We start from the raw sequence: 72,089 nt of genomic DNA, 5'->3' as shown, positions 1-72,089 counted from the left end.
ATAAACTCGGTTGATGATGTGGCATGTAGTGTCAATGGCTTCAGGCCAGAACTTTCTTGGAGTCTTGTACTCATCTAGCATCGTCTGAGCCATCTCGATGAGAGTTCTGTTTTTGCACTCCATGATGCCATTCTGTTGAGGTGTGTAGGGAGCAGAAAACTCATGAGTGATGCCAAGTGTATCAAGGTAAGTGTCGAGGCTGGTGTTCTTAAATTCTGTGCCGTTATCACTTCTGATGTGCTTGATCTTGACACCGTAGTTCGTCATGGAACGATTGGCGAAGCGTCTGAAGACATCCTGCACTTCATTCTTATAGAGTATTATATCCACCTAGGTATATCTTGAGTAATCATCAACAATAACGAAACCATAGAGACAAGCAGTGGTAGTAAGAGTAGAGTAATGAGTAGGGCCGAATAAGTCCATATGAAGTAGCTCGAAGGGTTGAGATGTTGTCATGATTGTCTTCGAGAGATGCTTGGCCCTAGTCATCATCACAGCTTCATTGGCACCACACAGATGGTCTTTCTTGAACTTGACGCTTTTGATGCCCACGACGTGCTTCTTCTTCTTCGAGAGTGTACAAGTTCCTCATGCCTGCATGTCCTAGCCTCCGATGCCAAAGCTAGCACTCTGATGCTTTTGCTAGAAGACATGTGGAAAGCTATGGTCCTGCTGAGAAATCTACCATATACAAATCATCTTTTCGATACCCTTCAAAGACTAGATATTTGTCAGATTCCATAAGGACAAGGTAACGATATTTTCCAAATATCACAATCATATTAAAATCACATAGCATTGATACACACATTAAGTTGAAACCAAGGGATTCAACAAGCATCACTTTATCCATGTGCTGATCATTTGAGATTGCAACTCTACCAAGACCCAATACATTACTTTTACCAGTGTCAGCAAATGTGATATGACTCTTATCTTATAGCGAAGAGTTTTGAATCCATCAGAAGACTTCGATCACCAGTATGTGGTTGGTGCAGCCACTATCCATAATCCATTCCGAAGCTTGAGGTGTCATAGCCTACAGTACAGTTTGGGGGATAGGCTTCACCAAGAGAGTTGTGAAGCAGAAACATTTGACGAATAAGCAGAACATAGAAGTTCAGATCTGGGTTAGGATAGATAGGATGAGTGTTAAGGAATCCCGGGACGAAATAGATAGTCAGGCCATTTTGGCATTTTATCTTGCGCCGCACAAGATGTTTAAGGTCCCCAGCATAAGCATCAGACGCCTTTGATTTCCGGCTGGAGACTTTTCCCTGCAAAAGAGAGTTAAGTTTTCTTAACCACCCACATTTTCAGGGGTGGCTTAGAAGCAATGAGTCTAAGTGCAGCATCTGAGAACTTCGGCTTTGAAGCCCTAGCAAATAGCCTAGCAGGAGGAGAATAATACTCATAAGAATATCCAGAAAAGTTCTTAGATTTGTGAACATAGCGGTTTGATGAAACACGCTCATATTCAAAGGTCTGAGTATGATTTCCCTGCAACACATTGGCGTTAGGGTGACTCAGGTGAGTCCTCTATTTGTATGAAGCCTTTGGACCATATGAAGCTTTTGGTCTGGGGTTTGTCTTCTTCCCAGGTGGTGTCATAACGACATTCACGGGAAGACTCTCAAGAAACCTTTTGGGCACCCAGATCTTCTTGAGAGGTGGTACATTCCTGCAGTTAGTACCAATATACCTGGCAAACACCTCACCATTTTGATTCCTGAACAGTTTATAGTTTGCATCAATTGATTCATCAATGATAATTGGGTTAGCACTAGTGAAACCAGACAAGGTAGATGGATCCACTGAAGGTCCCTTAGCAGCAACCCATGTGGTCTTGGGGTACTGCTCAGGCATCCAGTAAGAACCATCAACATTCATTTTCCTCTCGAACCCAACACCCTCTTTCCTAGGGTTTCGGTTCAGAATCTGCTTTTTAAGGACATCACATAGTGTCTGATGCCCTTTGAGACTTTTGTACATTCCTGTCTCAAGTAATGACTTCAACCTGGCATTCTCATCAGCAATAGTAGTGGTATCCTCAGATGAGGGGTTAGTTACCACATCAGCAGTTGAAGATATTGCAACAGTAGTAGCAGTTGAACATTCAGCAACAGAGATAGCATTATCACGCTCAATACATTTTAGACATGGTGGTTCAAATCCTTCCTGAGCGGAACTGATCTGTTGAGCGCGGAGTGACTCTTTTTCCTCAAGTTCCTGCTTCCTTTGAAGATAATCATAGGAAAGCTTTTCATGAGAGGTTGAGAGCAATTCATGACGACTTTCAAGTTCCTCATACTTAACATGAAGATTTTTTATGTCTTCAATTAAGGACTGAGATCGGGTCATTTCTGCGTCCAACAGGTCATCGCTTTTGTCTAACAGTTTTTGAATATGTTCCATGGCATTTTGTTGTTCAGTTGCAATTTTAGCAAGTGTTTTGTAGCTAGGTTTAGAATCAACAGAGGTTACCTTGACACTATATGCCATGAGGTAGTAGTTTTGATCCGATGGCACTGGTTCAAAAGTCATCGTTTTAAGAGATTCTTTGAACTCGCAGAACCATGGGTCATGACGAGTTAGATGACCTTCATAGACATCAGAAATTCGGTCCCAGATAAGCTTCGCATTACAAAGATGCTTGACGCGCCTGAACTCGTCAATGGATAGACATGATCATATACTATCCTAAGCCGTGATATCTAGATGAGTGTACTTTAGAATGTTGTCAGCATTCGCCATTTTGCATAAATCTGTGAGACCAATTTCTGTGACGTCCACAGTTCACTGTTCATGGCGAGAAGGCACTTCTTCATCATTACTTTCCATTTGGGATAATCTCGACCATTGAAGATAGGCCACGCAATGGAGACTTTGATTATCCCTGCAGTCGACATAGCTAAACTCCAGGTGGTTAAACCGAATCACACAGAACAAGGGAGCATCTTGCTTTGATGCCAATTGAAAGTGCTAGTATTCGACTAGAGGGGGGGGGTGAATAGGCGATTTTTTTGGAAGTCTTCAAAACAGGGATGTTTCAAAGACAAACGATAGAAATGAACCTATTGATATGCAGCGGAAGGTAGACTACACTAGGCAAGCCATAGTCAAGTAAGCAATGTAATGAAAGCACGAAGTCTATGAGTAGCTAGGTAATATGGATCAAGATGGAAGATAGTATGAAGCCAAACAGACAATTGTCTTTACTCAGTGAAGTCAAACAGATAAGGCAAGTAGGCAAAGACTTCACGAAGACAAACTGTAAGTAAAGCAAGAGAGGTAGGATAGAACCAGTTGCTCGGAGAGGACAAGGGATTTGTTCGACCAGTTCCAGTTGCTGTGACAATTGTACGTCCGGTTAGGGAGGCTGAGATTTAACTCAGAAGACCGCGTCTTCACCTTATTCCCCTTGAGCTAAGAACACTTAGTCCTCGCCCAATCACTCTGTTAAGTCTTCAAGGGAGACTTCCAAACCTTCACAGACTTTGTTCACCGGCAATCCACAATGACTCTTGGATGCTCAGAACGCGACGCCTAACTGGCTGGAGGATTCACAGTCCTCAAGTGTAATAAGTCTTTAGATCATGTGGACAGAAACACTTCAGTGATGCCTAACACTCTTTGTCTCTGGGTGTTTTGGGCTTTGTCCTTGCAAGGATTCACTCTCTCAAAGCTTCGGAGGTGGGTTGCTCTCAAACGACAAAAGACGTGCACTAACTCTGAGTAGCCACCAATTTATGGTGTAGGGGGTGAGCTATTTATAGCCAGAAGGCAACCCAACCTGATTTGTCCAAAATGACCCTGGGTCACTAAGGAACTGACACGTGTCCAACGGTCAGATTTCAAACACACGCGTCAGCTTAACTTGGGCTACAAGTAAAGCTGACTCATCCAGCTATGGATAAGATTTTCTCTCATTGTCTTTGCTCGAAGACATAGGATTTGGTTGAGCATCACATCAGTCACTCTGACTTTGTTCACTTGGACCCCACTTAATAATATGGTTGTTCCTATGACTCAACAAAGAACAAAAGGAAACTACAAAACAACTATGTCTTCGCACTCCATACTCTTCACGTGATGTCTTCTCATGTCATAGTCTTCAATGTGAATGTCTTCACAGACAACCATTGTCTTTAATGACCTAACACATTTTTAGGGGTCATCTCTAGTAGGTAAACCGAATCAATATGGGACTACTACCTATGTTATCTTGCAATTCTCACAAACACATTAGTCCCTCAACCAAGTTTGTAGTCAAAACTCCAAAACCAACTAGTGGTGGCACTAGATGCACTTACAGGCACCCTGTAGCCACGATCAGCATGACCTAGATTTGTCATCGGACGGTGCTTGGGAGATAGCACCTGTAACCGCTCCGGCCCTAGATCAAGAGCAGAGCACGCCATCCGAGGACGGGAAGCTCAACCTCGCCATGGAAGCCGCAGACTCAACAGCGTTAGAGCCGAAAACAGATCTAACCTCCAACGAGGTATGTGTCATCGGACCCTCGGACTCATCTCCGGCCATAGGTCACGAACCGCGGGTATCCGAGCCCATCGAATCTGACTGGGCGTCGATCTTGGAGTTCAGCTCCGCGGACATCTTCCAACACTCGTGTCGGCGTTCTGGGAATGGGGGTCCCCAGACTTGCCTGCCTGCGGCCTGCGGCGTGGCTCAAGGGGCGGCCCAGGATGGCCCATCTTCATCAGCGCAAGCTCAGGACCCACGTGAGGGGCCAAGCCTCGCGGGGCGGACGATGGGAAGCCTCCTCAGGCACGGCCTCGTCAGGCTGGCTCGCGAGGAGGCGGAGACATCAAGGCGGGATACCTCACGAGGTGCCCATGACACAAGCCATGACGACCAAGGGCGCCAGGCGGGCGCCAGCCCGCGCAGTGTCCTTCTTTCCTCTTTGGTTCAAAGGGAGCAAGCGCAGGCGAGAGCATCTAGCAAAGGCATCCATTTAGGTGCAACAAGACCAAGACAGTCGCAACGGCAGGAAGGAAGTCATCGTGGAGCCCACGAAGGCGTCATCGTCAGAGCCTTTGACAGGCAAGGACCAACTTTAGTTAGGATAAGTGTACTAGATGTTCCCCTTCAAATTGGCCAATTGTTGGCGCCCTTCCCGCTCAATATTTGGGAAGAGGCCCAGGGCCTTTGCCTATAAATAGGACTAGCCACCCACAAGGTAGAGGTAGATCGGATCCTCACCTGGAAACCAGTAGAGAGAGCGACTGAACTCCCCCTAGTAGTTCATCGCACCAGCCAAGAATAGACCCTCGCGAGGTTGTTCTTCCTTGTATTGTTCATCATCAGCGCAAGAGGCAATCCACCACACCACACACTGGAGTAGGGTATTACACCACAATGGTGGCCTGAACCAGAATAAACTCTGTGTCTCTTGTGTTGTTCCTTTGATTGCTTAGATCATAGTGAGGCGGTGAGGTGCAGGTAGGCAGAGGGCGAAATCTCCGCGCGCACCCCAGTGTTCGAATCTAGAAGGTCTGCCGGAACCCGAAATCCGACATTTGGCGCGCCAGGTAGGGGTGCGCCGGAATTCGTCTTCCGCCGCCCTGTTCTTCACCGACCCTCGCGTCCATGTCAGACGCTCATTGGGCCCGCGCCGAGCGCCGAGACGCTCTCGCTTCCCGCGTCTCCCAGATGGCCCCCATCGGCAGCCACTCCCGCCGTTCCCCGTCGCCTGCCGTCAACGCCACCACCGGCCCGGCAGGGAACGAGCAGCAAGCATCGTCCCAGCATCCATCCATGAGGCGAGACGGCTGCAATGCCACTCCCTCGCTCGCCCCAGCTGGTTCTTTGTCCCGCGCGCCCCGCGCGACCATGGAGGCTCAAGCTGCGCTCATCGCGGAAAACGAGCTCCTGCGCTACCGCCCAGTCGACGACATCTATGAAGAGTGGCTCGACCGCGTCGCCGAGCTCGTCCGCGCTGCAGGGGGCTCCCCCGCGCCGTCCTTCTCGCTGCACCGTGCCCCGCCCTGCGCGGGCAATGAAGCTCCGGGGGCGCCTCAGCCGCCTCCCCCTCAAGAAGGCGCCCTGGCTCCAAGGCGCGTGGCCCCTGGACAGAACCCACCCCATCCGGGGCCAGCGCAGCAAGAGCGGAGCTGTCAAGAGGTTCCTCGCCCCCAAGAAGTTGCCCGTGTGCTCCCTGCTCCGGTCCGTCGCAACCACGCTCCTCTTCCAGCACGCCAAGACCCCGCGCTACTCCCAGCTGCAGCGCATGGGGGCCCGCAAGCACAAGCTCCTCGCCACCAGAGGCCTCCCGTGGCCACAGCAGGCTGCCGCGCCTTCACCACCGAGCTGCGCAGCATCGCATGGCCCTGCAAGTTCAAGCCAGACCTGCCTCCTCGCTACGACGGCACGACCGACCCTGCGGAGTTCCTCCAGCTCTATGAGCTGGGCATCACAGACGCCAACGGGGACGAGAAGGTCATGGCGAACTGGTTTCCCATGGCGCTCAAGGACGGGGCCCGCACCTGGCTCCTGAACCTGGCTCCAGGCACGATCTCCTCCTGGGATGAGATGCGCACCCGTTTCATCGCCAACTTCCAAGGTACTCGCGACCGGCCACCTGCCGTGAGCAACATGCGCCGCATCAAGCAGCAACCAGGAGAGACCCTGCAGAAGTACATCTAGCGCTTCAACAACGCACATCTCAAGATTCCCAAGGTGACCGAGGAGGGCATCATCTCAGCCTTCTCCGACGGCGTGCGTGACGTCAAGATGAAGGAGGAGCTGGCGATGCATGAAGATCTGTGCACTTCCTTGGAGCTGTTCAACATGGCAACTAAGTGCGCGAGGGCTGAGGAAGGGTTCCTTTCCCTCCTCGAGCTGCCAGCCGCAGACCAAGAAGAGAAGAAATACAAGGCCAAGGACGTGAAGCGCAAGGGGGCTGCCGTGCTCGCGGCAGAACCAGACACCAAGCGGGGTAGAGATCAGCCCGAGTCTTTCAAGGGCAGCCGGTACTGTGTGTACCACGACCTCCACACCCACAACAGCACAGAATGCCAAGAGCTCCGAGCCGTGCGAGAAGGAAGGGTCGGACGACGCCCCGACCGCAATGATCGTGGCTATGGCCGAGGAGGAGGAAGGAACGCAGGACACTAGGAAGACCGCGTCCCTCACCAAGGGTGGCGCGACCGACCTCGCGAGGATCGCTGGCAGGATCAGCCTCGTGAGGGAGACTGGAGGGAACAGCCTCGCGAGGATCACCCGCAAGGAAATGCAGGCCTCCCTCCACTGCCGCCGCATCCGAGGAGAAACGAGGACCATCATCAGGATGAGGGGGCTGGGGGCTTCCAGGAGCCGCGCGCGATCGCCTGCATCCTGGGCAGAGCTCAAGCCCCAGCCTCTCAACGCATCTTCAAGCAGTTCACCCGCGAAATGAATGCAGTCCTCCCCAAGCTTGAAGCCACGCGCCCCCTCAGGTGGTCAGCGTGCGCCATCACGTTCAGCTCAGCGGATCAGCTCAAGTGCATGGCCATAGCCGGAGTCGTCCCAATGCTTTGTTCCCCAGTCATCAGCAATGTGCAAGTCACCAGGACCCTCATCAATGGCGGGGCAGGGCTCAACGTCCTGTCCGTAGAGACGTTCAACAATCTCCAAGTGCCTTACGATCAGCTTAAGCCAACCAAGCCTTTCTCCGGAGTCACCGACGGCTCCACAGTTCCAATTGGGCAGGTCCGCCTACCTGTCACCTTCGGGGTACGCAACAACTACCGCACCGAGCTCATCGACTTCGACATCGCCCACATTCGCCTGCCGTACAACGCCATCCTCGGGTACCCAGCTCTCGCCAAGTTCATGGCTGTAACTCATCACGGCTATAACGTCCTCAAGATGCCAGGAAGTGGCAGAGTCATCACGGTGCCCTGTGAAGAAAGAGACGCGGTGTGCTCCCTGGAACGAGATTTTCAGGCTGCATCGCTTGAAGACCCATATCGCGGGAGCGGCAGGCTCCCTGAGACCGCCCCCAAGAAGAAGAAGACATCGCTAGGCCCGACCCCTCAGGAGGCAGGCCCCTCAGGGTCTGCGCCTGCTTAGGGGGCACCTCCTTCTATCGCATAGGGAGGCGTGCCCGGCGCCCTCCTCAAGCAGGGCTCGGGGGCTCCCTCCTGGAGGGCCACCGACCTTGCTAAGGTCACGAGGGAGGAGCTTGGGCACCACTTGGAGGCTTGTTTCCGAACAAGTTTCCCTCAGGAAGGAGCAAAGCAAGGAGGGCCAAACCCTCAGGAGTTTTTCAGTCAGATCACACAGGAGTTGTAGGAGTCAAGAGTCATGAGTGGCAGCCGCCGCTTACCCACCGCAGCTCCCCATCCAGGCGAGGATGGTGAGCTGCACGTTTGCATCGACATCCCAGGGCTCAATCGAGTCGCCTCTCAGGAGCGCTTCTGGCCCACACACGTGGGGCGCTGCGAAGGCCCGCCCCACAGCTACGTTCGCATGCCCTACGGCTTGCCGAACGCGGCTGCGGTGCGGCAGCGCCTCATGAGGAGCATCCTGGAGGCTCAGGAGGCCAGGCGTTCCGCAGTCTTGGCGGAGATGGAGATGGTTCGCGAGGAGCCACCAGCGCCTCCGGAGCCTCCCGAGGCTCCTGGGCCTGGGGGCTCGTGAAGATCGGCTCCCGCAGCCCGCTACGTCTGCTACTTCAACATCCCTTCGTCGTCAACACTATCAGGTGACATCTTTCAAGTTTCGTTTCAAGCTGGGAGCGCCCCCAGGGCTGCGTCATTCCTAGGCCGCGTGGGTCCGTCCTTGCGGCGTGTATCCCTTTTGCTCATGTTTTAAGCTTACCTTGTCGGGGGCTCCTCTCGGGCTGCATCATCCCCAAGTCGCTCGGGTCAGACCCAGCGGCGTGTACCCCTCTTGCATTTATTTTCGGGCCATGCATTCGACCCATCATGCTTGTTATTTGGTGCCTGTCCATGGCACCTCTTCTTCCTTCATGTCGGCCGCTTGCGCGTTAAAGGGGGGGGTACCTGAGCATCGCGACTCGGGGCTCCTACTGGCTCTCCAGCCCTCACCCTCTGGCTTTGTCCACGGCATCGCGCCCTGGCAAACCAGCAATAGCTGAGACTATCTCGAGGGCCGAGACCCGAGGAAGTAGAGCATCGACATCTAACCAAGCTTGCACGTTAAAGGGGGGGTACATGAGCATCGCGACTTAGGGATCCTACTGGCTCTCCAGCCCTCACCCTCTGGCTTTGTCCACGCCATCGCGCCCTGGCAAACCAGCGACGGCTGAGACTAGCCCGAGGGCCGGGACCCAAGGACGTAGAGCGTCGACATCTAACCAAGCTTGCGCGTTAAAGGGGGGGGGTACTTGAGCATCGCGACTCAGGGCTCCTACTGGCTCTCCAGCCCTCACCTTCTGGCTTTGTCCATGGCATCGCACCTTGGCAAACCAGCGACGACTGAGACTCGCTCGAGGGCCGGGACCTGAGGACTTAGAGCATCGGCATCTAGCCAAATTTGTAGGAACACATCACAAGTTAATGCCCAGTGCCAGGCGCAACCCATCTTGAGGTAGGGCCCCGTGAGTCCCACGCTGGCTCACGGGTGCCCAGATACACCTCCTCATGCCCTATCGTGCCGGCCATGTGTCAGGGCGGGGCTGTACACGCCCCGGGGGATCCTCCTGGAGGGGAGCCCCCACCCACGCACCAGTGGAAGCACCATGCTCCGCGCTGGCTGACGACACTGCCGATGAGCGGCTATGCCCGTACACATACGGAAGCGCTATGCTCCGCACTGGTGATAAACAACTAAGGGTGGCCCCTGGCCGCATCAACCTGAGGGAGCCCAGATCTCAGTGTCTGGTCTCATCGCAACGCCTCCCCTCGGGAGTACCGCGCGAGGGGGCTGGGCACGGGGGCTGCGCCTGGGTCACGCCCAGACGTACGCCACCCAGCCAGGCCCCTCGGGCCAGGTTCGTCGCGCGTCTCTCCCCGAGCGGAGCCAAGGTACGAAGGCCATTTGAGCGTCAAGGGGGACTCCTGAGCATCGCGACTTAGGAGCCTAACTGGTCACGTAGCCCCTCACTCCTTAGTTCCGAAAGGCTAACGGCGGTTGAGGTATGCACGGGGCCGGGATCTGCAGACGTAGAATGGTAGATTCACCCACACATCTCACCTCCCTACTTGCTGTTCGTGCGCCAAGGGGGACTCCTGAGCATCGTGACTCAGGAGCCTAACTTGTCACGTAGCCCCTCACTCCTTGGTCCCGTCCTGGTTTCCGGTCGGGGCTAACAGCGGCTGAGGTATGTGCGGGGCCGGGCTCTACCGGCGTAGAACATAAGCAAGTAGGAAGAGCGCAACTTTCAAGGAATTCAAAAGCAAATATTATGGTCCATAACTGTTATCACGACACCAAACACAAGTTTAAACACCTCCCCGAGGCATGATGCATGTTGCAGAAGCTGAAGGTAGGACAGGAGCCACGACGGAGTCATTTGTTGGCGGCGGAGCTGCGCGGAGCAGGTTCGCCTCGTGGAGCCATAGGACCGGCAGCGCCTCGCTTCGGCTTGGTGCTGAAGGCCCGGAACTTCGACAACAGAGCCTCCGCACGACCCTTCACGGCCTCAGTAGCGGCAGCGGCAAGCTTGCCGCTTGCTGGCTCCAGCAGGCTGTCAAGGTCGACGTTGGGATCGCGAAGGTAGACATGGGTAAGGACCCGCGTCAGCGCCGCAGAAGACAGGACGCGCGCCTCGGCCTTAGCCGTAGGGCCAAGGCTAAGGGCGACATCTTCAAGAGCACGGACCATGAAGGGGAGCAGCTTGGCGGGGCCGTCCTTGGCGCCGGCCAGTGGGCTTTCCAGGCCGCTATCGTGGAGCGACTTTAGCAAGCCATGAACCTTCACCTCCATCTCCGTGAAGGCCCCGCGGTCCTCGGCAAGGACCCGCGCCTTGTTGTCCAGCTCGGCCTTCCACGCCTCCAACTCCTGCTCCAGTGCGCCTAGGCAGTCGCGGCACTTGTTAAGCTTGGCGTCTCGGTCCTTGATGGCCGCCTCGCGAGCCTTCAGGTCTTCTTCCTTCTCTTGGCGGATGCGGACATCCTCGTCAAGCTGGTCCCGTAGGCCCTGCAGTTCGCTCTCCAGCGCCTTGCAGCGACCTCGGGCATCAGCCGCCTCTCCCAAGGCGGCGACTCGAGCGGCCTTCGCCCCGAGGACGGCCTGCTTCTCCTCGTCGCGGGCCATTAAGGCCTGAACCCGCGCCGCTCGAATCAAAGCGTCAGAGCGAATCCAGCCAGAAGCCAGCTCCAAGCGCCCGGCCACCAAGCGAGGGTCGGCGCCCAGAAGATCTTATCGCAGCCGGTCCAGTTCGGCAGCAGCGCGATCCAGGACGGTGGAAGGAGTCAGAGAGACAACAGTTGCTGGAGTAGGAGGAGAGGACGGCAACGTAACCACAGCATCTTGAGGCAGGACCTGCTGCGCCCCAACAGCTGTGGCTATGGCATCAGGCAAGGATACCTCAGGAGTCGCTTGGGCCATGGGGGCTAAGCTTGCCCCAGCCAGCTCCACCAGGCCTCGCGAGGACGACTGGGCAGGAGAGGCTTGTGCCTTGCAGCCACCTTCTTTCGTGGGTAGAGGCGCTGCCCCGGACGGAACCTCAGGAGCCCCCTTCAGTTTCTTCGCCGCAGGCACCAGCCTAGCCAAGAGATACATACATCAAGCCTTAACGACAAAGCAAGGAACGAGACAAGAATCGAGCACTTATTGGTCGCCGCTCGCGAGCTCAAGCAACCTTCGGCCATACTTGAAGCCCGAGAGCCGGCTGCTGGGATCAGCCTCGACAGGCTCGGAAGCAGGAGGCACGTCTGAGGATCGCCTCGGAGCCGGGGCAGACCCGAGGGGGACCAGCCCAGACCTGGCCTTCTTCGAGTCCCCGTCGTCATCATCCTCGTCATCATCCGCCGCCCCGCTCATCATCATCCTCGTCATCGCTCGGCGAGAGGCGGAGAGCACCGGACCTGCACCGAGGGAGAGGCGCTCTCGAGTCCCCGTCGGTAGCCTCGGAGTCAGGCCCCCTTCCCGCTCCTCTTCTTCCTCCTCTTCGCTGGAGTCCCGGAGGACACGTTGATCGTCGCCTGGGCCGCCGGGTCCTCAGGAGCCTCCGTGGGCACGGGCCCGTCCCCATTGAAGACGGGCATGGAGTCCACCACCTTCTCCCAATCATCTCAAAGAAACAGGGGCACAGGGCGCCCTCCAGCCTCGCCACGTCTCCTCTGATCAAAGATTGGAGGACCGCGGCCAGGTCTTCGTCGGCCAAGACTGCGGGGCTCAGGCGGGGCCTCCACAGCGGAAGCGAGTACTTACGAAGCGGGGCCACCTGGTGCTCCAGGAACTCCCTCAGGAGCGACGCACCAGTCAGCTTCGCCGCCGCCATGTTGCCCAGCCTCGGATCTGCGTCCATCTTCTCCAACACCGGCTTCGCGCGGGGGTCTACGAGTTCCACGCGAGACCAATCATCGGAGCTCGTGGGCTGCCCCGTGGGCAGAATCAGCCGAGGGTGGTGTCACACCCTGATTTTCATGGCACAACACTTAAGCTGATAAATAATGATAAAATGTGGTTTGACAAAAACTTTTGAGTGTTTTGGAATTTGCACTGATTGGATTTTGTCTGTTGTTTGCAAGTGCTCTAAAAATCAAATAAATCCTCCAACTCCTATACTTCATCTCCTTGCTCCAAACTCTTGAACCAATGATCATGCCATGTGTATAGTATAGTATAGAATTTTCTTACAAAAATAATTTGGCCAAAAAGTATTTTCTAAATTTAGTTTTCCAAAAAACGCCTGGATTGAGGTTGCACTGCAAGTACCTGATTTGGGGTATTAAAAATCTTTCAAGAATACTTTTGACTCCTATTAGGTATAGGGCTCCCATAAACCACAAAAATATAATTTTAAAAGTTATTTTGCTATTTTATTTAAAGGACTTTTCCTTAGGCCAGAAATGGTCTTTAATAGGTTAAAAATATTTTTATGCTTCAAAAATATTTGAGAAAAATCAGGGAAACTCAGTGGACATGTATTGTCCATATATATGAGTGTTAACACATGGTCATGTTCAAAATATTGGTCAAATACCTCAAAAACCCTTTCTGGATATTTCAAGATTTTGAAATATTTACAAAGGAAATATTCTCCAAAAATTCCAAGAAAGTTCTGTCATGTCCCATATGACATGTTTGATGATCTTGACAAGTATCATGTCATGGAGAATAGTATAACCCCATGAAATCCCCTCAAAACCATGTTTGCCCATTTTGAAGTTTGAGCAACTCTACATTGCCAAACATGTCAAAATGTTCTCAAACCTTGTGAACATGCTCAAATGGTCTAATCATTCATCTAGACCAAATGGCACAAGTTGGAGAAAATGTTATATTGATCAAAGTGCCCCAAAACCCTTCCTGTCCAGAACCAAATTTGAACAACTCTACATTGGCAACTTTCTCCTTTTGATCTCAATTTTTGTGAACATGTTCAGAACCCCAAATGATGACACTACACCAAGTGGTGCATCAAGGAGAATTGATTTGCATGACGAAATCTTGGTAAAGCCATTTCTGCTAATTTCTAGGGTTTACCAAAGTTGCATTGTCAACTTCCTCCAAATGAGCTCCAACTTGGTGATCAACCCCATTTCTATATGAAACTTGATCCTGTTAATCTTCATATCATTTGGAACCCATTTGCTTGCCCAAACCACCATCAAACACCTTCTGGCAGAAATTTAAAATGCATGTTTTGCCCATTTCCACTAATCTCCATGAGCTAATCTTTTTACCATAGCCCCTCCTAGTCCCCCTCTACCTCTGGTGTGCTTCCCTGCCCGAGAGGCAATGATGAAGGGGGCAGGGATCCATTTTTCTTCTCTGGACAGCCACTTTTTCCTCCCTTTCTAACCTCTCTCTCACTCCTGGCAAGCCCCAGGGCATCCAATGCCTTTTCCCACATTGTTTACTCCCCTGTGCAGCCACTAGACACTAGTGGACACGCGAGTGCGCGCGGAAAAGCCGTGGATGCCGGCCATTTGCGCACTCTGGAGCACGTCAGCGTGCTCCCAACCGTTGACGCCGCGTCCCCCGACCACCTCGAGCCTCCCCCTTGCGCCAGTCGAGGTGCCTCGACGTCCGCAACACGCCACCGTGCAGGCCCCCTCGTCTCTTCCTCTCTCTCACCTCCTGTGGTGCGTGCCCAGAGCCGCCCAGCTCGGTCAATGCCCGGCCTCACACGCGCAAGCACCAGAGCCTCTCCCCGCTCCTTCTCTCCCTTCCCCGGGCCATAGACCATCTCTACAAACGCCCCGGACACGCACACACGAGCCCCCGTGACCCATAGCAACGGCAACGGCCTCGCCGGCGCACTCGTCCACGGTGCACCATCGCCCCGCCATAAAAGGCCATCCCGAGCCCCTCTCGACTCCTTTGGCTATCTCTCTCTCTCTCCCGTACGCTCCCCTGGTCAACCCATTCCTCCCCTAGTGCCCCCATTCACCTTCATGGCCGAAGATCTTGCCACCGGCCACCGCTCAAGTTCGAGCTCTCCGGTGCTCCCCTCCCGCTCCTACCTGCACCAGAGCATCACCCACTTCCCCACGGCCCTCTCCCGGACTCCACTTCTTCTTCTCCGCGGTCGCATCACCGTGCCCCAACCTCCCCGTCAGCCTCGTCCATCGCGGCCAGTGCCCTACTCGACCCGGTGCCCCTGGGCGACCGTGCCACCCACGATTGGACTCCGCCGGGTCCCCTGAGTACGCTGGTGGCCAGCTCACCGGAAACGGTGGCCTATAGCGCCGGCAAGCCACTATCGACACCGCCCCCTACCTCTGCTCTGTTCGAGCGGGAGGTTGGGAATGAACCCGATAGGTGGGCCCCGCTTGTTAGTGGCCCAGCCTCCAGGCCACGCTGGCAAGTGGAGACGGGTCGGAAGAAATCCTCCTCCGACGTGGCCCTTGCGCGCGTGCGGCCGAGCCGCTGGGCCGGCCCAGTGTGCTGCCCCGCTATGTCTCGCCCAGTGCATGCTGTCGCCGCCAAGATCCAGCCCGTTTGGGTAAAGACCTTTTCCTTTTTCTTTTCTGAATAGTTTGTAAAATCCATAAACAATCCAAATTAACTCCAAATTGGGTGGTTCAAATTTCTAGTAGTTTCTAAAATCATTCCCAACCACATGGTGTTGTTTGCACATTTTTCCAGAGACCTTTTCTTCACAAATATTTATCAAATCCTATCTTTCCTATTTCTGTGATGAACTTTAGAAAATCACAAAGAGCTCAAGATTGATCCAAATGCCATGATTCAAATTCCTAGATGTTTCTAAATTCATAACTTAGTTTATGAACATTTTAGTTAATACTCTCTGTGTAACACAATATAATGAGCCATTTCTTCATATTTGTCAACTTTGCAAATTCATAAGAAATTCATTTGAACTCCAAATCCAGTGAAACCAAATCCTAGATGCTTCTAAAATCATAATTTGTTAAATGGGTGCCTCTGCTCATTTTTTAAAATAATGTTTCTGTACACTGCTTGCAAACCCATTAATCCCTTGATTCCATCATATTGAAATGTTAAGAGATGTCCATTGATCAAATCCTAACGAAACCACTTTGGTCATCCCTCATATGACCAGAGGTATCCTAGAAAAGTCCAACTCATGTTTTTAGAGCAATTTTTTTCCTGCCTTGTTGTGTTGCTTATTATGGTTGCTTTCGACGATAGTTGACGAAGTAGACAAAATGCTCGGAGTTGGACCAGAGATATTTGAAGACCTCGAAGACTTTGTTAAAACAGGCAAGCAGCCTTTGACCATGTCTATGAAACCCTTTTTATGCATGTCATATAGCACTTTTATTGCTTGCATCGGAGACATGATACTGTGGTGACCACATGGGGTGGCTTGCCACCGTTACTTTCTCGTTGATACTTGCATTGTGCATGACCCTACCTTCTTATGAGGGTTATGCCGGTGAGAGTAGATAGGACGCTAAAGTAGATGCTACGCAAAAAGGGACAGGTATATGCATGGAGAAGGAGACAAAGTACTTTCAAAAGACATTTTGAAAACCCCGTCGGGTGCCACTTATGCCCAAGGGAGATAATGAGATGGGTAACCACTTGATGACGAAGTGGTGTACCGAGGCAAGTGTGTGTGTGTTGTTTTTAAAACGGATTGGTTTAAGTTGCGACCGTTATTCCAACCTTACATGCGCAACCACTCTACCCTTATATGGGAAAGGGCAATATTGATTACCTAGGCCGATACTAGCTTGGAGCCTGCATTACTAGTGACGGGGGAGAGTTGGTGCTCTCTCTCGGGATGGGGTCGTGCTAGGTAGGGCGGCCATGACTGTCTTTACAGGGCACCGGATACACCGTTGTGTCCCCTCTCGGATGTTACGATCTTGAGTGAGTCTCGTATGATGTACATCGTGAGGATACGGAACAACAAGTGGACTCCTTGTTAGTGTCATCTAGGGAAAGATAGTGATCAGGTGCTTACCCCGGGTACATGAGGTATCGTGGGTCGTGGATGACACGGAAGTTCCCTGGATCTTGTGGGTAAAGTGTGCAACCTCTGCATAGTGTAAAACTATTCGAATAGCCGTGTCCACGGTCAAGGACAGTTGGGTAACCGCTCTTGGGCTACGTCCATATGTTCCTGAAAAACAACACAGTTTGGTGATATTGATGATGCGGCTCGTGAGGAAGTCACGATGAGCTTGAGCATGAGTTATTTATAACTCTTTCTCGATGTTGGTGTCTGTAACCTCCTGATACTTGTTGCAGACTCATTCATGTCCTTGATAAATGTTGATCATACTTGCATGAGAAAAACTAGCTTTCCGCAAAAATGCCAATTCAGCAGCAGAGCCTTGCATAATTATTTTGTTATCACTCTTGGGTTGCTTGCGAGTACATTCAAACGTACTCACTGGCTTGTCCCTGGCTATTTACTTGGCCAGGCTTGAAAGAGCAGGTATATGAAGAAGAGATTTTGGTGACGATCGTGTGAGCTAGGATGCTTCCCAGTCAGAATGCCTGTAGGGTTAAGGCAGGTGGCATGGGTCCAAGTTGTTATTGAAGATTTCCGCTGCGATGATACACTCAAGACTTGACCATAATGGTCCCACTTGTGTAAAACAGTATGTATGGATATAAGACTCTTGTTATTCAGCTTTTGTGTGTTCAGTGAGCATTGATCTCTGGGATCACTATACACGTGCATTCGGTGATCTCGACTTATGAGTCGGGGTCCCCACAGAGTTGGTATCAGAGCCATCCTGACTGTAGGAAGCCTTAGTTAGCATGGTCGTTAGTTAGGCTAAAACTATTTCCAAAACTATTACAAGTTTTCAAAACTATCTATACTTCTCTTCCCTTCTTAGTTATTCAAAAACTAAGGTATACTTTCCCCATAGATCTCTTCCCTTCAAAACTATTGCAAACGATCGCTAGCACCCTCAAGCCCTCACCACTGGATTCCTTGTAATCCTCGTGGATAATCTAGAAGGAGGACGCCTTGCCAGACACTCACCCACCTCTTCTGAACACAAGATTGGCGACACCACAGCAAGACGATGCCAACAGAAGATATGCCCTCGAGGAAAGAGGACATGAAGACCCAGAGGATGGTGACACCTTTGAAATTGACCCAGGATTAAGCAACCTTGGCCTATGATGACCAGGGCATAGGATACACAAGATCATGATATACATCGCTAGTAGAGCAACCTTGTCCTTATCATTGTTGTGTCGGCAACCACCGATGGATGAGAACCCCGCCGTTTGGTCCGCCTCACTATAGTGAGCAGGAAAATGGTTCTCTTCATCCCCCGCTCTCGGTGACTATATTGTCAACAATGTGCCCGACAGATTGGACCTCTACTATGCCTTGTTAATGTCATTGCATAAAGGATTGCCACCTCGAACCGCTGATGCCTTAGAATGCAAAAAGGATCGACATGAATAAGAAGACAAGAGGAGACCAAGTCAACACTAGATACGAGGAGCCACTTCCACCCCATCACTTCAACATGCGAGAAGTTGTCGAAGAATCTTCAGGCTCAACCCGGAATTGTTTCATCGAACAACTACAAGAGACGTAGCAACACGTGAGGAAAACCCAAAAGACTGCATGAGGCATGAAGTAAAGCACGACTACTTAGTCCGAGAACCCCTAGGGTAGGATGAGTCGTGTACCCCCTATGCGCAGTCGAGTCCATATGGTGGTTCGAATAGAACCATGATTGTGTGTTACTTGTTCTATTTGTTCGTGTTTTGATATCAGTCGCTCTTTTCGCCCTAGGCAACAAGTACGCGACAATATCACCTGCCTTATTTTGTTGTTTGTTTTGGCCCTTCGGCACTTGTTTGTTTGCACTTGCACTATAGAACCCCATTTAGGCAACCCACCTCCTCTATGCTACTTTTCGCTCTCATCTCTGTCCTCAACTGAAGACCGGCAAGACGATCTACACTAAGGATTCTGCCTCGGCAACCGACTAGCAATGAAGACTTCTGCTACAACCTCCGCGATCAACTACAACCCCGTAGAATTAAGATTTAACCCTCCAGACTAGAAACCCATTCCTAGACCCTTCGAGACTTCACGAGATACTCCAACACGAACCCTTAATCATGTGCTTAATAACCATGCACAACAATGAGTTCATTATGGAACTAGTGGACGTAGTGAACGAGCACATTATCATCCTAAGATAGTACCAGAACTGGCGATGCCATAGGGTAGACCAAATTGAGGATATATGAACAGAGGACAAATGACTTGATGAGTTTATATCAATGACTTGAGGAATTATATGAGACTATTTGGTGGATTATGAGGCTTTGATGTTGGTAGATGAACTTGGTGGGATCATGAGTATAGATTAGCATAGCTTTCATTGCCCGTGAATAAATTGGATTTAGTAGGACAATTATGATCGCAAGCTGGAATTCTTAGAGGAATAGGGATTTGTCTTAGCCAGGGGATATTGATAGGAGATAGTTGATATTACGATAATGACTTGGGGAAAGGTGAAGAAATTCTCGTTGGACATGAGATTTGGATTTAAGTAGGTGATTCTAGTTGAAAATAGATGCTGGGTATTTCTACATGGTTCGGAGTAAATTGGATTTATACTGGTGATCTTGATCATGATACCATGTTTCTCGGTGGACGATAAACCAGGAGATTGGATTAATTGTGAGAGTTTTATTTAGGGATCTATATATGCTTGACCCTGGAGTTACTTGACCCCGATAATGGGAATTGGTGGACTAACTATAGTAGAGATATACCTTTCAAGTGTCTGGGGATTATAGGAACATTAGGAGATCATGTGGAACACCATAGACATTGGGTTTGTGGAATTAATGGATTGTGTAGTGATTAATGAAAGTTAATGGGCTATTGGAGTTGATTCATAGGAAGGAAACAAGATCTTGGAGTGGCTTGCGACGTGTTTCCTTAGGATAGAGATGCACTATCTTGGAACTTGGGTCAATAGGATGAGCACTTGGATGGTGGTTATTAAATCCAAGCTTAGATGCTCTACCCATGGATTTTTAGGGGTAGCCACACACATGAGTTTGGGGATAGTAGACATGTATGATTTTGTCAGACCTCCTCGTGGAAGCCATGAGGATATAAATACTATGAATGATGATTGGAGTTGACCTATACGGGATGTTTCTTTCAGAAATATAAAGTGTATTTCTTGGAAGGCTAGATAGAACTATTGGCATCTCAGGAACCGTGCTTAAGGATAAGGTGACAAACGTTCGCTCGCACACTAGAATCCTTGAAACCCTTAAGCCCCATGAAGCCACGATATGGTCGGAATCACAACCATGGGCTTTGGCTCTAGGACAAGGAAACCTTGCCCAATACCCAACCATGGCCACCACCGATACCCCAACCTATACCCTATGTACCCCGTGGGCAAGTCTTCACGGAGTACTCGCACAAGTTAGTTGCCATCTTTCCTTGATGACATACTTGCCTACCCGGAGACGGAAGAAGAACCGGTCAGCTGGTTAGGGAACATCTGAAGACCGCCATGTCAAGGAGGAAGAACTATACCAACCACCGTCATCAAGAAGTAAACCTCTGCGTCGAAGACCAGGTGTATCTGCGAGCCACTTCTCTCTAAGGAACCAAGCATTTCCATGTCCAAGGGAAGCTCACACCAAGATTTATCGCCCCTCTCCAAGATCACTGCAAGACGAGAAATAGACGGCTACCCGCTAGAGTTACCACCCGAGTTACCCACGATGCACAACATCTTCCATGCGTCACAACTCCGGAAGTGTTTCCAACTTCCTAACTAGCCCGACCTCTACAAGAACATCGATTGTCAAGCCACCGACCTCCAGCCCAACCTGGCATATACGAGAAACCCCTTAGCGACCTGGATCAAGCCGAACGTGATACACAAAGCCACACCATCAAGTACCTAAAGTTTCAATGGAGCACCACACGGAAGAAGAAGCTGTATGAGGACGTGAAGATTACGCCAGATCCAAGTTTCCATACTCCTTTCTGCGCCTAGTTTGGGAATCTCGGGGACGAGATTCTTGTAAGGGGGGTAGGTCTGTCACACCCTGATTTTCATGGCACAACACTTAAGATGATAAATAATGATAAAATGTGGTTTGACAAAAACTTTTGACTGTTTTGGAATTTGCACCGATTGGATTTTGTCTGTTGTTTGCAAGTGCTCTAAAAATCAAATAAATCCTCCAACTCCCATACTTCATCTCCTTGCTCCAAACTCTTGAACCAATGATCATGCCATGTGTATAGCATAGTATAGAATTTTCTTACAAAAATAATGTGGCCAAAAAGTATTTTCTAAATTTAGTTTTCCAAAAACCCCCTGGATTGAGGTTGCACTGCAAGTACTTGGTTTGGGGTATTAAAAATCTTTCAAGAATACTTTTGACTCCTATTAGGTATAGGGCTCCCATAAACCACAAAAATATAATTTTAAAAGTTATTTTGCTATTTTATTTAAAGGACTTTTCCTTAGGCCAGAAATGGTCTTTAGTAGATTAAAAATATTTGTATGCTTTAAAAATATTTGAGAAAAAATAGGGAAACTTAGTGGACATACATTATCCATATATATGAGTTTCAACACATGGTCATGTTCAAAATATTGGTCAAGTACCTCAAAAACCCTTTCTGGATATTTCAAGCTTTTGAAATATTTACAAAGGAAATATTCTCCGAAAATTCCAAGAAAGTTCTATCATGTCCCATATGACATGTTTGATGATCTTGACAAGTATCTTTTCATGGAGAATAGTATAACCCCATGAAATCCCCTCAAAACCATGTTTGCCCATTTTGAAGTTTGAGCAACTCTACATTGCCAAACATGTCAAAATGTTCTCAAACCTTGTGAACATGCTCAAATGGTCTAATCATTCATCTAGACCAAATGGCACAAGTTGGAGAAAATGTTATATTGATCAAAGTGCCCCAAAACCCTTCCTGTCCAGAACCAAATTTGAACAACTCTACATTGGCAACTTTCTCCTTTTGATCTCAACTTTTGTGAACATGTTCAGAACCCCAAATGATGACACTACACCAAGTGGTGCATCTAGGAGAATTGATTTGCATGAATAAATCTTGGTAAAGCCATTTCTGCTAATTTCTAGGGTTTACCAAAGTTGCATTGTCAACTTGCTCCAAATGAGCTCCAACTTGGTGATCAACCCCATTTCTATATGACACTTGATCCTGTTAATCTTCATATCATTTGGAACCCATTTGCTTGCCCAAACCACCATCAAACACCTTCTGGCAGAAATTTAAAATGCATGTTTTGGCCATTTCCACTAATCTCCATGAGCTAATCTTTTTACCACAGCCCCTCCTAGTCCCCCTCTACCTTTGGTGTGCTTCCATGCCCGAGAGGCAATGATGAAGGGGGGCAGGGATCCATTTTTCTTCTCTGGACAGCCACTTTTTCCTCCCTTTCTCACCTCACTCTCACTCCTGGAAAGCCCCAAGGCATCCAATGCCTTTTCCCACATTGTTTACTCCCCTGTGCAGCCACTAGACACTAGTGCACACACGAGTGTGCGCGGAAAAGCCGCGGATGCCGGCCATTTGCGCGATCTGGAGCACGTCAGCGTGCTCCCGACCGTTGACGCCGCGTCACCCGACCACCTCGAGCCTCCCCCTCGCGCCAGTCGAGGTGCCTCGATGTCCGCAACATGCCACCGTGTAGGCCCCCTCGTCTCTTCCTCTCTCTCACCTCCTGCGGTGCGTGCCCAGAGCCGCCCGGCTCGGCCAATGCCCAGCCTCGCACGCGCGAGCACCAGAGCCTCTCCCTGCTCCTTCTCTCCCTTCCCCCGGCCGTAGACCATCTCTACAAACGCCCCGGACACGCACACACGAGCCCCACGACCCCTAGCAACGGCAACGGCCCCGCCGGCACACTCGTCCAAGGTGCACCATAACCCCGCCATAAAAGGCCACCCCGAGCCCCTCTTGACTCCTTTGGCTATCTCTCTCTCTCCCGTACGCTCCTCGGGTCACCCCATTCCTCGCCTAGTGCCCCCATTCACCTCCATGGCCGAAGATCTTGCCACCGGCCACTGCTCAAGTTCGAGCTCTCCGGTGCTCCCCTCCCGCTCCTACTTGCCCCAGAGCATCACCCACTTCCCCACGGCCCTCTCCCGGACTCCACTTCTTCTTCTCCGTGGCTGCATCACCGTGCCTCAACCTCCCCGTCAGCCTCGTCCACCGCGGCCAGTGCCCTGCTCGACCCGGTGCCGCTGGGCGACCGTGCCACCCACGGTTGGACTCGGCGGGGTCCCCTGAGCACGCCGGTGGCCAGCTCACAGGAAATGGTGGCCTGTAGCGCCGGCAAGCCGCCGTCGACACCGCCCCCTGCCTCTGCTCTGTTCGAGCAGGAGGTTGGGGATGAACCCGACAGGCGGGCCCCGCTCGTCAGTGGCCCAGCCTTCAGGCCACGCTGGCAAGTCGAGACGGGTCGGAAGAAATCCGCCTCCGACGTGGCCCTTGCGCGCGTGCGGCCGAGCCGCTGGGCCGCCCCAGTGCGCTGCCCCACTATGTCTCGCACAGTGCACGCTGTCGCCGCCCAGATCCAGCCCGTTTGGGTATAGACCTTTTCCTTTTCTTTTCTGAATAGTTTGTAAAATCCATAAACAATCCAAATTAACTCTAAATTGGGTGGTTCAAATTTCTAGTAGTTTCTAAAATCATTCCCTACCACATGGTGCTGTTTGCACATTTTTCTAGAGACCTTTTCTTCACAAATATTTATCAAATCCTATCTTTCCTAGTTCTGTGATGAACTTTAGAAAATCATAGTGAGCTCAAGATTGATCCAAATGCCATGATTGAAATTCCTAGATGTTTCTAAATTCATAACTTAGTTTATGAACATTTTAGTTAATACTCTCTGTGCAACATAATATAATGAGCCATTTCTTCATATTTGTCAAATTTGCAAATTCATAAGAAATTCATTTGAACTCCAAATCCAGTGAAACCAAATCCTAGATGCTTCTAAAATCATAATTTGTTAAATGGGTGCCTCTGCTCATTTTTTAAAATAATGTTTCTGTACACTTCTTGCAAACCCATTAATCCCTTGATTCCATCATATTGAAATGTTCAGAGATGTCCATTGATCAAATCCTTATGAAACCACTTTGGTCATCCCTCATATGACCAGAGGTATCCTAGAAAAGTCCAACTCATATTTTTAGAGCAATTTTATTTCCTGCCTTGTTGTGTTGCTTATTATGGGTGCTTTCGATGGTAGTTGATGAAGTAGACGAAATGCTCGGAGTTGGACCATAGATATTTGAAGACCTCGAAGACTTTGTTAAAACAGGCAAGCAACCTTTGACCATGTCTATGAAACCCTTTTTATGCATGTCATATAGCACTTTTATTGCTTGCATCGGAGACATGATACTGTGGTGACCACATGGGGTGGCTTGCCACCGTTACTTTCTCGTTTATACTTGCATTGTGCATGACCCTACCTTCTTATGAGGGTTATGCCGGTGGGAGTAGATAGGATGCTAAAGTAGATGCTATGCAAAAAGGGACGGGTATATGCATGGTGAAGGAGACAAAGTACTTTCAAAAGACTTTTCGAAAACCCCGTCGGGTGCCACTTATGCCCAAGGGAGATAATGAGATGGGTAACCACTTGATGATGAAGTGGTGTACCGAGGCAAGTGTGTGTGTTGTTTTCAAAACGGAATGGTTTAAGTTGCGACCGTTATTCCAACCTTACATGCGCAACCACTCTACCCTTATATGGGAAAGGGCATTATTGATTACCTAGGCCGATACTAGCTTGGAGCCTGCATTACTAGTGATGGGGGAGAGTTGGTGCTCTCTCTCGGGGCGTGGTCGTGCCAGGTAGGGCGGCCATGACTATTTTTACATGGCACCGGATACACCGTTGTGTCCCCTCTCGAATGTTACGATCTCGAGTGAGTCTCGTATGATGTACATCGTGAGGATACGGAACAACGAGTGGACTCCTTGTTAGTGTCATGTAGGGAAAGATAGTGATCGGGTGCTTACCCCGGGTACTTGAGGTATCGCGGGTCGTGGATGACAGGGAAGTTCCCCGGATCTTGTGGGTAAAGTGTGCAACCTCTGCAGAGTGTAAAACTATTCGAATAGCTGTGTCCACGGTCAAGGACAGTTGGGTAACTGATCTTGGGCTACGTCCATATGTTTCTGAAAAACAACACAGTTTGGTGATATTGATGATGCGGCTTGTGAGGAAGTCACGATGAGCTTGAGTATGAGTTGTTTATAACTCTTTCTTGATGTTGGTGTCTGTAACCTCCTGATACTTGTTGCAGACACATTCATGTCCTTGATAAATGTTGATCATACTTGCATGAGAAAAACTAGCTTTCCGCAAAAATGCCAATTCAGCAGCAGAGCCTTGCATAATTATTTTGTTATCACTCTTGGGTTGCTTGCGAGTACATTCAAACGTACTCACTAGCTTGTCCCTGGCTATTTACTTGTCCAGGCTTGAAAGAGAAGGTATATGAAGAAGAGATTTTGGTGACGATCGTGTGAGCTAGGATGCTTCCCAGTCAGAATGCCTGTAGGGTTAAGGCAGGTGGCATGGGTCCAAGTTGTTATTGAAGATTTCCGCTGCGATGATACACTCAAGACTTGACCATAATGGTCCTACTTGTGTAAAACGGTATGTGTGGATATAAGACTCTTGTTATTCAGCTTCTATGTGTTCAGTGAGCATTGATCTCTGGGATCACTGTACACGTGTATTCGATGATAACGACTTATGAGTCAGGGTCCCCACAGGTGGATGCGCCCAGCATCTACCATGACCCACTTGCTCCTGAAGCCCTCAATCCTCTTCCCGGGCTTTGAGATGGCGTTGGAGCCGCCATACGCGACAAGGCTCGCGCACGCGGAGATGGCACCACGAGAGGGCCGGAGGGAGAAGTTGTGGTGCAGCAAGGCCACTGAGGGCTTCACTCCGACGTGAGCCTCACAATAGTAGGCGAAGATCGCCAGAAGAAGAACAGAGTTGGGGTGGAGATGCAAGGCTTGCAAGTCGTAATGGTTGAGGACAGAGAAGAAAAACTCAGAAAAGGGAGGCACCAGACCGGCAGCAATGGCGCTTACAAAGAGCAGATAGAAGGTGCTCCCTCGGGCCTCAGGAAGGGCGGAGCCGGCCTTGAACACCTTCGGCCCGTCGATGCCTTGCGCCGCCACCTTCCGACGCATCCGGGTGAGGCTCGCCTCCGACACGTTCGGCGAGTCTAAAGCGGGCGAGTACCAAGCTTTGGCCGGGGTCTGGCGAGGCGCCATGTCTTGCTAGGGCGCGCGGTTGAGGTAGACCTGAAGATTTCGGAGGCAGAAAGGAAGAGCGCAAGAAAGGGGATCTAGGCAATGACCGGAGGAAGCAAGGGAAGCAAAGTCTAGGCGGATGCCGTTCTTTTGTCGATTCACGCAGTTGCTGAGGCACCCACGTCCAACCAACCGCCACGCGGCGCCCGAGGTTGCAGGCTGTTAGGGCCCGCAGCGCTTCGCACTTGCCCCTTCGCCTCTCTGCTCAGCCAAGTCCGGGCGCGCCTTGGGCCCGGGGGCTACTATCGCCGTTCTGGTAATGGGGGTCCCCTGACTTGCCTGCCTGCGGCCTGCGGCATGGCTCAAGGGGCGGCCCAGGATGGCCCATCTTCATCAGCGCTAGCTCAAGACCCTCGCGAGGGGCCAAGCCTCGCGGGGCGGACGATAGGAAGCCTCCTCAGGCACGGCCTCGTCAGGCTGGCTCACGATGGGGCGGAGAGATCAAGGCGGGGTACCTCACGAGGTGCCCATGACACAAGCCATGACGACCAAGGGATGAGGTGAGCCTCAGCGACAAAGAATTTACCGTGCCGGAGGATCCCGTCGAGCAGGAGCGCTTCAAGCACCGGCTTATAGCCACTTCAAAGAGCCTGAAGGAAAAACAGCAGCAGCTTCAAGCTGATCAGGATCTGCTCACTGATAGATGGACTGTGGTCCTGGCAGCCAAGGAATACGGACTTGAGCGCCCAACCAAAAGTTACCCGAAGCGTAGGTTGCTACCTCAATTTGAGGATGAGGCACTAGGGACCACACTACCAGCGCATGATGCGGCTGACCGACCACCGCGTGGCCGAGGTAAAGCGGCGTATCAGTCCGAACACCAGTCCACACCCCGTCGCTGAACAAATAGAAACAAAAAAGCTCGGGGATACACACATGACCTGCGCTATGACTTGGAAAATAAAGCAGGACAGACCAGATCGATCTACAAATCGCGGGGGCGCGCCCCAACGCATGACGATGACCGCCACACCGGATATACTAAATACAAACTTGTCCGGGCCGAATACAGCAGACCAGCTCCATCCGAACTGCGTCGTGACGTAGCCCGACATAGAGGCGCCGCACACCCAGACGTAAACCTGTAAACATTGAATCCTATGATGGGACAACAGACCCCGCGGTATGGATCAAGGACTTCCTTCTCTATATACGTATGGCTCGTGGTGATGATCTCCATGCCATCAAGTACCTCCCGCTAAAACTCAAGGGACTAGCTCGGCACTGGTTGAACAGTCTGCCCGAAAACTCCATTGGCGGTTGGGAGAACCTGGAAGATGCATTCCTTGACAACTTTCAAGGCACTTATGTACGACCTCCGGATGCTGATGACTTAAGTCATATAATCCAATAGCCCGGAGAGTCAGCCAGGAAATTCTGGACTCGGTTCCTAACTAAAAAGAACCAGATCATCGACTGTCCGGATGTCGAAGCCCTATTGGCCTTTAAGCATAACATCCGTGATGAGTGGCTCGCCTGACACCTCGGCCAAGAGAAGCTGAAGTCCATGGCAGCCCTTACGATGCTCCTGACCCGCTTTTGTGCGGGCGAGGATAGCTAGCTAGCTCATAGCAACAGCACCTCAAGTAAACCTGGCACTTCCGACGCCAGAGATAGCAATGGCAAGCCCCGACGCAACAGACACAAGCGTCGAAATAATGGTGATAACACCGAGGACACGACCGTCAATGCCGGATTCAGTGGCTCCATGTCCGGTCAGCGGAAAAAGCCATTTGAGAGAAACAATCCGGGCCCGTCTAGTCTGGACCGCATACTCGATCGTCCATGTCAAATCCACGGCACCCCCGATAAACCAGCCAATCATACCAATAGAGAATGTTGGGTCTTCAAACAGGTCGGCAAGTTAAACGCCGAAAACAAGGAAAAGGGATCGCCAAGCGACAACGACGAGGAACCCCGGCCACCGAACACAGGGGGACGGAAGAAGTTCCCCCCCTCCCAAGTAAAAACGGTGAACATGATATATGCCACCCATATCCCCAAAAGGGAGAGGAAGCGTGCTCTAAGGGACGTCTACGCGATGGAGCTAGTTGCCCCAAAGTTCAACCCATGGTCCTCCTACCCGATCACCTTCGATCACAGGGACCACCCGACTAGTATTCATCATGGCGGTTCAGCCGCACTGGTCCTTGACCCCATTATTGATGGATTCCACCTCACATGAGTCCTCATGGACTGTGGATGCAGCCTGAACCTTCTCTATCGGGATATAGTGTGCAAAATGGGTATCGATACCTCAAGGATCAAGCCCATCAAAACCACCTTTAAAGGTGTCATACCAGGTGTAGAGGCCTGTTGTACAGGCTCAATCATAGTGGAAGTGGTCTTTGGATCCCCGGATAATTTCCGAAGCCAAGAGTTAATCTTCGACATCGTCCCCTTCCGCAGTGGTTATCATGCACCGCTTGGACAAACCACATTCGCTCGATTCAATGCGGTGCCACACTACACATACCTTAAGCTCAAGATGCCCGGACCTCGCGGTGTTATAACAGTCAATGGGAATATGGAGTGTTCCCTCCGTACTGAGGAGCACACCGCGGACCTTGCAGCAGAAGTACAGAGCAGCCTTCTTAGGCAGGCCCTCAAGTCGGCAACAAAGCCCCCGGATACCGTCAAGCGAGTCCGAACTACTCTGCAGCAGGACCGTCCGGCTCGTCCAGAGCTCACCTAGCAATTCAGCCTCCATCCTAGTCCCAATCAAGTGGTGAAATTCATGCCACGTGTGCATAATTACGCACTTAAAATACCATGGGCATAGACGTAGGCACAGTTAGATTGCGGTCCACACTGCGGCTCAACCGCCCCTGGATCCGCATACCTTCACTTTTTCTCGCCTTTCAGGTTTTTCTCTTCGTGAGGCTTTTCTAATAACCTGACCATTGGACCCATCGTGCAAGGATATACCAAGAAAGTCAAGGGGCTTTGACGTATAAGGGAATTCCCAGGTGGTCTCTGCTAACGATTGTTATTCCTGTTTTACATACCTGCACGCAGCACGCTCTTGGTAATGGCATGTCAAATAGCCTTATTTTCTTATCGCACTACTTGTACACATATGCCTTGACGTATTAATCAAATTACAATGGAAAATAATTTGCAGTGTCCGCTCTTTACTTAATTTTTTCTTTGTCTTTGTATTTATTGCATTCGTACATTCTGGTACGTTTTAATTTGCCAGGGGCTTCGGTATACCCCATAACATGGCAAGAAAGTCCGAACACTTTATAGTATAGATCGGCACCCCAAACTTATAGCATTATATGCATCGGCTCTGAATCATGTCTTGGGTCAATAGTTAGGTTGCCTAGCTCCTGTGCTTGCTACCTTACGTTCCGCTATATCGGCTAGGGTAGTAAAGGGAGAACTACTGCGATTGTGTCCAGGTTCTTCTGGACGAGCACCTCAGTAGAGAAAGCCGAAAATTGACTGTCATGATGCGGCGAGAGATGGTCGCTGTTCGAGAGTTTTCAAATCCTTAAAGATTTTTTTGCTTTATGCGAGGAATCGTTTTTTGTCCGATCAGGCATGTATAGCGCCCCAAGTTCGGCCTTCCGAATACTAGGGGTTGCACCGAAATTTAAAATTGTCGAACTCCTATGGCTAAGTGAGGGTCATAAAGATGTATAGTCCGATTGCCTTGTTCGTTGTGCTAAACACCTCCTCAAAGGACCAAAGACTTGGATAAAGAGTGTTTAGATTTATCCCGAACACCCCTGTACTAGTTACATGGGGGCAGAAGCCGACGACTGGCCAACTCTCAGATTTCATAAACGGCCGCACAGGAGGTAAAATTTTAAATAAACAAGCACTATATTGCATAACGAACTTGTTTTATATTACAGGATAGGATAAAATGAATGCATTCATTCAAAGATTACATCCTTCTCACATTGCTCCGCCACAAGGCGGGATCCCTCCAGGACACTGTCATAATATAGTTCGGGTCAGCGGTGCTCCTTGCCCGTAGGTGGCCCCTTGGTCACCAACTTCATGGCGTCCATCTTCGCCCAATGCATCTTTGCACGAGCAAAGGCCATCCGCACACCTTCAATGCAAACCGACCGCTTTATGGCTTCAAGCCGCTGACAGGCACCAACAAGCCGCTTCACAAGTCCGAAGTAGCTACTGGGCATGGGCTCGGCAAGCCATAACCTGACTATGAGGTCCTTCATGGCCAGTTCGGCCGCCTTGTGCAGCTCGACCAGCTGTTTCATCTGGTCGCTAAAGGGCATCGGATGTTCTGGTGCAAGGTATTGGGTTAGAACAGCTTCTCCGTAGAGCTCCCTTCTTCGGCTCGGTAGAACACTGCAGCATCTGATATGCTGCACGGCAGATCCGCAAATGCTCCTAGAGAACTCCAAATTCGGGTAAGTAAAAAGAATGTCTCCTTCACATGCTTGCTTTGCATAAGAAAAGCCTTACCCGCCGCAATCTTCTTGGCCGCCTGGACCTCCTGGAGGGCCCCCTCGGCTTCGGCTCTAGCGTCTTCCATGCTCTGGAGGGCCTTGGCAAGCTCAGACTCTTGAGTCTTAGAGTCACGCTCCAAGGATTCGTACTTCTTGACGGCATCCTGGAGCTCTTGCTAGACCTCGCTGACCCGGGCCTCCTGCTTCTCACACGCGGCGTGTTCCTTGGCCGCTTTGTCTTTGGCCTCGGCTAACGCATTCTTAAGGGTCGCCACCTCGGTCGTGGCCCCTAACAAAGTTCATGACGCTTTAATAAGCACAAACCATTTATCCTTCATAAATATACCTAGAGAGTACTACATACCTTGGCTTTCTTCCAGTTGCCTCTTCACGAGGACGAGCTCTCCCTCGGCCCGCTCCAGGTTCTGCTTTGGTCCAGAGACCTCCGCAGTATGAGCGGCAGCAGCCAGCAGTGACGCCTGCTTATTCATATAGACATCTTATGTTAGCCTGCTGTGAATATTATTTGATCCTCTGTTCGGTTTTTCTTTCCGAACACCAAACAAAGATCAGGGGCTACTATCTACACTGTGATATTCTTTCACAAGTTTATTACTTACCTCAAAGCCTGTTAGAAGGCTAGTGCAAGCTTCGGTCAGTCCACTCTTGGCGGACTGGATCTTCTCGATCACCATACTCATAAGAGTACGGTGTTCTTCAACAATGGAAGCGCTTCGAAGCGCTTCCAGCAATCTTTCCGGTGCCTCTAGATGGACAGAGGTCACCGGTGGAGGCATCTCACCCCCCTCGTTCGGGAGAGGCTGCCTGCTTGAATCCGGATCAACTTGGGTCTCCGGAGCCGTATTCGGCTCGGGGCCAAACTGGATGCGGCCCCCATCATCAGTGTCCATGGGGGTCTTTCCCCCCATGTGTTCGGAAACCAAGGTTTCATCCTCCGGCATCACCGGAATGGTCTCCCCTTGGCCTGATATCCTTTGAGACAACACCTTGGTGTTGTCCGCGGCCTTGGGAGAGGAGGCCGTCGGAAGGGACCCATTGTTCATCACCGACGGGTCCAGCGATCCCTCCGAAGAGGAGGATAGCTTGATGTTGGACTTGGCCGGACTGCAGGTGCATGTTTAGCACATTAAAAAACGATAAAGTGAAAAGGCTGGAAATACTACTATGTCCAGATACTTACGATTTGGCCAGGGGCTTGACCCTGGGATCCCACTCCTCATTGCTGTTGGTGGCTGCGATGGAGTAGGGAGGTTTTTCCCTTCTTGGATACCTCGGCCTCCCCATGTGTGGAGGCCTTCCTCTTATTTCTCCCCCCAGTAAGGGGGAGCGTATTTCCTCCTCCTCCTCCTCGTCACCTTTGGTGGAGGAGTGCATCTCGGTGTCTTCGGACGTCACGTCCAAAGCACCCTTGCAACGGAGACCATCTCTGGTCCCCATGGCCATCTTATTGGCTTTCTTCTCCGGCACCTCATAGGGCGCCGGAAACAGCATCCTCGTCACGAGAGGTATTTTTAGATCTTCGGGTAGCGGAGCTGGACAGTTAATCTGCTCCGCTATCGTTACCCAGGCCTGAAAGATTGGCATGGAGGCTTAGGTTCCTCCCGCAGATATGCCAGTAAATGATATATCTTGTAAACATGAAAACTTACCGGATTAGCCCGGCGTTTTGCGTTGAGGCCGCGATTTTTGATCATGGGCGGTGGTACCTCGCTGTCCTTAAAGAGCACCTTCGAGACGTCTTCGTGTATCATGCCGAAGAGCTCCAGTAGCTTCTGGTGCTTGGCCGGATCGAACTCCCTCAAATTACAATCCCGGTTCAGGCATGGAAGAATCCGGCAGAAGAGCATAACCTGGATCACATTGACAAGCTTGATTTGCTTGCTTATCATGTTCTGGACACATGTCTGGAGCCCAGTCAGTTCTTCCACTGAGCCCCAGGCCAAGCCCTTCTCTTGCCAGGAGGTGAGCCACATGGGGATGCCGGATCGGATTTCGGGGGTCGCCGCCCAGTTGGTGCCGCGCGGCTTGATGACATAGAACCACCCCGATTGCCACCCCTTCACAGCCTCCACAAAGGAGCCTTCGGGCCAGGTGACATTGGGCATCTTGCCCACCATGGTGCCTCCGCACTCCGCTTGTTGGCCGCTCACTACCTTTGGCTTCACGTTGAAGGTCTTCAGCCATAGGCCAAAGTGAGGGGTGATGCGGAGAAAGGCCTGGCACACGACAATAAATGCCGAGATGTTGAGGATGGAGTTGGGGGCTAAATCATGGAAGTCTAGCCCATAGTAAAACATCATTCCATGGACGAACGGGTGGAGGGGGAATCCCATCCCGCGGACAAAGTGGGAGAGAAACACTACCCTTTCCTGGGGCTCCGGGGTGGGGATGATCTACCCCTTGGCCGGAAGCCGATGAGCTACGTCTTTGGCCAAGTACCCGGCCTCCCGGAGCTTCTTGATGTCCTCCTTCTTGACAGAGGAGGCCATCCACTTGCCTCCCACTCCGGATCTGGACATGTTCGGAATGTTTTTTTGCAGAGAAGGCGAAATCTTGGGCGTTGGAGCTCGAGAATGGATGAGCATAGGAAGGAGAAGGCGCGAGTGAGAAAGGGGGATCCTTATCCCTTTATAAAGGAAGCAGAAATCATGCGCCTCCCCACATGCCCTAAAACTTGCTTATTCCCCAAGCGCTGTGCTAATGGCACGATTGGGTTACCCATGCCCGTATTGATGAGAATCCTGTAATAAGGGGACATAGTCTCTACTTCGACAAGACATGCCAATAAAACCGCCCCACGAAACGTGTAGTAGCAGGTTGGCAAAACGGTTCGACTAATGACTGGGCCGCAGCATGGTGTCATGCTATGAAGAAGTTGTCAACATATTAGACTCATGGAATATTATACTCTCTACGGTAGTGCGTGGAATTTGTTTTGCAGAGCCGGACACGATTTTTCATGTTTAAGATCAACTTTGGAGTATTCGGAGAAGGAACCCGCCTTGCAATGCCAAAGAAAATCTGCGCACCGGACTCATCGTCATTGAAACCTAGTTCAGGGGCTACTAAGGGAGTCCTGGATTAAGGTGTCCTCTAGCAGCCGGACTATATGCGTATGCCGGACTGTTGGGCTATGAAGATACAAGATAGAAGACTTCGTCCCGTGTTCGGGTGAGACTCTCCTTTGCGTGGAAGGCAAGATTGGCAATTCGGATGTGTAGATTCCCTTCTCTGTAACTGACTCTGTGTAACCCTAGCCCCCTTGGTGTCTATATAAACCGGAGGGGTTAGTCCATAGGACAAGGACAATCATACCCATAGGCCAGCTTCTAGGGTTTAGACTCTACGATCTCGTGGTAGATCAATGCTTGTAATACTCATATCATCAAGATCAATCAAGCAGGAAGTAGGGTATTACCTCCATCGAGAGGGCCCGAACTTGGGTAAGCATCATGTCCCCAGCCTCTTGTTACCATTAGCCTTAGACGCACAGTTCGGGACCCCCTACCCGAGATCCGCCGGGTTTGACACCGACAATGACCCCCACATACTTCGTTAAAATAAACAACTCCACGATCAATGCATTCAACTATTCCGTGCAACGCAGGGGTGTCGGATTGTGGGTTCTGGCATACCCTTGAGGTTCGAGCTCTGGGGTGCGCGCGAAGATCTCTCCTCTACCTATTCACGTCTCGTCACCTCGCAAAGAATCTAGGCTAGCAAGATGAACACACATGGGACACGAGATTTATACTGGTTCAGGCCACCATTGCGGTGTAATATCCTACTCCAGTGTGTGGTGTGGTGGATTGCCTCTGGGGCTGATGAAGAACAGTACAAAGGAAGAACAGCCTCGCGAGGGGTGTTCTTGTGGTGGTGTTGTCCCTTGGAGGGGTCGATTCTAGATGCCTCTATACTATGGTGGCTAGCCCTATATATACAGTGAGAGGCCCTGGTCCTCTTCCCAAATATTGAGCGGGAAGGGTGCCAACAATTGGCCATTTTGAAGGGGAACATCTAGTACACTTATCCTGACTAAAGTTGGTCCTCGCCTGCCAAAGGCTCTGACGATGATGTCGTCCTGGGCTCCACGGTGACCTCCATCTTGCCGCTCCGCCAGTCTTGGTCTTGTTGCACCGAAATGGTAGCCTTTGCCTGATGCCTTGGCCTGTGCTTTCCCCCTTTGCACCAAAGGGGAAACAAGGACACTGCACAGGCCGGCGCCCGCCTGGCGCTCGCCTGGCTTCCATCATCATGGCATGTGTCATGGGCACCTCACGAGGTACCCCTGCCTTGATCTCTCCGCCTCCTCGCGAGCTAGCCTAACGAGGCTGCTCCTGAGGAAGCATCCTGTCATCCGCCCCGCGAGGCTTGGCCCCTCACAAGGGTCTTGAGCTTGAGATGATGAAGATGGGCCGCACTGGGCCATTGCTTGAGCCATGCCGCAGGCCGCAGGCAGGCAAGTCTGGGGACCCCCGTTCCCAGAATGCCGACAGTAGCCCCCGGGCCCAAGGCGCTCCCGAACTTGGCTTAGCAGAGAAGCGAAGGGGCAAGTGCGAAGCGCCGCGGGCCACAACAGCCTGCGGCCTTGGGCGCCACGTGGCGATTGATTGGACGTAGGTGTCTCCGCTTCCCCATGACGCCTCGGCAACTGTCCGTCTGACAAAAGGGCGGTCTCGGGCCAGGCTTACTTTCTTTTCCTTCATCAGTCATTGCTCCAGATCTCCTTTCTCGCTCTCCTCCTTCTCGCTTCCAAAATCCTCCAGATCTGCCTCAATCCCTCACCTTCGGCAAACCATGGTGCCTCGCAAGACTCCGGCCGCGGCCTGGTACTCGCCGACTTTGGATCCCCCAAACGTATCGGAGAAGAACCTCGCTCTCACGTGCCAGATGATGGTGGCGCAGGGCAACGAGGGGGCGGCTGCGCTCAGGATCGGCTTCGCCCAGCCTGAAGAAAAGGGGAGCACCTTCTACCCGCTCTTCGTGAGCGCCATCATCACCGGTCTGGTGCCTCCCTTTTCTGAGTTCTTCCTCGCTATTCTTCGCCAATACAACTTGCAAGCTCTTCACCTTCACCTCCACCCCAACTCTGTTCTTCTCCTGGCGATTTTCGCCTACTACTGTGAGGCTCACGTTGGAGTGATGCCCTCAATGGCTCTGCTGCGCCATTACTTTTCCCCCCAGGTTTCTGGTTCCCACATCACCGCCTGCGCGAGCTTCATCGCATACTCCAACTCCAATGCCATATCGAAGCCCGGGAAGAGGATCGAAGGCTTTCGGAGCAAGTGGGTTGTGGTGGACACTGGGCGCGTCCACCCTCGACTGGTGCTGCCCACGGGTCAGCCCAAGGCCATTGATGTGTGGTATCGCGCGGAGCTTGCCGACCCCCGTGCGAAGGCGGTGCTGAAGAGGATGAACGCGGACCTGAGGCCAGGCAACCTGGTGGCGGCGAAGCTGACCAGGGCTATGCTCCTGAGGGAGTTCGTGGAGCACCGGGTAGCTCCGCTTCGGGAACACTCGCTCCCATTGTGGAGGCTCGGGTAAGCAGAAGCCGCCCTCCGCCTGAGCTCCGTGGCCCTGGCCAACGAAGATCTGGATGTGGCTCTCCACTCCTTGGTTGGAGGAGATGTGGCGAGACTGGAGGGCGCTCCTGTCCCCCTGTTCCTTTGTGATGACTGGGAGCAGGTGGTGAACTCCATGCCCACCTTCAACGGGGAGGGGCTGGTGCCTGCAGACACTCCCGAGGATCTGGCGGCGCTGGCGACGATAAACGTGTCCTCCGACGACTCCAGCAGGGGGGGAGAAGAAGAGGAGAAGGAAGAAGAGTCCGACTCTGAGGCGACCGACGGAGAGTCGGGGGAGTCCTTCCCTCAGCAGGTCCCGCGCCCTCCGCTCCATGCTGGATGACGACAAGGCCGGCGCCGGGCGAGGCGGGGAGAGCTCGTCCTTGGTCCTGAGGAAGGACAGGATGGGGCTGGTTCCCCACGGGTCTGCTCTGGTTCCAAGGCAGCCTGAAGCCAGCTCCAACTCTTCTGACGCGCCCTCCGCTTCCGGACATCCCGAGGCTGACCCCTACAGTAGGCTCTCGGGCTTCAAGTTCGGTCGGAGGCTGACCCCTACCAGTAAGTGTTTGATCCATGTTTAGCTTCCTGTCTCCGTCGCCAAGGCTTGACGTCTGCATCTTTTGGCTAGGCCGGCGCCTGCAGCAAAAAGGTTGAAAGGGGCATCGGTGGCCCTAACTGGGGCGAGTTCGCCTGCCGGGGTTGTGCCTTCATCTGCGGAGGAAGGAGGCGGCGAGGCGCGTGCCTTCCCAGCCCGGTCGTCTTCGCAAGGCTGGGTGGGGCGCGCCGACGTGGATCCAGCCCTCATGGCGCAGGCGACTCCTGAGGCGACCACGCTTAGTGCCATTGCTAAGGCTGCCGGGGCTCAGAAGGCCTTGGCGCTTGATGCCGCGATCACGTTGTCGTCTTCTCCTCCTACGCCACCAACTGCCACTCCCCCCACTCCTTCCACCGTCCTGGACCGCGCTGCTACAGAATTAAGCCGGCTGCGCGAAGATCTCCAGGGTGCCGACCCTTGCCTGGTGGCGGGGCGCTTGGAGCTGGCTTCTAGCTGGATCCACTCAGACGCCTCTGTCCGAGCGGCGTTGAGCCAGGCCGTGACGGCCTTCGATGAGGAGAAGCAGGCCACCTCCCAAGCCAAGTCCGCTTGCGACTCTGCCTTGGGGGACGCTGCTGATGCCCGGGGCCGCTGCAAGGCGCTGGAGGACGAGGTGCAAGGCCTGTGCGACGAGCTCGCCAAGGAGGTTCGCGACCACCAGGAGAAGGAGAAGGAGATGAAGACTTGAGAAGCTGTCATCAGGGACCGGGATGCTGAGCTCGCTGAGCGTTGTGGTCAGTTGGAGATGCTGGAGCAAGCGCTGAAGGTGGAGAGGATCGAGCTGGACGGCAAGGCAAAAGTTCTGGCTGAGGATCGGGTGGCCTTCGTGAAGTTGGAGGAGAAGGCTCATGCCACGCTAAAGATGCTTTATGATGGCGGCTTAGAGAAGCCGTTGGCTGGCACAGAGGACGGCCCCGCCGAGCTGCTTCCCTTCCTGGTCTGTGCGCTCGAAGATGTCGCAGACGGCCTTGGCCCCACGGCCGAGGCCGAGGCGCGTGTCCTTTCTTCTGCGGCGCTGATGCATGTCCTCAGTCACGTCTACCTTCACGACCCCAATGTCGACCTCCACAGCCTGCTAGAACCTATGAGCGGCGAGCTTGCCGCTACTGCTGCTGAGGTTGTGAAGGGCCAAGCTGAGGCCTTGCTGGCGAGATTCCGCGCCTTCAGCGCCAGGCCTGGGCAAGATGCTACTCTCTCCGCGGCCTCAGGAGGTGGAGCCGCCCAACGCGACCCCGCAATAAATGACGGCGCCGCCGGAAAGTGATCCCTTTGTGGCTTGTGTCCTGTTTCAATTCCTGCAACATGCATCATGCCTCGTGGAGGCGTTTAAACTTGTGTTTGGCATTGTGAAAACAACCTATGGCTTGTAATATTTGCTTTTGAATTCATTAGGATTTGGGTTTTTCCTTCCTATTTGCTAGTGTTCTATGTCGGCAGAGCCCGGCCCCGCGCATACCTCAGCCGCCGTTAGCCCCGACCGGAAACCAGGACGGGACCAAGGAGTGAGGGGCTACGTGACCAGTTAGGCTCCTGAGTCACGATGCTCAAGAGTCCCCCTTGACGCATGAACAGCAAGTAGGGAAGGAAGACATGGGAGTGGATTTATCGTTCTATGTCGGCAGGGCCCGGCCCCGCACATACCTCAGCCGCTGTTAGCCCCGACCGGAAACCAGGACGGGACTAAGGAGTGAGGGGCTACGTGACCAGTTAGGCTCCTGAGTCGCGATGCTCAGGAGTCCCCCTTGACGCTCAAATGGTCTTCGTACCTTGGCTCCGCTCGGGGAGGGGCGCATGATGAACCAGGCCCGAGGGGCCTGGCTGGGTGGCGTGCGCCCAGGCGCGGCCCGGATGTAGCCCCCGTGTCCAGCCCCCTCGCATGGCGCTCCCGAGGGGAGGCATTACGATAGGGCCGGATACTGAGCTCTGGGCTCCCTAAGGTTGATGTGGCCGTGGGCCACCCTCAATGGTTTATCACCAGCGCGGAGCATAGCGCTTCCGTATGTGTACGGGCATAGCCGTTCCTCGGCAGTGTCGTCAGCCAGCGCAGAGCATGGTGCTTCCACTGGTACGTGGGAGGGGGCCCCCCTCCAGGAGGAGCCCCCGGGGCGTGTACAACCCCGCCCTGACACGTGGCTAGAACGGTAGGGCTTGACGAGGTGTATCTGGGCACCCGTGAGCCAGCGCGGGACTCACGGGGCCCTACCTCAAGGCGGGTTGTGCCTGGCTCTGGGCCTTGTTCGTAGTGTGCTCCTGCAAGATTGATTAAATGCCAACGATCTACGTTCTCTGGTCCCGGCCCTCGAGCGAGCTCAGCCGTCGCTGGTATGCCAGGTCGCGATGTCGTGGACAAGGCCAGGAGGTGAGGGCTGGAGAGCCAGTAAGAGCCCGTGAGTCGCGATGCTCAGGTGCCCCCCTTTTAACGTGCAAGCGGTTAGCAAGAAGGGAAAAAGGGCATCGTCGGAGGCATCAGGTAATAATCATGGCGGGCCAAATACACGACCTAGATAGATGCGGGTAAGGTACATGCCACTAGGTCAGGCCCGTGCGGCTTGGGGATAATGCCGCCCAAGGGGCGCCCCCAACAAGGTAACCTAAAGACATGAACAAAAGAGATACACTCCACACGGACAGACCCACGCGGCCTGGGAACGATGGAGCCCTGGGGGCGCTCCCAGCTAAAATGGAACTTGAAAGATGTCACCTGATACCGTTGGAGATGAAGGAATGCTGAGGTAGCGGACGACGCGTGGTCTGGAAACCAATCCTCATGAGCCCCAGGGCCCAGAACCTTGAGAGGCTCCGAGGGCGCAGGCGGCTCTTCGAGGACCATCTCCATCTTCGCCAGGACTACCTCATGAGCCTCCAGAATGCTCCTCAGCAGGCGCTGATGAGCGGCGACCGCGTTCGGCAAGCCATGAGGCATGCAAACATAGCTGTGGGGCGGACCCTCACAACATCCCACGCGTGAGGGCCAGAGGCACTCCTGAGATGCGGCTCGGTTGAGCCCTGGTACGTCGATGTAGACATGCAACCCACCATCCTCGCCTGGATGGGGAGCTACGGCAGGTAAGCGGCAGCCACCGCGCATGATTCTCGACTCCTGCAGCTCCTGAGAGTTTCTCGTGATGAACTCCTGAGGGTTTGGCCCTCCTTGCCTCACACCATCCTGAGGAAAATGTGCCTTGAAGCACGCCTCCAAGTGGTTCCCGAGTGCATCCCTCGTCACCTTGGCAAAGTCGGTGGCCCTCCAGGAGAGAGCCCCCGAGCCTTTCCCGGGGAGGGCGCCTGGCGCGCCTTCCTATGCGACAGAGGGAGGCGCCCCTTGAACGGGCGCGGATCCTGGCGCGACGCCCCTGGAGGTGCCTGCCTCTGATGGTTCGGACCAGGTGATGTCTTCTTCTTCTTAGGGACTGCCTCGGGAAGGCTCCCGCTCCTGTGATCTGGGTCTTCGATTGCTGCGGCCTAGAAGGCACGCTCGAGAGAACACACTACATCCTTCTCCTCACAGGGGACTGTGATGACTCCACCACTTCCTGGCATCTTGAGGACATTGTAGCCATGGTGAGTCACTGCCATGAACTTGGCCAGGGCCGGATACCCGAGGATGGCGTTGTAGGGCAGGAGAATGTGGGTGACGTCAAAGTCGATGAGCTCAATGCGGTAGTTTTTGCACTGTCTGAAGGTGACAGGGAGGCGGACTTGCCCTATCGGGGTGGTAGAACCATTAGTGACTCCTGAGAAAGGCTTGATTGGCTGAAGCTGATCATACGGCACTTGGAGATTGTTGAATGTCTCGACAGACAGAATGTTGAGCCCTGCTCCTCCATCGATGAGGATCCTAGTGACCTGCACATTGCTGATGACTGGGGAGCAGAGCATCGGGAGAACACCAGCCGTTGCTGCACACTTGAGCTGGTCCGCTGAACTGAACATGATGGCACACGTGGACCACCTGAGGGGGCACGAGGCTTCGGTTTTTGGGAGGTCTGCATTCACCTCGCGAGCAAACTGCTTGAAGATGCGCTGAGAGGCCGGGGCTTGAGCCCCGCCTAGGATGCAAGCAATTGCGCGCGACTCCTAGAAGCCCCCAGCCCCCTCGTCTTGATGCTGGTCTTCATTCCTCCTTGGTGGTGGCGGCAGTGGAGGGAGGCCTGCATTGCCTTGCGGGCAATCCTCACGAGGATGATCCCTCCAACCCCCCTCGCGAGGCTGGTCCTGCCAGCGGTCCTCGCGAGGTCAGTCACGCCACCCTTGGCGAGGTCCACGGTCCTCCCATCATCCTCCATCTCTTCCTCCTCCTCGGCCATAGCCCCGATCGTTGTGCTCGGGGCATCGGCCGATACGTTCATCTCGCACAGCCCTGAGCTCCTGGCATTCATTGGTGTTGTGGGTGTGGAGGTCGCGGTACACACAGTACCGGCTGCCCTTGGATGACTCCGGCTGATCCCTTCCTCGCTTTGTATTTGGCTCAGCTGTGAGCACAACTGCTCCTTTGCGCTTCACATCCTTGACCTTGGGCTTCTTCTCTTCCGGATCAGCAGCCGGAAGCTCGAGGAGGGAGAGGCGCCCTTCCTCAGCCCTAGCGCACTTGGTCGCCAAGTTGAACAGCTCCAGAGAGGTGCACAGATCCTCATGGATCGCTCGATCTTCCTTCATCTTGATGTCACAAACGCCATCGGAGAAGGCAGAGATGATGGCCTCGTCAGTCACCCTGGGGATCTTGAGGGGGGCGTTGTTGAAGCGCTGGATGTACTTTTGCAGGGTCTCTCCTGGCTGTTGCTTGATGCGGCGCAAGTCACTCATGGCCGGGGGGCGGTCACGAGTGCCCTGGAAGTTGGCGATGAAGCGAGTGCGCATCTCGTCCCAACAGGAGATCATGATGGGAGGCAGGTTGAGGAGCCATGTGCGGGCGCCATCCTTGAGCGCCATGGGAAACCAGGTCGCCATGACCTTTTCATCCCCGTTGGCCACCTCGATGCCCAACTCGTAGAGTTGGAGGAACTCCGCGGGGTTAGCAGTGCCGTGGTAGCGAGGAGGAAGATCTGGCTTGAACTTGCCCGGCCAGGCCACGCTGCACAGCTCGGCAGTGAAGGCGCGACAGCCTGCAGTGGCCAAAGGGGGGATTTGGTGATGAAGGGCTTGATCTTGGAGGTCTCCATGCGCTGCCGCCAGGAGCAGCACGGGATCCTGGCGCGCTGGAGCAGGAGCGCGGTCGTGACGTGCTGGTGCAGGGAGCACGCGAGCACCTTCTTGAGGGCGAGGGATCTCTTGGCAGCTCTTTTCTTGCTGCGCGGGCGCTGGACGCGGTGGGTCTCGTCCAGGGGCCGCACGCCTTGGGGCTAGAGTGCCTTCTTGAGGGGGAGGTGGCGGAGGCGCCTCCGGAACTGCTTTGCGTGCGCAGGACAGAGGGCGATGCAGCAAGAGGGACGATGCAGGGGAGCCCCCTGCGGCGCTGACGACCTCGGTGATGCGGGCGAGCCACTCGTCAGAGAGGTCGTGGAAGGGGTGGTAGTGCAGGAGCTCACGTGCCAGGAGCAACACGGTGTGCGCGTCCACGGGAGCGCGACGAGCGTGTGACGACGAGCCTGCTGGAGTCAGTGACGGGGTTGCGGTGCGGCCTTCTCGCCGCACCGAGGGATGCAGCAACGACGCCTGCTGCTCGTTCCCCACCGGGCTGGTGGCGGCGTGGGCAACAGGCGACGGGGAACGATGGGTAGGCCCGCCGACGGGGGCCGTCTGAGCGACATGGGCCGCAAGAGCAGCCCGACGCTCGGCGCGGGCTCGGTGAGCATCAGAAATGGATGCAACGGACGATGAAACGCAAGATGGCAGAAGACACGATTCTGGCGCACCCCTACCTGGCGCGCCAAATGTTGGACTGTGGGTTTCGGCAGACCCTTGAGGTTCGAACTCTGGGGTGCGCGCGAAGATCTCTCCTCTACCTATTCACGTCTCGTCGCCTCACAAAGAATCTAGGCTAGCAAGATGAACACACAGGGGACACGAGATTTATACTGGTTCATGCCACCATTGCGGTGTAATACCCTACTCCAGTGTGTGGTGTGGTGGATTGCCTCTGGGGCTGATGAAGAACAGTACAAAGGAAGAACAACCTCGCGAGGGGTGTTCTTGTGGTGGTGTTATCCCTTGGAGGGGTCGATTCCAGATGCCTCTATACTATGGTGGCTAGCCCTATATATAGATTGAGAGGCCCTAGTCCTTTTCCCAAATATTGAGCGGGAACGGCGCCAACAATTGGCCATTTTAAAGGGGAACATCTAGTGCACTTATCTTGACTAAAGTTGGTCCTCGCCTGCCAAAGACTCTGGCGATGACGCCGTCTTGGGCTCCACGGTGACCTCCATCCTGCCACTCCGCCGGTCTTGGTCTTGTTGCACCGAAATGGTAGCCTTTGCCTGATGCCTTGGCCTGTGCTTGCCCCCTTTGCACCAAAGGGGAAACAAGGACACTATGCAGGTCGGCGCCCGCCTGGCCTCATTCGTCATGGCTTGCGTCATGGGCACCTCACGAGGTACCCCTACCTTGATCTCTCTGCCTCCTCACGAGCCAGCCTGACGTGGCTGCTCATGAGGAAGCATCCTGTCATGCGCCCCGCGAGGCTTGGCCCCTCACGAGGGTCTTGAGCTTGAGTTGATGAAGATGGGCCGCACTGGGCCATTGCTTGAGCCACGACATAGGCCACATGCAAGCAAGTCTGGGGACCCCCGTTCCCAGAACACCGACAACGGGCACCTTACTATATATTACTACGACCATAAATTTAACTAACATTATATATAGTACGATAAATGCTCATGCATGTCACCAAAAATTATATAATTGAAAATTGTGTTCAAATACAAATCCAATGATATAGTTTTTGTTGACATGCACTAACATTTTGTCAGTTAAATCTTTAGTCAAATTCAATGGGGGACTAATAAACCACGACCAAGGTAGTACTAGTTTAGAGGGCGGTGCTGCACGGGAGTCTCACCCTGCTCGTGGCGCGGCTGTAAAGCCGTCATATCACGAAACCTTACCACTCCTAGTAATAAGTGTCCTAGTAAAATAAATGGACAAGCAACCATCACATCCCTCCGTTGTTTTTGCATTTCGTCTCTCTGCATTTACTTTGTCCAGTTCATCTCGGACACTCGATCCCTACCTACTACTCCTAGGGCCAGTTCTTTTGGCGGCTTAAAAAATAAGCCATCTATTCCTCAACTTTTACCATAAGACTAGTTGCAATGGAGAGTAACATAAGGCGCCTCACTCATTTATTTGGGCTTCTAAACTACTACCTCCGTGCTGGTTTATTAGTCACCATTGTAATTTGTGCTAAATTTTGACCAAATATTTAACTGATAAAATGTTAGTCCATGTCAACAAAAGTTATATAATTTTGGGTGACATCCATAAACATTTCATTAATTAAATTTATGGTTAAAAATTGACACAGATTACAATGGGGACCAATAAACCAGGACGGAGGTAGTAGTTATGGGATTACTAATCTAGAAGCCTAAAAGAACTGGCCCCTGGTACTCCTAGTAGTAGTACTCAAGTTGGAATTCCAATTGCACGGCACAACTTGTTAAGCCAAAAATTTGATACAGGGTGTACGAAGCGGTTTGGGAATTTGCATGCCTTCCCGACCAGTGAGATACTCCGTACAAAGTACGATAGAGAAATAATCACAAAGAAGGAAGCTAAAAGTAAACAATCAAACGAACATTTTTGCATTTGTTTTGCATTGAATCATTTCACAAGCTTGACTACTGTTTCGTATTGAAGGAAATATGCCCTAGAGGCAATAATAAAGTTATTATTTATTTCCTCATATCATGATAAATGTTTATTATTCATGCTAGAATTGTATTAACCGGAAACTCAGTACATGTGTGAATTAATAGACAAAACATAGTGCCCCTAGTATGCCTCTACTTGACTAGCTCGTTAATCAAAGATGGTTATGTTTCCTGACCATAGACATGTGTTATCATTTGATGAACGGGATCACATCATTCGGAGAATGATGTGATGGACATGACCCATTCGTTATCTTAGCATTATGATCATTTCAGTTTCATTTGTACTGCTTTCTTCATGACTTATACATGTTCCTCAGACTATGAGATTATGCAACTCCTGAATACCGGAGGAACACTTTGTGTGCTATCAAACATCACAATGTAAATGGGTGATTATAAATATGCTCTAGAAGTGTCTCCGAAGGTGTTTGTTGGGTTTTCATAGATCGAGATTAGGATTTGTCACTCCGTGTTTCGGAGAGGTATCTCTGGGCCCTCTCGGTAATGCTCATCACAATAAGTTTTGCAAGTGTGACTAATGAGTTAGTTGCGGGATGAAGCATTATGGAATGAGTAAAGAGACTTGCCGGTAACGAGATTGAACTAGGTATAATGATACCGACGATCGAATCTCGGGCAAGTAACATACCGGTGACAAAGGGAACAACGTATGTTGTTATGCGATTTGACCGATAAAGATCTTCGAAGAATATGTGGGAACCAATATGATCATCCAGGTTAGGCTATTTTTTATTGATCGGAGATGTGTCTCGATCATGTCTACATAGTTCTCGAACCCATAGGGTCCGCATGCTTAACGTTCGATGATGATTTGTATTATGAGTTATGTGTTTTGATGATCAAAGTTTGTTCAGAGTCCCAGATGAGATCACGGACGTGACGGGGAGTCTCGAAATGGTCGAGACATAAAGATCGATATATTGGAAGGCCATATTCGGACATCGGAAAGCTTCCAAGTGATTCAGGTATTTTTCAGAGTATCGGGCAGTTACGGGAATTCACCAGGAGAAGTAATTGGCCCTATTGGGCTTTAGTGGAGAAAGGGGAGAAGGGCCAAGAGGTGGCGCGCGCCTCCCTCCTGCCCAAACCTAATTGGACAAGGGGTGGGGGTGCAGCCCCCCTTTCCTTCTCCCTCTCCTTCTCTCCTACTGCGAATAGGAAAGGGAATCCTACTAGGACTTGGGAGTCCTAGTAGGACTCCCTATGCTTGGCGCGCCCCCTAGTCCGGCCACCTCCTCCCTCCCTCCTTTATATACGGGTAAGGGGAGCATCCCAAGGACACACAAGTTGATCAAGTTGATCTTTTAGCCATGTGCGGTGCCCCCCTCCACAGATTTCCACCTCGGTCATATCGTCGTAGTGCTTAGGCGAAGCCCTGCGCCGGTAACTTCATCATCACCGTCAACACAATGTCGTGCTAACGAAACTCTCCCTCGACCTTAGCTGGATCTAGAGTTCATGGGATGTCACCGAGCTGAACGTGTGCAGATCACGGAGGTGTCGTACCTTCAGTGCTAGGATCGATCGGATCATGAAGACATATGACTACATCAACCGTGTTGTCATAACACTTCCTCTTTCGGTCTACAAGAGTACGTAGACAACACTCTCCCCTGTCGTTGCTATGCATCACCTAGATAGATCTTGCGTGATCGTAGGATTTTTTTGAAATTACTGTGTTCCCCAACAGTGGCATCCAAGCCAGTCTATGTGTAGATGTTATTTGCACGAGTAGAACACAAAGAGTGGTGTGTGATAATAGTCATACTACTTACCAGCATGTCATACTTTGATTTGGCGATATTGTTGGATGAAGCGGCTCAGACCAACATTACGAGTACGCTTACGCGAGACTGGTTCTACCGACGTGCCTCGCACACAGGTAGCTAGTGAGTGTCTGTTTCTCCAACTTTAGTTGAATCGAGTGTGGCTACACCTGGTCCTTGTTGAAGGTTAAAACAACACACCCGATGGAAAATCGTTGTGGTTTTTATGCGTAGGTAAGAATGATTCTTTCTAGAAGCCGGTAGTAGACACGTAAAACTTGTAACAACAAAGTAGGGGATGTCTAATTTGTTTTTGCAGGGCATGTTGTGATGTGATATGGTCAAGACATGATGTGTTGTATGAGATGATCATGTTTTGTTAAAGTTATCGGCAACTGGCAGGAGCCTTACGGTTGTCTCTTTATTGCATAAGATGCAAGCACCATATAATTGCTCTACTTTATCGCTATGCGATAGCAATAGTTGCAAAAGCAATAGTTAGCAAGGCGACCATGTGATGACACGTTGATAAAGATCAAGATGATGGGAATCATGGTGTCATGCCGGTGACGATGGAGATCATGATGGTACTTTGGATATGGAGATCAAAGGCACAAGATGATGATGGCCATATCATGTCACATATTTTGATTGCATGTGATGTTTATCTTTTATATTCTTATTTTGCTTAGTTCTGCGATAGCATTATAATATGACCCCTTACTAAAATTTCAAGGTATAATTGTTCTCCCTGAGTATGCAACATTGTGACAGTTCTTCGTGCTGAGGCACCACGTGATGATCGGGTGTGATAAGCTCTACGTTCACATACAACATGTGCAAGCCAGTTTTGCACACGTAGAATACTCAGGTTAAACTTGACGAGCCTAGCATATGCAGATATGGCCGCGGAACACTGGAGACCGAAAGGTCGAGCGTGAAGCATATAGTAGATATGATCAACATAGTGATGTTCACCATTGAAAACTACTCCATCTCACGTGATGATCGGACATGGTTTAGTTGATTTGGATCATGTGATCATTTAGATGACTAGAGGGATGTCTATCTAAGTGGGAGTTTTTAACTAATATGATTAATTGAACTTTAATTTATCATGAACTTAGTCCAGATAGTATTTTTTAGATTATGTTGTAGATCAATAGCTCACATTATAGCTTCCCTATGTTTTTGTATGTTCCTCGAGAAAACTAAGTTTAAAGATGGTAGTAGCAATGATGCGGACTGGGTCCGTGATCTGAGGTGTATCCACATTGCTACACAGAAGAATTATGTCCTTGATGCACCGCTAGGTAACAGACCTATTGCAGGAGCAGATGCAGACGTTATGAATGTTTGGCTAGCTCAATATGAGGACTACTTGATAGTTTAGTGCACCATGCTTTACGGCTTAGAACCGGGACTTCAAAAGTGTTTTTGAAACGTCATGGAGCATATGAGATGTTCCAAGAGCTGAAATTGGTATTTCATACTCATGCCCGTGTTAAGAGGTATGATACCTCTGACAAGTACTTTGCCTAAAAGATGGAGGAGAATTGCTCAACTAGTGAGCATGTGCTAAGAATGTCCAGGTACTACAATCACTTGAATCAAGTGGGAGTTAATCTTCCAGATAAGATAGTGATTGACAGAGTTCTCTAGTCACCATCACGAAGTTACTGGAACTTCATGATGAACTATAGTATGCAAGGGATGACAAAAACGATTCCTGAGCTCTTCGTGATGCTGAAATCGACGAAGGTAGAAATCAAGAAAGAGCATCAAGTGTTGATGATTAAACAAGACCACTAGTTTGAAGAAAAGGGCAAATGGAAATAAAGGGAACTTAAAGAAGAATGGAAATCAAGTTGTCACTCCCGTGAAGAAGCCCAAAGCTGGACCTAAGCCTGAAACTGAGTGCTTCTACTACAAAGGAAATGGTCACTGGAAGTGGAACTGCCCCAAATATTTGGCGGATAAGAAGGATGGCAAAGTGAACAAAGGTATATTTTATATACATATTATTTATGTGTACCTTACTAGTTCTCGTAGTAATCCCTGGGTATTTGATACTTGTTCTGTTGGTAAGATTAGTAACTCGAAACAGGAGTTGCAGAATAAATAGAGACTAGTTGAGGATGAAGCGACGATGTGTGTTGGAAGTGGTCCCAAGATTGATATGATCATCATCGCACAGTCCTTATACTTTCGGGATTAGTGTTGAACCTAAATAAATGGTATTTGGTGTTTGCATTGAGCATAAATATGATTAGATCATGTTAATTGCAATACGGTTATTCATTTAAGATAGAGAATAATTGTTATTCTGTTTACATGAATAAAACCTTCTATGGTCATACACCCAATGTTGATGGTTTATTGAATCTCGGTCGTGGTAATACACATATTCATAGTATTGATGCCAACAGATGCAAAGTTGATAATGATAGTGCAAATTATTTGTGGAACTGTCATTTGGGTCATATCGGTGTAAAGTGCATAAAGAAACTCCATAAATATGGACTTTTGGAATCACTTGATTATGAATCATTTGATGCTTGCGAACCATGCCTTATGGGCAAGATGACTAAAACTCTGTTCTCTGGAACAATGGATCAAGCTAGTAACTTATTGGTACTAATAGATACTGATGTATGCAGTCCAATGAATGTTGATGCTCGTGGCGGGTATCGTTATTTTCTGACCTTCATAGATGATTTGAGCATATATGGGTATATCTACTTAATGAAACACAAGTCTGAAATATTTGATAAGTTCAAAGAATTTCAGAGTGAAGTGGAGAATCATCATAACAGGAAAATAAAGTTTCTACGATCTGATCGTGGAGGAGAATATTTGAGTTACGAGTTTGGCCTTCATTTAAAACAACGTGGAATAGTTTCGCAGCTCACGCCACCTAGAACACCACAGTGAAATGGTGTGTCCAAATGTCTTAACCGCACTTTATTGGATATAGTGTGATGTATGATGTCTCTTACCGATTTATAACTATCGTTTTGGGGTTATGCATTAGAGACAGTTGCATTCACTTTAAATAGGGCACTGTCAAAATCCGTGAGACGACGCCTTATGAACTTTGGTTTGGCAAGAAACCAAAGTTGTCATTTCTAAAGTTTGGGTCTGCGATGCTTATGTGAATAAGCTTCAAGCTGATAAGCTCGCACCGAGATCCGAGAAGTCCGTCTTCATAGGATACCCAAAGGAAACTGTTGGGTACACCTTCTATCATAGATCCAAAGGCAAGATATTCATTGCTAAAAACGGATCCTTCCTAGAGAAGGAGTTTCTCTCAAAAGAAGTGAGTGGGAGGAAAGTAGAACTTGATGAGGTAATTGTACCTTCTCTGGAATTGGAAAGTAGTTCATCACAGAAATCAGTTCCAGTGATTCCTACACCAATTAGTTAGGAAACTAATGATGATGATCATGAAACTTCAGATCAAGTTACTACAGAATCTTGTAGGTCTTCCGGAGTATGGTCAACACCAGAGTGGTACGGTAATTCTATTTTGGAAGTCATGTTACTAGACCATGATGAACTTATGAACTACGAGGAAGCGATGATGAGCCCAAATTCCATGAAATGGCTTGAGGCCATGAAATCAGCGATGGGATACGTGTATGAGGACAAAGTGTGGACTTTGGTGGACTTGCCCGATGATCGGCAAGCCATAGAAAATAAATGGATCCTCAAGAGGAAGACGAACGTTGATAGTAGTGTTACTATCTGCAAAGCTCGACTTGTCGCAAAAGGTTTTCGACAAATTCAAAGTGTTGACTACAATGAGTTTTTCTCAATTGTACCGATGCTTAATCCGTCCGAATCATGTTAGCAGTTGCCATATTTTATGAAATCTGGCAAATGGATGTCAAAACTGAATTATTTAAATGGATATTTCTTAAATAAGAGTTGTATATGATGCAACCAGAAGGTTTTGTCGATCCAAAGGTTGATAACAAAGTGTGCAAGATCTAGCGATCCATTTATGGACTGGTGCAAGCCTCTCAGAGTTGGAATAAACTCTTTGATAGTGTGATCAAAGTATATGGTTTTATACAGACTTTTGGAGAAGCCTGTATTTACAAGAAAGTGAGTGGGAGCTTTGTATCATTTCTTATATTATATGTGGATGATATATTGTTGATTGGAAATGATATAGAATTTCTGGATATCATAAAGGGATACTTGAATAAGAATTTTTCAATGGAAGACCTCGATGAAGCTTCTTACATATTGGGCATCAAGATCTATAGGGATAGATCAAGATGCTTGTTAAGATTTTTTCAATGAGTAAATACCTTGACAAGTTTTTGAAAGAGTTGGATTAGTCAAAGAAGGAGTTCTTGTATGTATTACAAGGTGTAAAGTTGAGTAAGACTCAAGCCCGACCACGGCAGAAGATAGAAAGAAAATGTAAGTCGTTCCCTATGGCACATTCATAGGTTCTATAAAGTATGGTGTGATGTGTACCAGACCTATTGTGTAGCTTTCCATGAGTTTGGCAAGGGGGTACAATAGTGATCTAAGAGTAGATCACTGGACATCGGTCAAAATTATCCTTAGTGACGACTAAGGAAATGTTCTCGGTGATGGGGGTGATAAAGAGTTTGTCGTAAATAGTTACATTGATGCAAGATTTTACACCGATCCAGATGACTCTAAGTCTCAATCTGGATACATATTGAAAGTGGGAGCAATTAGCTAGAGTAGTTCTATGCGGAGCATTGTAGACATAGAATACTTGCAAAATACATACCGCTCTGAATGTGACAGACCCGTTGACGAAACTTCTCTCACGAAAAAAACATGATCACACCTTAGTACTTTTTGGGTGTGAGTCACATATCGATGTGAACTAGATTATTGACTCTAGTAAACCCTTCGGGTGTTGGTCACATGGCGATGTGGACTATGGGTGTTAATCACATACATATGTGAACTATTGATGTTAAATCACATGGCAATGTGAACTAGTTTATTGACTCTACTTCAAGTGGGAGACTGAAGGAAATATGCCCTAGAGGCAATAATAAAGTTATTATTTATTTCCTTATATCATGATATATGTTTATTATTCATGCTAGAATTGTATTAACCAGAAACTTAGTACAGTGTGAATACATAGACAAAATATAGCACTACTAGAAAAAAGGTTGTTAGTGGCGCACCTATTTTGGCTATTAATGGCGCACTATAGGTGCACCACTATTATCACGCCACTACTAATAAATAGTAATGGCGCACCTATAGTGCGTTTTTTCAAATATTTTTTTTCAATTTTTTCAGAATTTTTTTTCGTTTTTTTCTTAATCTCGGGGCAGTATGGCTTAATCTCGGGTCAATATGCTTAATCTCAAGTCAAATCGCACTCCGTGGTCAAACTTCCCGGAAGGTCACCGATCCTCACACTACTCTAGCCCGAGCATGCTTAACTTCTCAGTTCTATCCAACCCCAGCACCAGCTCACTTAACAAGCACTTGTTGATATATCTATCATATCAATCATATTAAACCTTATTGATGTCTAGGACTTTGTTCATGTTCATGAGTGTGATGAAATTTTGAAAAAATATTTCAAACTTCCTGGTCATATTACGTATCATATTTTGAACATTTTTTCCAAAAAAAATTGAAACCATTTTTTTCTGTTACTAGTGGCGCACCTAGCAAATGGTGCGCCATTACTAAGTTTGAAATTTTTTCCATTCCCCCCTCTAGATCTTAAAAGCCCCGTATCCTTTATTCTGTTAGGTTTTTGGGATTCTAAAAATCTTCGACGGGGTTCCCCCTGTTGAATTTGGATGTAACTTTTCGAGTAGATGATTTTTCATATAAAAAACTTTTTAATCCGAGTTCGTATGCAAAAGTTGTGCCTATTTTACTAAATTCCAAAGAGATTTTGCAAATAAATTCAAAATTCATATTTGTAAATTTTCCCAACAACTAGACCACATATCACATGGGAAACTTATTTTATTTTATTCTTTTGACATTTCCATCATTTTCTTTTATTTTTTTAAAACTGAAAAGGCGGTCCACAGGGGGATGCATTTGGTGACCTTCACAAAGTGCACCATTACTATGTGTATGACTTGGTCAAACATTGGTCAAAGTTAATAATGGAGCACTTTGTATAGGTGCGCCATTACTAAGTTTGACATAGTAATGGCGCACCTATGCAAAGTGCGCCATTACTAAGTTTGACCAAGGTTTGACCCAGTCATACACATAGTAATGGCGCACTTTGTATAGGTGCGCCAATTTTCACCTGGTGCGCCATGTTTTGGTTACTAATGGCGTACCTACACATGGTGCGCCATTACTATTTAGTAATGGCGCACCACATATGTAGTGCGCCATTAGTGTCCATATTGGATATAACTGTTTTTCTAGTAGTGTAGTGTCCCTAGTATGCCTCTACTTGACTAGCTCGTTAATCAAAGATGGTTATGTTTCCTGGCCATAGACATGTGTTGTCATTTGATGAACGGATCAGATCATTAGGAGAATGATGTGATGGACATGACCCATCCCTTAGCTTAGCATTATGATTGTTTTAGTTTCATTTCTACTGCTTTCTTCATGACTTATACATGTTCCTCAGACTATGAGATTATGCAACTCCCGAATACCAGAGGAACACTTTCTGTGCTATCATACATCACAACGTAAACGGGTGATTATAAAGATGCTTTACAGGTGTCTCCGAACGTGTTTGTTGGGTTGGCATAGATCGAGTTTAGGATTTGTCACTCCATGTTTTGGAGAGGTAGCTCTGGGCCCTCTCGGTAATTCTCATCACTATAATCCTTGGAAGTAATGTGACTAATGAGTTAGTTGCAGGATTAAGCATTACAGAACGAGTAAAGGGACTTTCCGGTAACGAGATTGAACTAGGTATAATGATACCGAAGATCGAATCTCGGGCAAGTAACATACCGATGACAAATGGAACAACGTATGTTGTTATGCGATTTGACCAATAAAGATCTTCGAAAAATATGTGCGAACCAATATGAGCATCCTAGTTCCGCTATTGGTTATTAATCAGAGATGTGTCTCGATCATGTCTACATAGTTCTTGAACCCATAGGGTCCGCACGCTTAATGTTCGATGACGATTTGTATTATGAGTTATGTGTTTTGATGACCGAATTTTGCTCGGAGTCCCAGATGAGATCACGGACGTGACAAGGATTCTCGAAATGGTCTAGACATAAAGATCATATATTGGAAGGCTATATTCGGACAAGTGATTCGGGTATTTTTCAGGGTACCGGGGAGTTACGGGGATTCACCGGGAGAAGTGATGGGCCTTATTGGGCTTTAGTGGAGAAAGGGGAGAAGGGCCAAGAGGTGGCGCGCACCTCCCCCTGCCCAAACCGAATTGGACAAGGGGTGGGGGCGCAACCCCCTTTCCTTCTTCCTCTCCCTCTCTTTCCTCCTCTCCTACTCCGAATAGGAAACGGAATCCTACTAGGACTTGGGAGTCCTAGTAGGACTCCCTATGCTTGGCGCGCCCCCTAGGCCGGCCGCCTCCTCCCTCCCTCCTTTATATATGTGGGAGGGGAGCACCCCAAGGACACACAAGTTGATCAAGTTGATCTTTTAGCCATGTGTGGTGCCCCCCTCCACAGATTTCCACCTCGGTCATATCATCATAGTGCCTAGGCGAAGCCCTGCGCCGGTAACTTCATCATCACCGTCAATACGCCGTCATGCTGAAAAAACTCTCCCTCGACCTCAGCTAGATCTAGAGTTCATGGGACGTCACCGAGCTGAACGTGTGCAGATCGTAGAGGTGCCGTACCTTTGGTGCTAGGATCGGTCGGATCGTGAAGATGTACGACTACGTCAACCGCGTTGTCATAACGCTTCCGCTTTCGGTCTACGAGGGTACGTAGACAACACTCTCCCCTCTCGTTGCTATGCATCACCTAGATAGATGTTGCGTGATTGTAGGATTTTTTTGAAATTACTACGTTCCTCAACAATTTTTCTACTTTTACAAAAACCGCATCGTAATATTAAAACGTGCATTTGCACATACATAAGTAATAGTAGTAGCACAGTCTGCAAGCATATAGAGAGAGAGACGTGTAGTGTGATAGTATATAGTAAAGTTTGTGCTATATGCACATACTTACAAAATGCGTATGGATACACAAGGTTTCCGACCTTTTTCTTTTACATACTTAATTAAGGATGCTAATAATTCTTGAACATTCGGGATTTATCATTTGCGTCCCAAAACTAATGAGATCGCCCTATGAAACTAAATTATATTCCTAAAAAAAGATACAACACTCACAAGAGCGCTTGCGGCGCGCCACGAGTGCCCTGGTGCACGGTCGTTTCCTAGCATTGCCGACACAACGCTTCTTCCTCAGCCTTGCAACTCACGAGGTGCTGATTGGCGGCTTGCTGGCAGGCGAGTGTGATCTCACCAGTGTCGTGATCCAGCGCCAACAGGTACTCCTCCTCGCTGGAAGTGTGCACCCGCTCCACTTACCTCCAAGTGTACCTGAGGTGCTTGGGCCCGACTACACTCAGGGCTTTGGCACGGGCGTCTTCCGCCACCCTCACGGCCCTCGCACAAGCCTTCTGCCAAAGAGCCAATTGCCTAACTCTCTCGGACGTGACATAGGCCTGCCAGGCAGCATGCCTCGTGGCGCTCTTCTCTTCCCCTTCCTTCTTCTCCGCCTCTATTTTGGCGCTCTCTGCCGGAGGCAAAGCCTCCCACAAGGCAACATCCATTTCTTTCCAAAGCTCCTCAAGGCTGGGGGGGCTTGGCGGGCGGTGCGGCCTTCTCCACGTAGAGGGGAGCCGGCGTGTCCTCCGACGTGCGTGCTGGCAAGACTGGGAACGCCGACGCATCGCGGCGAGGAGCAGAACACCGATGCGCCCTCCTTGAATAGTGGCGCCGAGGAGCGGAACAACGACATGTGACCGTCTACGTGGTCCAGCAAGGGGCGTCTAGGGCTTGGAAGGGGCGATGCCATGGTGATCAATGTGAGAGGGCAGGGGAGGAGATAACGATGAACGTGAGAGTTCTTCCGAATACCGTGGGAGGCACAGTATTTATAGAGAGCAGTGGCACACCTACGTAAGATATGGACTGAGCTTCACTGACTTAACCACAGGTGCAGTTGCATCACTGACATGTGGGCTCGATGCCTGTTGGGCCTACATGCTAGTTACCCAATGCACTTGCAGTTGAGTAACTGAAGCAGCGTCCCATAAGATATGTTGCGTGATTAACGTAACACCTACGTGGGCATACTTGTTGGAGTAAATTGTGGGGGAGGGAAGGGGTGGAAATATTGATGGTCACAACGGATTAGACGAGCGCGGGGGGGGGGAGGAGAGTCATGCATGCAGTTTTTTTCCACACGGGGTGGAGTGGTGGGACTTCCGGAGGGTGAAGGAGAGTCAAGGATGCGTTCACATTTCAAGGTGCACTAAATTATTGCATGCGATGATTAAGGCTGACCATAGTGGTGGTAATGTGGTAGTATCTGGTATCATGCACATGGGAAATAGCAAACATGCTGATGTGGCAAAGAATTAAAGAAGAGGGGTGTTAGAGTAACAGATCTATATAGGTCATCCGATCTATATCTAACGGATAGGAAGGAAACTATGACAATTTACCCACATGTCAGTGTCATAACCGGCGGATCTCGGGTAGGGAGTCCCGAACTGTGCGTCTAAGGTTGATGGTAACAGGAGGCGGGGGACATGATGTTTACCCAGGTTCGGGCCCTCTCTATGGAGGTAATACCCTACTTCCTGCTTGATTAATCTTGATGAATATGAGTATTACAAGAGTTTATCTACCACGAGATCGTAATGGCTAAAACCCTAGAAGTCTAGCCTGTATGATTATGATTATCTCTACGGACTAAGCCCTCCGGTTTATATAGACACCGGAGGGGACTAGGGTTGTACAAAGTCAGTTACAGAGAAAGGAATCTTCATATCCAGGTGCCAAGCTTGCCTTCCACGCCAAGGAGAGTCCCATCCGGACACGGGAGAGAGTCTTGGGTATTGTATCTTCATAGCCCAAACAGTCCGGCCCATGCTACATAGTCCGGCCGTCCGAGGACGCCTTAATCCAGGACTCCCTCAGTAGCCCCTGAACCAGGCTTCAATGACGAGGTGTCTGGCGCGCAGATTGTCTTTGGCATTGCAAGGAGGGTTCCTCCTCCGAATACTCCAAAATATTCTTTGACCACAAGAATCTTGTCCGGCTCTACAAAACAAATTCCACACACAACCGTAGAGAGTATAATATTTCACGAGTCCAATCCGCTGACAACTTTTTGTAGCGTGACATCACGTCGCTGCCCGGCCATTATTTCAAACCGTTTTTTAGCCTGTCGCTCCATATTTCGAGATGTGGTTTCATTGGCACATCTTGTCAAAGAAGAGATCGTGTCCCCTTATTGTGGGATTCTCATCAATACGGGCATGGGTAATCCTACCGTATAGTCTGCACGGCCCCTAGGAATAGGCGAGTTTGTAGGGCGAGTGGGGAGGCGCTTGATATTCACTGCCTTTGTAAAGAGATAAGGATTCACCCCTTTCACCCACGCCTTCTCTCTCTCTCTCTCTGCCTCCCCCATTCTCGAGCTCCAGCGCCCAAGTTCTCATCTTTTCCGCCCCAAGAAAGCACTCCAACCATGTCCGGATCTGGAGCACAGGGCAAGTGGATGGTCTCCTCCGTCAAGGAGAAGGACATTACGAAGCTCCGGGAGGCTGGGTATTTGGCCAAGGAAATCGCCCATGGGCTTCCGGCCAAGGGATAGATCGTCCCCACTCCGGAGCCCCATGAGAGGGTAGTGTTTATCCCCCACTTCATTCACGGACTGGGATTTCCTCTCCACCCATTTGTCCGTGGACTCATGTTGTACTACGGGCTAGATTTCCATGATCTAGACCCAAATTCTTTCCTCAACATCTCGGCATTCATTGTCGTCTGCGAGGCTTTCCTCCGCATCCCACCCCACTTCAGATCGGGGTTAAAGATCTTCAATGTGAAGCCGAAGGTTGTGGGTGGCCAACACGCAGAGTTTGGAGGCGCCATGTTGAGCAAGATGTCCAATGTCACATGGCCAATAGGTACCTTCATGGAGACCGTCAAAGGGTGGCAACAGTAGTGGTTCTATGTCACAGAGCCGCGCGACACCACCTGGGCCGCGGCTCTCGAATTCCGGTCCGGAGCCCCAATGCGGCTCACCTCCTAGCCAGAGAAGGGCCTGGATTGGTCTTTGTCAAACGAGCTGACATCGCTTCAGACGCGCATCAGGAGCATGATAGACAAGAACATCAAGCTTGTCAATGTGATCCAGGTGATGCTTGTTCGCCGGATCCTTCCGTGCCAAAGCCGGACTTGCTATTTGTTGGAGTACGATCCGGCCAAGCACCAGACCTTGCTGCAGTTCTGCAGCACTACACACGAAGACATTTGGAATGTGCTTTTCAAGTCCAACAAGACATGGCCGGATACGACCGAGGACCGTGGGCACCACTTGGCCCATCCCACTCGTCCGGTAAGTTTTTTCATGTTTTCGAGGTGTATCCTTTACTTGCAAACTCGAGGAAGACTCCTAAGCCTCCCTACTGATTCTCTCAGGGCTGGACAAAGATAGCGGAGCAAATTCACTATCCGGCTCCGCTGCCCGAAGACCGACAGCAGCTCAAAATGGCGCCCCAGGGATAAGCCCCTGGCCAAATCATAAGTACTCGAAGATGCACTCATATATCCGGCCCTTTTCCTTCATGGTTTTAACATGTCAAATCATGTGCCACAGCCCGGCCCGTTTCGTCTCCAGCAATCCTCATCAATCGGGAATTCGTTGGACCCAAAGGTGATGGACAACGGGTCCCTTCCAACGGCCTCCTCTCACATGGCCACGGATGACACTGAGGTGTTGTTGTCAGTGTCAAAACCGGTGGATCTCGGGTAGGGGGTCCCAAGCTGTGCGTCTTAGGATCAATGGTAAGATGAACACGGGATTTGACCCAGCTTCGGGCTCTCTTGATGAGATAATACCCTACATGATGCTTGATTGACTATAATGAGTATAGGGGTTACAAGAGTTGATCTACCTCGAGATCATATGTTGTGGTCTAAGCCCTAGAGGTGTGATGAGTAATGTCATAATCTATCGACCAGCCTGGCCTTGGTTTATATAATGTACTAGAGGCCTAGGATAACAAGAGTCCTAGTCGAATACGTCAGTGGGGAGGAGTCCTTGTCTTAATCACCAAGTCTTGTAGAATCTCCCTTGTGTATATTTCGCCTGTCCGAACTGGCCCATGAGTAAACGGCCATGGGGGTCGTCGGCCCAATCCAACTGATCAAGAGACGACGTGGTGAGTACCCCGTAGTCTAGGACACTATCAGTAGCCCCCTGAACCTGTCTTCAAGTTGGGGACGCTCCTCGATTCTTCCGAACTGTTCTTCATCTTCGGTCGTCGGTCTTGAAAACTGGTTCAACAAATCTTCTCATCTTCAATCTGGAGGATCGCCGAAGTAAATCCGAAGAGTTTACACGTCGGGTATCCTAGGAGCCCCTTTAAGTTGTCGGCCTTTATCAATGCCTTGTTATTTTTTTAAGACACACTTCGGTTTTGAAGTTGTTCCCGGGCGGCGGTGTCCTCTTGCATCTGAGCTCCAACGCCGGACTGCATTTGAGGTATCTTTTGCAGCAGAGCACCAACGCCGGACTGTATCCTAGCTCCAACGTCGGACTGTATCCGAGGTGTCATAGATCACCTTGGCTTGAGGAAGTTTAAAGGAGGTTAGCCGAGCTTAATGCTGGAAATGCCCTCTATGGAGCCAGCCACTGGCGCCCGAGCTTTATGCCAGACTCCTTCTGAGGTGGTGCACCACCCCTGACTGCGGGCTAATTTTTTGATTGCTGCAATTTATTCTCTGCCGAGATATATAGCCAGTAGCCCTCAAGGTGTGTGTGTGTCGGTTTAAAACCCGAGATGCACCTGAAGGAAAACATGAAACTGTTGATCCTAGTAGCCCTTGAGACTCAGGTCGATGCGCGAAATCGGCCTGAGGATCAACTCCTCGCTCGGTAGCATACATAGGAATAGAAAAGCGGTGTAATATACTAGAGATATTAGTGATCGGCGAACGGGCCCTTGAGAGAGGGTCTTGAGAAGTTGCCATAATATATTAGCCTGATGCCGAATAGGTCCATATGGTACCTATTGTTTTCCAAAGACGCGTTTGCGCATAGTTCAGTCAAGCCAAACCCAAAGCACTTTGAATTTTCTGCATTGAACAGGCAATGCAGTAGCCCCCGAGACACTGGTCGGGTGGCAACACCAGAGCAGGGGATCGATGTGCCCCTTTAATATTTATAAATAATGAGCGCCAAGCCCAGTAGCCCCCGAGCCTTAATGTGGGCACGGGTGGCCTATTTAAGGATCGATATCCATAGTAAAATCACAAATTATGTGTAATGACTCTATGTATGCAACTACTTTACATCATTAATGCTCGGATCTGCATTGTACAAAACTTTGTTGGTCAACCATCGGCTTCAACCTCTTCAGCTAGTAGCCGAGGAGTGTTTTCCTACTTTATAAAGTCGTTATAAGGGCAAAGATTTATGGAAAATAAGGCAATCTAGCCATACGGTTTTATAAACAAAGGTACACAGAGAGATATGTTATATTACATAATGTAAGAAACATCTTCTAAGGAAAATAGTCCCGCTATCGGTTCCTTTCTTTGGGTCGTCATGCTTATCATGATCATGAAACCTCACCTCCGGTCAATGTGGGAGGAAAATATTGAGGATTTAGTTCGGGGAAAGTTCCCGAACTCTATTTTATTAATGAACCACCATTTTCACTTCCGTCGTTGCCGACCAATGTGATACTTTAAGATTGCTAGCTTTTGGCTTCACCCAGTCTAAGGTACTTACTCGGATGACCCGGTAGTAACAATCACAGAGGTGCTCCCTTTACCACCTAGCCGAACAATCGAGAACGTAGGGGTAAGCACAGGAGCCAGGCAACCCAGCTTAGCCAAAATCTTAAGTCAAATTGATGCATATTTATGGCTTTATAACGATGATTACGGGAGGCGGCCCTTGTATATTAAATACAAGTGCCAATTTTATTTTGACTCTGTTGCGACCGTTTATCAGTTAAAAGTGGCCCATCGTCGGCTTCTACTCCTTTGTAGATATTGCGTGGAGTTTTTTCCGCAATAACATGACAACCCTTAGCCGACGTCTCGGTGCCCGAAGGCGGTTGTGTTAGTGGAAACGAGGCAATCAGATATGCGGGGTTTATAACTTTCACTTAGTCATAGGAGCTTTAAACTAGGGAAGCTAGCTATCCCTCAGTTATTGTTCGGCGACGACAGTCGAGGTCAAGCCGTAAACACTTCGGCCAATGTTATGAACAGCCCGTCATTTAACATAGTCATCGGATCGCTGACCAGTTTACGCTTATTGTGACAGTCAATTTTTGGCTTTCTCCACTGAGGTGCTTAACCATGCGAGCTGGAAGCACAATCGCAGTGGTTCTCCCTTTGCACACCTAGCCAAACAAAGAGGAACATAGGAGGCAAGCACAGGAGCCGGGCAACCCAACTATTGACCGAAGACACAATTTGAAACCGATGCATATATAGCAATATCCGAGAATGCTTTTACCGAATCCCTAAAGGTGTCCGGCGTTGCACTGTGAGACTTGTGCTGGAAACACACAAATATTTTAAAAGTGCCATAAGCTTGGAAAACCAAAAAACGTCAGTAAAAACTTGACATTTGAACAAGATCAAGTGTTCGATGCCAATCCGAAAATTGGAAAAAAATTGTGCTTTTGTCGTGCTTTTACATGACACATCCGATCTCAAGACTTCACGCGGGTCAGCCCTTTGCAACGAACAAGAAGAAAACACATTTACTATAAAATAGCTCATATAAATTTTAAGAGCCCCCAAGTTACTTGGGTAAAAGAATTTTATGTATAATGATTGTATGTACCGAAGTACTTATATCATATCTGTGTTCACCCGAACTTTGAACGCGTCTTAACCGACCATCGTCTTCCCCCTCTTCTATCAAGGACCAAAAAGTGTTATGTACTCCACTTGTCTAGAATATCGACGGTGTTTCCGATAAACAGGCAATCAGGCCATAAGGCTGTAACAGACAAAGCGCTCAGTGAACTTATGCTATATTACTAACGAAGTGTAAGAAGCATCTTCGAAGAAAATAGTACCTCCACCGATACCTTTCTTCGGTTGCTCATTGTTACTATGAGACTTGTGCAATAGATTTTTTGTACTCATGAGTTCCGTTGTACGTCGGCGATGATTGAAAACAATAAGAGCGCTAGCTTTCGGCTTCACCCAGTCTGAGGTCAGAGCTCGGATGACCCGGTCGTGACAATCGCAGAAGTGCTCCCTTTACTCCCTAGCCGAACAATCGGGAACGTAGGGGTAAGCACAGGGGCCAGGCAACCCAGCTTGCGGAACACTTAAGTCAATATGATGCATATTGTGGCGTAATACACGAACAAGGAACGAAGCCGTACAAGTATAATCATATGCAAGAGAAAAACCTTCATAAAGGAAGCCCCCAAATAAACGGGGTATTTGGATTTGTGTGTCACAAACAAAGTTATGACAAGGAATTTTCTCACAAATGACTTTTTGCAAAAGAAGTATAATGCTTGGTCGAACCAAACAAAATTTAAAACTTAAAGTTTTGAGCAAGAAAGCGACTTAGCTAGTTAATGTGTTCGGCATTGATGACGTGGTCCGAGCTTGATGCGGGACAAGGTTCCAGCCTCTCGGGCTTGTCCCCAGGTGTCCGAGCAGAGAGTTCGGCACTCCGAGAAGATGAAGCTCCCAGTCCAGCGGCACGCCAAGGCGACAACACAATTCGGTCGACGAAGGCGACAACGCGGCTCAGTCTAGGTCGATTGGCTGCACAGATAAAATAGTGCAAACCAAAAGTAATGACAAATAAAGATTATAATGTATATATAAAAAAATTCTTCTACTTATTTAATACAAGTGAAGTAAATAAAGAAAGAGATATGGCTTGAGCATCGAGGTCAATGTCAATGTCGGGCGTCGGCATGATGTGGTAAAGCGTGGCAAAGCCCGAATTCACAGGTCGGTCCGAGTTCCGGATACGGTGTTCGCCGAACTATGTACAGAAACTGTCCGAACCACCAAGCGACCGTTGTTGATGCGGCCACCATTTGATAGACCTGTGTATAGATGATGGAACAAAGCAGAGTAATAATTCCTTGGGAAAAAAATCCAAATAACCAAAAATTGCTAGGATTAATAGCACCTGGTTTATTTGTTGTAGTGGTCCAAAGAAAGGTTACTCCCAAAATTGGGACTCGATCCGCACACCCATTGCCTGATGGGTGATGAAGCGAAGGCATGGTGATGGTGGCAAAGGTTAGCTAGCTGAGGCAAAGCCCGTGGTCCAACTAACATGATGAAGCTGGTCTGCTGGTGATGCCGAGGTCTCCGAAGTAAGTTGACAAAGAGATGGCAAAGCCCTCGGCCTAGCCGAGGTGACGGAGCAGGTCAATAAGGAGATGTTGAAGCTGCCAAGTCAGCCGAGGTGTTGAATTAGTTCGGCGTGATGGACATCGGCTCGATGAAGCAATGGTTCGGCCATGCCGATGCAGGTTGTAACTTGTGACGTGGTCAATGCTGGCTTGATGAAGTGACCTCGTGACGGTGCCGGTGTGCCCGCTCCATGTAATCCATGGGGCGGCGATGTTGGTGACGATTTATCCTTCACGATGCTGAACTATTGTTCAGCTGGCCGAGATGATGATCCAAAGAAGTTAAGCTCGGGTCAACAAAGCGATGACGTGTCTAGCACAGATCGGGCACCGTGGAGTGATGCTGTCGCGCTGGTTTGACACCGACGCGACGGTGAAGATCGTATTGTAAAAATACTTTTAATACTAGTGGGATGTGTTTGAGAATAAAACACAATACCCCATATGAAAACTTTTTTCAAAAAGGATGTCCGAAATCCCATACATAAAGAATATGAACTCGGGCCGGATTCGTTCTAGCGCAGAAAACATATCCGAAAAGTGATGCACTAATCGGAAGGTTCCCGGAGTTTGGACGGTCGGATCGAGCTGAATTTTTGACAGGTGGTAGATATAGGAATTCCTCAGTCGATCAAAGTTGGATCTTCCAAAGGATCTCCGAGGTAGATGATGGACACCATGCTCCAAACTCGTCCGGATTCTCGTCCAGATTCAACAGGGCTCCGGCATATCGGAGATTGTCGTAGATTCCTCCATCGGAACTCGACAAAATTTTGTAGGGTTGTTGTAGACTTAATTCCGCATAATTCCACTGAAGCAGTTGTTTAAGCGACACTCGAGGAGGCGGTGGCGGCGGATACGACTTTGTTGTCCATAAAAACAGCACGGTCGCCCGAGGGCAATGTTGACGTTGATCCCCTGAGCTCCATGGATGATTCCTCCATAATCTTGATAGAGATCAGATTTGATGTTGATCAAGGCCCTCCAACGAACATGACGATCGGAGGTAGGGCGCAGTCCTCGGTCAAGCCAAGGTGACTAGTCGAGCTGGTGACGAAGAAGCCAGCATCGAAGTTAATCTTCAGCCGAGCCATTGATCCTTTTGCCGATCACACAGTGGAACCCTCAATGAAAGCACCATTGTCAGTGTCAAAACTGGCAGATCTCGTGTAGGGGGTCCCAAGCCATGCATCTTAGGATCAATGGTAACATGAACACGGGATTTTACCCATCTTCGGGCTCTCTTGATGAGATAATACCCTACATGCTGCTTGATTGACTATAATGAGTATAGGGGTTACAAGAGTTGATCTACCTCGAGATCATATGTTGTGGTCTAAGCCCTAGAGGTATGATGAGTAATGTCATAATGTATCAACCAGCCTGGCCTTGGTTTATACAATGTACCAGAGGCCTAGCATAACAAGAGTCCTAGTCGAATACGCCGGTGGGGAGGAGTCCTTGTCTTGATCACCAAGTCTTGTAGAATCTCCCTTGTGTATATTTCGGATGTCCGAACTGGCCCATGAGTAAATGGCCATGGGGGTCCTCGGCCCAATCCAACTGATCGGGAGACGACGTGGTGAGTACCCCGTAGTCCAGGACACCGTTAGTTGTCCCGAAGGACCCCAGGCCAGGGACAGATGAAGGAGGCCGTCAAGGCAGCGCCAGAGGGTGAAATCATGGCCGCCGGACACATGGGGGAGCAAATCCCCATGGATACTGGCAATGGGGGCCATATCCAATTCGGCCCCCAGCTGAATACATATCCGGAGACCTATACGGCTCCGGAATTAGGCAAGCAGCCTTTTTCAAAAGAAGGAGGTGCGCCTATTCCACCGGTGAACTCTTTCTATCCAGAGGCATCGGATAATTTGCTGGAAGCGCCGCAAGGTGCTTCCATTGTTGCGGAACACCGTATACTTATGTGTACGGTGGTTGAGAGGGTGAGGTCCATTCAGAGCGGACTGACCGACGCCTGTACCAGCCTTCTAACAGGTTTTGAGGTGAGTGACACAATTATATAAAAAGAATGTCATAGTATAGACAGTAGCCCCTGAGACTCTTTCCGGTGTTCGGAAAGAAAAGGCGAACAGAGGATCAAGTAATTTTCGCAGGAGACCAACCTGACATGTCTATATGAATAAGCAGGCATCGTTGCTGTCTATGACCTCTCATGTTGCTAATATCTCTGGACTGAAGCAGAGTCTGGAGCGAACCAAGGAAGAGCTCGGCCGTGTGAAGAAACAGCTGGAAGACAATCAAGGTATTCAATAACCTTGTCTATATTCAGGAATGATGAATGATTTGTGCTGACTAAAGTGCCATGATATTTAATAGGAGCGGTGACCGAGGTGGAGACCCTCAAGAAGGCACTGGCCGAGGCCGAGGAGAGAGTGACCAAGGAACAAGCCGCCCGTGAAAAGCATGAGGCCAAGGTCGTTGAGCTCCAGCAGGAGCTCCAGGACGCCATGAAGAAATGTGAGTCCTTGGAGCGCAACATTGCGGATCAAGAGTCCGAACTTGCCAAGGCCCGCCAAAGAACACACGATGCCCGGGTTGAAGCCCAGGGCGCCCTCCAGGAACTCTAGGAGGCCAAAAAAATCGCGGCGGGTAAGGCCTTTATTATGAAGAGCAAATATGTGAAGAAAAGGTTCCTCTTACTGACCCGGATTTGGAGTTCTCCAGGGGCGTTTGCGGATATGCCGCGCAGCGTTTTAGACGCTGCGGAGTTCTTCCGAGCCGAAGAGGGGAGTTCCACGGAGAAGTTGTTTTGGTTGCAATACCTTGCGCCAGAACATCCGGTGTCCTTTAGCGATCAGCTAAAATAGCTATTCGAACTGCATAGGTTGGCCGAACTAGCCATGAAGGATTTAATAATCCGGCTATGGCCTGCCGAAGCCATACCCAGCAGTTACTTCGGGCTCGTGAAGCGGCTGGTCGATGTCTGCCCTCGGCTTGATGCCATCAAGCGGTTGGTCTGCATCGAAGGAACGCGAATGGCCTTCGCCCGAGTCAAGATACAGTGGGCTAAGATGGACATCGTGAAGCTTGCAACCGAGGGACCACCCACGGGCAAGGAGCCCGCACACCCAATCGGTATTTTGAAGATGTCCTGAAGGGATCCCGCATTATAGAGGGGCAGTGTTCAAAAGACATTATCTTTGAATGAAGTCATTCATATTGTCCCTTCCTATATTATGAAACAGAACTGTTATGTAATATAATGCCTGTTATTCAAAACTTTACCTCCTGTGCGGCCGTTTGTTAAATCTGAGAGTTGGCCAGTCATCAGCTTCAGCCCCCACGTAGGTAGTACGGGGGTGTTCGGGATGAATCTAAACACTCTTTATCCTAGAGTTTGGTCCTTAAAGGAGGTGTTTAGCGCAACGAACCAGGCAATCGGACTATGTGCTTTATCACCCTCACTTAGCCATAGGAGTTTGACAAATAGAAATTAGGCGCAGCCCCCTAGTGTTCGTAAGTCCGAACTTGGGGTACTATAAACACCTGATCGGATAAAAACCAATTCATCGCATAATGTGGAAAAAATTGCAAAGGATTTGTAACCTCTCAAACAGCTGACCGGCTCACGCCGCATCATGATAGTTAGTTTTCGGCTTTCTCAACTGAGGTGCTCATCCGGATAAACCAGGACACAATCGCAGTAGTTTTCCCTTTACTACCCTAACCGATATAGCGGAACATAAGGTTGTAAGCATAGGAGCCGGACAACCCAACTATTGACCAAAGACATGATTCGGAGCCGATGCATATAATGCTAAAGTATGGGGTGCTGAACTATACTGTAAAAAAGTGTTCGGACTTTGTTGTCGTATTATGGGGTGTAATGAAGCCCCTGGCGAATTTAAAGCATACCAAAGTGTATGGGTGCAATTGATAAGAATAATGAAATAAAATGAAATAGCAAGTTAATGCCACGTAAATTGGGCCGCAAACTGTTTACATTGTAATTTGATTAAGAAGTCAAAGCGTATTTGTACAAATAGTGCGATAAACAATATGGCTGCTTAACCTGCCAAGACCAGGGGGAGCTGCGTGCTGGTCCCTAAGACAGGTAGAATGATCATCAAGAAGAACATCTAGAGATTCCATCACACGTCCATACTGTTTCCCGCCTTGGTTTGTATATATCCTTCGAAAGGACCGATGACCAGGCCGTCGGGAGAGGCATGTGATACGTCTCCAACGCATCTATAATTTTTGATTGTTCCATGCTATTATATTACCTGTTTTGGATGTTTATTAGCTTTTTTATACATTATTATCATTTTTAAGACTAACCTACTAACCGGAGGCCCAGCCCGTATTGCTATTTTTTTGTCTATTTCAGTATTTCGAAGAAAAGGAATATCAAATGGAGTCCAAACGGAATGAAACCTTTGGAAGCATGATTTTTGGAACGAACGTGATCCAGAGGACTTGGACTGCAAGTCAAGAAGCAGTCGAGGCGGCCACGAGAGGGTAAGGCACGCCACCCCCCCTATAGGGCGCGCCCCCTGTCTCGTGGGCCCCTCGGGCGGCCACCGATGTACTTCTTCCTCCTATATAAGCCTACATACCCCAAACACATCCAGGGAGCACCCGAAGAAATATTTCCGCCACCGTAACCTTCTGTATCTGCGAGATCCCATCTTGGAGCCGTCTCCGGCGTTCTGCCGGAGCAGGTTTCCACCATGGAGGGCTTCTACATCAACACCATAGCCCTTCCGATGAGTTGTGACTAGTTTACCATAGACCTTAGGGTCCATAGTTATTAGCTAGATGGATTCTTCTCTCTTTTTGGATCTCAATACAATGTTCTCCCCCTCTCTTGTGGAGATATATTCGATGTAATCTCTTTTTGTGGTGTGTTTGTCGAGATCCGATGAATTGTGGGTTTATGATCAAGTTTATCTTTGGATAATTATTGAGTCTTCTCTGAATTCTTTTATATGATTGAGTTATCTTTGCAAGTCTCTTCGAATTATCGGTTTGGTTTGGCCTACTAGATTGATCTTTCTTGCCATGGGAGAAGTGCTTAGCTTTGGGTTTAATCTTGCGGTGTTCTTACCCAGTGACAGAAAGGGTTGCAAGACACGTATTGTATTGTTGCCATCGAGGATAAAAAGATGGGGTTTATATCATATTGCTTGAGTTTATCTATCTACATCATATCATCTGGCTTAATGCGTTACTCTGTTCTTATGAACTTAATACTCTAGATGCATGCTGGATAGCGGTCGATGTGTGGAGTAATAGTAGTAGATGCAGGCAGGAGTCGGTCTACTTGTTGTGGACGTGATGCCTATATACATGACCATGCCTAGATAACATCATAATTATTCGGTTTTCTATCAATTGCTCGACAGTAATTTGTTCACCCACCGTAATACTTATGCTCTCGAGAGAAGCCTCTAGTGAAACCTATGGCCCCCGGGTCTATATCTTATCATATTTTCTTCCAATTTACTTTTATTTGCATCTTTATTTTCTGCATATATATTATAAAATACCAAAAATATATTTATCTTATCATATTATCTCTATCAGATCTCACTTTCACAAGTGGCTATGAAGGGATTGACAACCCCTTTATTGCGTTGGTTAAGAGTTCTGTATTTGTTTGTGTAGGTTCGTGGGACTTATTGAGGAGCCTCCTACTGGATTGATACCTTGGTTCTCAAAAACTGAGGGAAATACTTACGCTACTATTGCTGCATCACCCTTTCCTCTTCAAGGAAAACCAACGCAAGCTCAAGATGTAGCAAGAAGGATTTCTGGCGCCGTTGTCGGGGAGGTCTTCGCTCAAGTCAAGACATACCAAGTACCCATCACAAACTCATCTCCCTCGCATTTACATTATTTTCTATTTGCCTCTCGTTTTCCTCTCCCCCACTTCACCCTTGCCGTTTTATTCGCCCTCTCATTCCCAATCTCCTCTCTTTTCCGCTTGCCTTCTTATTCTCCTCTCTCTTTCGCTTGCCTTTTTGTTTGCTTGTGTATCCATGTGCCTTCTATGTGCTTGCATCTTTGCTTGCTAAAAATCTATTGATATGGATCCACTTAAAGTGTTCTACTTTGATCATCTTCGATCCTTATGCGCTCGTGCTGAAACCCCAACTAGCCTAGTTGATGGGAAACCTTTAGATGAGCATGTTCATTTTGTGCATCACCGTTTGTCTGAAAAAGGGAGACTCTTATGGGATCAAATAAACAGATTGATGTGTTATGCTTGGAATCTTTGTGAAATTTGTGATTTTACTTGTTGCTCTAAGAACCCTAAAAAACACCTTCCCTACCTATGTGAGTTTAATGAAAATGAAATTTTATCTTCTTATGCAAAGGGTGTTTATAGTTACTATGATATCTAACAAATTGAAGAATTTGTTGCTTTTAAGGGTTCTTATGAAGTTGCTTCTTTGATTGAAAAATATGATATTACTCTCTACAAATCTGAAAATTTTGACATACTTAAACATTGCTATTGAAACTATGCTCATAATGTCTATGTCAAAGAATTTATTGAGAGAATGACCGTTGCTTTGGAAGAAAATAATGATATGAATGAATCTATAGATAATGATGTTTCCGATGATTTGATTGAAATATCCCTTGATGAAGATGATGCTTGCTATTCTTGTGGCCATGATGCCAATATTTATGAAGATGAATTTGCTATAGTTCCTTATGTTAAACATGAGATCGTTGCTATTGCACCCATACTTCATAGTTACTTCAATGAAAAGCATGCTTGCAATGATGTTACTATAAATTCTCTTAATGTCAATTATGCTAATAATATGCAAAACCCTAAGCTTGGGGATGCTAGTTTTGCTATGCCTATTACTTGTTGCAATGATCATGATTGGGGTGATTCTACTTATCTTGAAATTTTATTTAAGATCCATGATGAATATGAGATTGCTAATAATGTTTGCAATAATACTTAAAGTGGGTTTGGAAGAGTGTCAACTTTAGATCCCACATATTTGGATAATGTTCAATCTTATGAAGTTTTTGATAAAAGTGGGTTTGGAGAGGTTATGACTTTAGTTAATGATAATCCCACTATTTTGGAAGAGTGTCAACTTTGCATCCATGTGGATTGCGTTGAAAATATTTTATGTGATAGCTATTTTGTTGAATTTTCTTATGATCCCACATGTAATTATTATGAGAGAGGAAAATATGGTTGTATAAATTTCCATGTTACTAAATTACCTCTCGTCATGTTGAGATTGCTATCGTCTCTCTCTTCTTCCTTGCATATGCTAGTTCTTGCTTGCCTTGCAAATTTGTTTGCTTATAATATGCCTATGCATAGGAAGTATGTTAGACTTAGATGTGTTTGTCACGTGTTTCATGATGCTCTCTTTATGCTTCAATTCTTGTCTTTCATGTGAGCATCATTGAAATCTCAATGCCTAGCTAAAAAGGCTTTAAAGAAAAGCGCTTGTTGGAAGACAACCCAATATTTTTCCTTCCTGTTTAGTAATAGATTTTGCATCTACTTTATGTTTAGATGTGTTTTTATCTTTTAATTAGTGTTTGTGCCAAGTAGAACCTATAGGATAACCTATGATGATAGTTGATTTGATTCTGCTGAAAAACAGAAACTTCACACTCACGAGACAAAATTCAGTAAATCACAGGAACGTGATTTTGCATTGATTCTTTTTTCTGATGATCAATAAACAAATTTTTTAGGACGTCCTATTTTGGTAGTATTTTTAAGGTTTCAGAAGTTTGCGTTAGTTACAGATTGCTACAGACTGTTATGTTTTTGACAGATTCTGCCTTTCGTGTGTTGTTTGCTTATTTTGATGCATCTATGGCTAGTATGTAAGGGTATGAACCATAGAGAACTTGGAAGACAGTAGGTTTAACACTAAAATAAATAAAGAATGAGTTTATTACAGTACCTTATGTGGTGGTTTTATTTTCTTTCACTAACGGAGCTTATAAGATTTCTTGTTGAGTTTTGTGTTGTGAAGTTTTCAAGTTTTGGTAAAGCTTTTATGGACTATGGAATAAAGGGTGGCAAAGAGCCTAAGCTTGGAGATGCCCATGGCACCCCAAGATATTCAAGGATAGCCAAAAGCCTAAGCTTGGGGATGCCTCGGGAAGGCATCCCCTCTTCCGTCTTCGTTCATTGGTAACTTTACTTGGAGCTATATTTTTATTCACCACATGATATGTGTTTTGCTTGGAGCGTCATGTATTATATTAGTCTTTGCTTTTTAGTTTACCACAATCATCCTTGTTGTAACACACCTTTTGGGAGAAGCCTATTTGATTAGGATTTGATAGAGTACTCTATGTGCTTCACTTATATCTTTTGAGCTTGATAATTTTTGCTCGAGTGCTTCACTTATATCTTTTAGAGCATGGCGGTGGATTAATTTTAAAGAAATTGCTAGTCTCTCATGCTTCACTTATATTATTTTGAGAGTCTCTTAGAACATCATGGTATTTTGTTCGGTTATGAATTTGGTCCTAGAATGATGAGCTTCCAAGTTGAGTATAATAAAAACTATCATAGAAAGTGAATTGGATGCTAGGATCAATTTGATGCTTGATAATTGTTTTGAGATATAAAGGTAGTAATGTTAGGGTCATGCTAGTGGATAATTATGAAATTGAGAAATACTTTTGTTGAAGTTGGCAAGTCCTGTAGCATGCACGTATGGTAAAAGTTGTGTGCCAAATTTGTTGCATGAGGTGCTCTTTTTGAGTGTCTTCCTTATGAGTGGCAGTCGGGGACGAGCGATGATTTTTTCCTACCAATCTATCCCTCTTGGGGCATGCATAGTAGTACTTTGCTTCGAGGGCGAAGTAGACTTTTGCAATAAGTATATGAGTTCTTTATGACTAATGTGAGTCCATGGATATATGCACACTGATCCTTCCACTTAGCTAACTTCTATTATACCGTGCAATTTTCGCCGGTATCATGAACCCATTATTTACCTTCCTCAAAACAGCCACCATACCTACCTATATGGCATTTCCATAGCCATTCCGAGATATATTGCCATGCAACTTTCCACCGTTCCGTTTATTATGACACGTTTCATCATTGTCATATTGCTCTTTGCATGATCATGTAGTTGACATCGTATTTGTGGCAAGGCCACCTTCATAATTTTCATACATGTCACTCTTGGTTCATTGCATATCCCGGTACACTGCCGGAGGCATTCATATAGACTCATATTTTGTTCTAGCTTTGAGTTGTAATTCTTGAGTTGTAAATCCATAAAGGTGTGATGATCTTCATTACTAGAGCATTGTCCCAGTGAGGAAAGGATGATGGAGACTATCCCCCACA

This window comes from Triticum aestivum, chromosome 4B (assembly GCF_018294505.1).
Source record: "Triticum aestivum cultivar Chinese Spring chromosome 4B, IWGSC CS RefSeq v2.1, whole genome shotgun sequence".
In the NCBI taxonomy this organism is placed as follows: domain Eukaryota; kingdom Viridiplantae; phylum Streptophyta; class Magnoliopsida; order Poales; family Poaceae; genus Triticum; species Triticum aestivum.
The sequence above is the reverse complement of the archived record's forward strand: the minus strand, read 5'-3'. Positions refer to the sequence as shown.